The sequence below is a fragment of the Lactuca serriola genome, chromosome 1, assembly GCF_051521515.1.
Source record: "Lactuca serriola cultivar US96UC23 chromosome 1, Lser_US96UC23_V15, whole genome shotgun sequence".
Lineage (NCBI taxonomy): Eukaryota > Viridiplantae > Streptophyta > Magnoliopsida > Asterales > Asteraceae > Lactuca > Lactuca serriola.
Genome location: NC_136408.1, coordinates 87745409 through 87817497, shown reverse-complemented (window position 1 = coordinate 87817497; position 72089 = coordinate 87745409). Strand labels below are relative to the sequence as shown.

Here is a 72089-nt window from a genome sequence, read left to right as displayed (position 1 = left end):
TGCAGAGGCCGATTTCTCAATAAAACTCCCGGTTTTATTAGAAACGATCGTTTTAGGAAACAAATTACTGCCCGGTTTTCGTTAAATCAAGTGAGTGTGTAGTCACTTTCATCTTACACATAGATATGAAGTATTTTATATAAAATACGTGCTATGTGTATATATGTTGTTTGTTTATTCGAGATGGGTGTTAAATGAATGTTTTATACATGTTTAAAATGATTTAAAATGTATATATATTTTATCTTCAAATATGTTGGGTAAATAAGGGTAGATAAAGTATGAGGGATAGAAGTACAGTATAGATGTACTTTGGTAGCTATGAATTTAGTACAGTATAGATGTACGTTGGTAGCTATGAATTTAGTACAGTATAGATGTACATTGGTAGCTATGGATTTAGTATGTTGGCAACTATGGACTTAGTGCCTACTGTATAAACCTTGGCGACGATGTGACTTCGTGCCTATTTGACATAAATTGTTGAGGGAAAACAATGTTGTCATCCAGGTGTTTGTTTTGTTTGACATAAATTGCTGAGGGAAAGCAATGTTGTCACCATACTGATTGCTTTATGTCAGGTGATCTTATTTGACATATATTGCTGAAGAAAGCAATGTTGTCACCTATTTTGGTTGTTTATTTGACATAAATTGCTAAGGGAAAAGCAATGTTGCCACCCCGGTGTTTACCTTATTTGACATAAATTGCTGAAGACAGCAATGTTGTCACTTTATTGGTCGTTTTGTGTTAGGTTGTCTTAGTGTTGTCACCATATAGGTTGCCTTATTTGACATAATTGTTAAGGAACCCCCAAAGCAAAGTTGTCACCCCTAATGAAAATCCTTAGGCTAGGTCCCTTGTGATAGTTGTTTTAGGGACTTAAGGTAAGGATAACGGGTATGGGTAAATAGGGTTGTTTTAGGTGGATGAAATTAATAAATTATTTGTTGATTGATAAACTTAAAGAGTTTATTATTTATTGTGGGTTGAAAACCCTATATGCTCACCAGGCTTCCAAGCCTGACCCACTCAGCCTTTTATATTACAGGTAGTGGACTCCGAGCATAGTCGGATGATGATGATGAGTGATTTTGGATTATAGGCCGGTAGATGTAAATAACTGTGTAAGGCTTATAATGTCTTGTTTATGCTTTTGGTCTGTATCGGAACATGACATGCCGAGGTTTTGATATGAAATAAAAATATATATTTCTTAAAAAAAAGGTTTTGATAAATTTTTATCATGTTTGGTTTTGGGAACAAATTCCGCAACACTTTTAATCAAATGATTACTCTGATTTTATTTTAAAAAGCATAAACGAAATCGGTCTTTTCTGGCCGTGAAATTGGAGATGTCACACATAACCACATACTGCACATACTGGGCCTCGCCCCCTACCTCGGGCCTCGCTCGCTACAACGGTCCCGCCGCTCCAGGCCCCGCCTGGCTTCAAGCCCCGCTCGGATACAGATCTGTTTCACTTAGGCCTCGCCTGTCACAGGGCCTCGCCCGCTAACATATAATAGCACATAAACATATCACATCGCAAAAGCTAAACACATACTAACGAATCTTGTCCTAAGGCCTTGCCTGTCACTGGGCCTCGCCCTTGTCCTGCTACTGATGAGTCATGGAACCTCGTCCATACTCCTGCTAATAGTGAGGTACGGGCCAAGCCCACCCTCACTCCTTCCCTAACTTGGGCCTCACCCATGATCTGCTGCTAATGAGATGTGGAACACCATCCACACTCTGCTATTGGTGAGTTACGGGACCTCGCCCACACTCACCTCCCTACCAGGCACATACAGGTATCACACAGACAACAAGTATAAACTATCACATAAACCATTCCTTGGGCACCCGCCCACTATCATTGGACCTCGTCCTGAATATCATACTACATATTGTGCCTAGGGCTAACCCCCGGGTCTTCTACTCATAACTACATGGGCCGACATTGTGGCCGTAGACCCATTCACACAAAAGGGAAACTCACCTGCACTTGCTGAACTTGCTGAACTTGCTGATATCCCCTCTAGCTGATCCCGGCAACTTCCTGAACTCCTGCTCCACTAGCTCCCCAAGCTACCAATATCAATGCAACTCTTAGTCTAACTATCCCCCGAAAGTCAACTAAGTCAACTCTGGTCAAAGTCAAAGTCCTGGTCCAGGTCAACCTCCCAGGTCAACCCTACACGCCGAGTCAACATACTGACTCACCGAGTTCATTTGCTCATAATCCTTCCATTCGCAACTCGACTCGCCGAGTCAACCCATGACTCGCCGAGTCTACCGATTTCCGAGTCCTGACTTGTTCGACTCACCGAGTCTCCCCTCGACTCACTGATTCGAGTCTCAACTCAAAGGGTTTGGGGTTTCGCGACCTGACTCACCGAGTCCAAGAAGAGACTCGTCGAGTACAAGGCAATCTTCATCTGACTCGACGAGCTGTTCATCCCACGCGTCGAGTTCCTCCTAATCTTCATGCCACTCGTAGAGTCCACTCAAAGGACTCGCCGAGTCCGTACAGATCTTCATACATGCATAGGACTTTTGAGTCATGCATGGACTCCAAACTGTAGATCTACCCTTCCCAAGCCTATTCCTCACGTAAAGTTGCAAACTTTACGTGTAGAGAAGGAGATCTAGGCTAAACACACCATAAACTAGGGTTCAAGGCAAGGAGGCTCTACAATCAACTGAAGGACGGTTACTTTATGCTTCACAAGGACAAAATATGCTTAGATCCGAAGTAGAAACTTCAGATCTGGCTTCCAACTCAAATGGATAACTAATCATGGCTAAAAAGCCCCAAAACTCCCAACTAGAATAGATCTACATGAAGGAGGCGACTTAGTACCTTCAATAACTCAGAAAGGTTCCACAACTCTAGATCTAAGGCCAATCCTTGAAGTTTCAATGATTCCCCTCTTCCTTCTTCCTTCAAATCACCCCAAAAATGGCTTGGAAGCTTGAATAAGCAACAATGGGGCTTAGGGTTCGGTGTTCTGGGTGAAAGAGGCAGTAAAGGAACCCTAGGGGAGACAATGAGACATTTAAATAGGCTCCAAGTCCCGGATTTAGGGTTTTCCTCGTTCAGACCAGACTCGCCGAGTCTCCTTGGCCGACTCGCCGAGTCGGTCACTTACTCCTTGACCCGGATCCCGCTCGGACTCGCCGAGTTCCTCCTTGGACTCGACGAGTTGTCCCTTAAACTTAGGGTTTCCTTTCCTTTCTTGGCCTTCCTAACTATGGGTGTTACAACTCTCCCCCACTTAAACTAAACTTCGTCCTCGAAGTTTTCTATGGCCCACCGCCTGCGATCTGCTTCCAATACCCTACTAATTACCCCAACACCAGCTGCCTACCTTCGTTGGTTTTCTGCCCGGTCATTCTGACTAACATCAATCCTAGCGGATAATAGTCTCGAGTCAACCCTGACCCTGATCATTCTGGAAACACGACTTACTCAACCGACAATCCTTCTGGTACTCACCGAGTACTGCACTGAACCCATAGGGTTTCACCCCTTCTTTCCTTGTGCGGTTTCCTTGCCTTCCCCAGGCGATGCTCCATAACCAACTATTTCCTCTGTCACTATGAAGATCCTATCTTCACCAAATCCATTACTCCCGCTACTTCCAGTACAGTTCATTATCGCCAGTATCCACTGGGCATTTCTTTCTACTATAATCTGGTGTCGAGCACCCCACGATCAACTAACTGAACTCCACCATAGACTGCTTACCCGCGTTGCTACTGACTGAAAATTCTGCCATTCCTCATCTGACTTCCGGATGAACAGAGACCACCCTGGTCCCTACCAACCTATCAATATCTGGATTACCGGCTCCCCCGGTAACTAGACCCAACACAACTCCTAGTCTCTCCTAGCGACTTTCGAGGAAACTTTAACCACCTATAACTGCTCAATCTATTCTGCCATACAGGCACTACAATTCCTGGGATCCCCGATCCCCTGTGTTGACACTAAGGTCCCTACCAGGTCCCACCTGTGCTGCTAAAACTCACGGGCCTCGCCCACGAGTCTCACCCACCTCTATCCTTCTAGTCCTACTTGTCTAGCCACTCTCGCTCGAGCCTCGCCCATGGGTCTCACCCAACCATACTACTGAGCAACCCTGATCTTAGGTCTCTCCTATACTGCTATTCTCATATGGGCCTCGCCCCAACTCCGCCAACGAAGCCACTATGGAATGTTACGGCTTACCCGCAGTCTTACATCACCTTCCATCACTGACTGCTAGTGAATGCTATGGCTGCCCCATAGTCTTACAACACTTTCCATTACTGACTGCTGGTGAATGCTACGGATGCCCCGTAGTCTTACAACACTTCCACCACTGACTGCTAGTGAATGCTACGGCTTCCCCGTAGTCTTACAACACTCCCCACCACTGACTGCTAATATGAAAGCACTTCGTGCTATCAGATCTCATGATCCTCCTTCTAACTCACTCGAGTCCTACAGACGATCCTCCAACCTGAATTCCCAACCACATACTAACCATCACCAATACACGCACTGGCTAAGGGGGAGTTTCTCAAACTCCTAACCCTGAACTCCTCAATCCATCAAACGTTGTACCGCTTCTTTTCCTTCTCGAAGGCTGCGCACTCATTCTGGATCTGCGTGCTCTTACCTTTGCACGCTCTGAGGATTCTCCCCCACTTCGATCTTGCTTAACCCTTGCTGCTCAATGCTCGAAAAGAAATCCAAATCCTCGCTACCATTCCATAATCAACCTGCTGAGGAACCCCAAGCTTACCATAGCTAGGGATCTAACCAGTCCATTTCTACAACTATACGGCTCCAAACTAGCGAGACATACCAAGTCCCTCCCACACATGCTATAGTTACTGCATCCTAACAAACCTCCCCCAATAGGGCACATCCCCTAACTACCATTCAAATATCCAAGGGATGCAAATGGCATATAACTCGATCACAATCAAGCCGCACAAAAATAAAATAGTCATACCGATAATGATGCAGAACCATAGCAATATAATCATGCACAATTAAAAGAACTGAAAACGGAAATCGCATACATGCAACGTCCGATGCTGCTCGTGCCTCCAAGGTAGTCATCTGAAAAGCCCTGCCTCCTACCGCAGGCGCCTTTGCTCGACCCTGACGGGCGTTCGTGATCCTCAAAGTTGCAGGGGCAGGTGCCATCACCCGTCCTGCCGGAAGCAAACTGGGGCACTGGGCCTTCTTGTGGCCCCGCTGATTGCAGTGAAAACATATCAAGTTGGATCCCTAAGTGGTGGTAACAGTACAATCCCTGCTGAAATGACCAGTCCGACCGCACTTGAAGCAGCCAGACTCACCGCCGCTACCACCCTTGCACGCGCCCCCGTGCGCCCTGCCACACTTCCTCCATCGGCTGCGGTCCTGATAATCCCTCGATCTCGAATCCGACCCCTTGGGCCTTTTGCCCAAACTCGCGGCTACCTGAACCTCATCCGACTTCCTCTTCCGGATCTACTCCAAATCAATTTCCCTCTCTCTGGCCCGAGAAATCATATCTTCCAGCGTCTTACAGTCGGACCTGCTCACGAACTCCTTGATGTCAGCCCTTAACATCTCATGGTATCGGGCCTTCTTCATCTCCTCATCCGCAACATATTGCGGTACAAGAAGAGCCCTCTCCCTGAACTTGGCGGTGATCTCTGCCACAGTCTCAGTGGTCTACGTCAACTCCTGAAACTCCCGTGCCAACTGCTACACCTCAATAATCGGCGAAAACTCCGCCCTGAACCTGGCCGAGAAATCGCTCCAGGTCATCACGTCCAACGCGACATCATCCCCCAGAGCATGACCAATCTCCTCCCACCAATCCCTCGCTCTGTCCTTCAGAAGACAGGAAGCGACTCTGACCTTGTCCCTCTCAGGACACCTGCTCATACAGAAGGCGTTGGCAACATCAGCCAACCATCTGCTGCTAGCGAAGGGGTCCCTAGCCCCATGATAATATGGTGCCCCGCAAGCCCTGAACTCTCGAAATGTCAAGGTACGCACTCCCATCAAATCCATCATCTCCGTACGGAAGGCTCCCAGCCTCTCATCCAAAATCTCCAATATACCCTCCTTGACCGTGCCAAAGATCACAGGAGTCTGATCTAGAATACTGTGCGTAACCTCAGCTGATATCAACTCCCTCATTCGCTCTTCGAGCTGCTCGGCTCCTGAACCCGAGCATGATCCCTCTCCGATGCCTGCTCCGCTCACTGGTCTCTCTCGCAACGTCACCATGCTGAAAATATACCACAACCACTATCAGAATACTGATCACTGATGCGAGACCAAACACACCCTACCAGGTTCCCGGTCTTGTCTCGGCCTTTCCCGAATTGATTACGGATCCTCTACTTTCAGTAGTACGGGCCCATACTGATGGGTTTTGGTCATAAGACATCCTATGTGCTCATACAAACCCTAATGCTTGGATCTAGGTTTCTCTATTGTACATGCTTTGAATCCAAGACTATAAACCCTAATTCTAGCATATGGAAATCAATATTAACATATAATTAGGTTTATGACGTTACCTTGATTGTTATGTAGCAATAACAATCCCAATTCCTCCTTGAATTGACTTTGGAAGGCTTAGAGTCACAAGTGTCACTCCTCTAATGGCTTACAAACACCAAGAGCAAATGGAGAAGGTATAAAGAAAGAGGAGAGAGGTAAGAATTCGTCCTTAGGACTTCTTGGGAAGGCATAGACGAATTCATGAGCCTTAGGGGGTTTATATAGGTGTAAAGATTAGGGTTTTAGTCCTTATCCTTATCTAGTTGCTTGCCCACCAAGCAACCATAAGATAAGTCTTAGAAACCCTTATCCTAGTCGAATTCTAAGGCATTATCACCTTAAATTCGTTCACCCTATATTTAAGATAATCCTTACCTTATTTTGTAACTATCACATAATTACAATTCAGCCCCTCTAGTTTAATTAATTACACTTGATCACAAAATTAATTCTTAATTAATTATTGACCAATATTAATTAAACAAATATGATTTCTCCTTTAATATATTATTCTTATAACATATTAATAAATCATAATAACCTCTCTCTCTATTTATTTCTCCAATCAAGTTGCTTTGGTGAAGGCAACCCAAAAGGACCATGCACCATCGGGTCAAGTACATACCAAAATAGTTATGGACTTAGACACTAATCCAACACATACTACCTTCCACATCTATCCGTACTTTCCTCAGGAATTGCTTCGACTCCACCAGGTCCCTTATCCACTACTACTGCTCCCAGCCCTATCTCATCCTAGGCTCACCCTAGGGAAACCTTTGACTCAACTCAAACCAGTCCTCAGTTGTTGAAGGTCTCCTTGCGATGCCATTACCTGGATACCTTCACATGTGACGAGGCTTAGATAATCCTTCGAGTAAAAGACTCGTCCCTACAACGGTTGGACTCAAACAAGAATTGCGCAATAGGGCCAAATCCAGCACTCTGAGATTATTCAAACCTGATCACATGTGACGTGACGTATTCACCTAATGGCTAACTCCCATCACTCAGAATCCCACAATGCACAAATCAAGCAGCATTCAGACAAGGGAAAATCTAACCATAACATACTCAATCAATCATAATCTCATAGCAAGAATCTGAACAAGCATGCAACACAAACTCATAAACTCAGGCATAACCTAAACATGCTATCCTACTATTGTCTAATCAGCACTACCATGCAGTTCAAAGCACATATAACAAGCACATAACTCATCCTCCCTAGATCCTTAGTCCTAATCTAGCATGTTGTTCTACTAACTGATAATCATAACATAACTTGTATGGGTATTTTGGGGTACTTACTTGAGCTCGGCTGATTGCATGCACCACACCCTTTTTCTCCTTTCAAAATTCTTTTCTTTCTGAGTTCTTTTTGCTGTTCTAAAACTGTTTCATTCTAAAAACTTCCTTTTTACAAAACTGTCTTTTCATTTTTGAAAACTTTTTATCCGACCCCTTAGTTTGAGTTCAGGCACACCCGAGAGTATGCCCGAATCCCTCAAACCAAGGCTCTGATACCAACTTGTAACGTCCCAAAATTCAAGACTAAAAATTTCTTTTAATAAAACATTACTTTAAACAAAGTCATCAATCCAAAACATAAACAGAGTATGAATTTCCAAAACACATGTTCGTTATCAGAGTAAACATTCCCAGGCTATCTAATCTATGGTGTGTGCCATGCGATCACCCCGAGCTCTTCCCTCCGCTACCGGAAGTACCTGAAACCAAAACTGAAAGCCATAAGCACGAAGCTTAGTGAGTTCCCCACCCTACCACATACCGTTCATAACCACATACTGCACATATTGGGCCACGCCCGCTATCCTGGGCCTCGCCCCTACCTCAGGCCTCACCCGCTACCTCGGGCCTCGCCCGCTACAACGACCTCGCCGCTCCAGGCCCCACCTGGCTTCGAGCCCCGCTCGGATACAGATCTGTTTCACTTAGGCCTCGCCTGTCACAGGGCCTTGCCCGCTAACATATAATAGCACATAAACGTATCACATCGCATAAGCTAAACACATACTAACGGATCTTGTCCTAAGGCCTCGCCTGTCACTAGGCCTCGCCCTTGTCCTACTACTGATGAGTCATGGAACCCCGTCCATACTCCTGCTGATAGTGAGGTACGAGCCTAGCCCACCCTCACTCCTTCCCTAACTTGGGCCTCACCCCTGATCTGCTGCTAATGAGATGTGGAACACCATCCACACTCTATTATTAGTGAGTTACGGGACCTCGTCCACACTCACCTCCCTACCAGGCACATACAAGTATCACACAGGCAACAAGTATAAACTATCACATAAACCATTCCTTGGGCACCCGCCCACAATCATTGGACCTCGTCCTGAATATCATACTAACATACTGTGCCTAGGGCTAACCCCCGAGTCTTCTACTCATAACTACATGGGCCGGCATTGTGGCCGTAGACCCATTCACACAAAAGGGAAACTCACCTGCACTTGCTGAACTTGCTGATATCCCCTCTAGCCAATCCCGGCAACTTCCTGAACTCCTGCTCCACTAGCTCCCCAAGCTACCAATATCAATGCAACTCTTAGTCTAACTATCCCCCAGAAGTCAACTAAGTCAACTCTGGTCAAAGTCAAAGTCCTGGTCCAGGTCAACCTCCCAGGTTAACCCTACTCGCCGAGTCAACATACTGACTCATCGAGTTTATATGCTCAGAATCCTTCCATTCGCGACTCGACTCGCCGAGTCAGCCCATGACTCACCGAGTCTACCGATTGCCGAGTCCTAACCTGTCCGACTCACCGAGTCTCCCCTCGACTCACTGATTCGAGTCTCAACTCAAAGGGTTTGGGGTTTCACGACCTGACTCGGCGAGTCCAAGAACAGACTTGCCGAGTACAAGGCAATCTTCATCTGACTCGACGAGCTGTTCATCCTACGCGTCGAGTTCCTCCTAATCTTCATGCCACTCACCGAGTCCACTCAAAGGACTCGCTGAGTCCATACAGATCGTCATACATGCAGAGGACTTTTGAGTCATGCATGGACTTCAAACTGAAGATCTACCCTTCCCAAGCCTATTCCTCACGTAAAGTTGCAAACTTTACGTGTAGAGAAGGAGATCTAGGCTAAACACACCATAAACTAGGGTTTAAGGCAAGGAGGGTCTACAATCAACTCAAGGACAGTTACTTTATGCTTCACAAGGCCAAAATATGCTTAGATCCGAAGTAGCAACTTCAGATCTGGCTTCCAACTCAAATGGATAACTAATCATAGCTAAAAAGCCCCAAAACTCCCAACTATAATAGATCTACATGAAGGAGACGACTTAGTACCTTCAATAACTCAGAAAGGTTCCACAGCTCTAGATCTAAGGCCAATCCTTGAAGCTTCAATGATTCCACTCTTCCTTCTTCCTTCAAATCACCCCAAAAATGGCTTGGAAGCTTGAATGAGCAACAATGGGGCTTAGGGTTCGATGTTCTGGGTGAAAGAGGCAGTAAAGGAACCCTAGGGGAGACAATGAGACATTTAAATAGGCTCCAAATCCCGGATTTAGGGTTTTCCTCATCCAGACCAGACTCGCATAGTCTCCTTGGCCGAATCACCGAGTCGGTCACTTACTCCTTGAACCGGATCCCGCTCGGACTCGCTGAGTTCTTCCTTGGACTCGACGAGTCGTCCCTTAAAGTTAGGGTTTCCTTTCCTTTCTTGGCCTTCCAGACTTTGGGTGTTACAACTCAAGCCCCGAACTGACACTTAGCATCCTAGCCGACACATTTCTCGTCTGGTGAGTTCATACCCCTACACCTTTTTTCGTGTTTTCAATGATTTCAGGGGGGGATATACAAGCAAAAGTACAAGAATATCTTGTACTCAAACTCATTAATTCATTTGAAATGTTTCATATTTCGTATTCTTTTAACACTGGAATCCGTAATAACCAAATGTTTAACTTGCATAGTTAGTTTTCAAACTATTTGTGAAACTTGTTATAAAATGTCATATTTTATATTTCACAAATGATTTTCCATGTCATTACTGTTAAAATCATTAGCTTAGTACTTTTGATTCGTCCTCGGTAACACTCCACAGAGATACGCGAGTGGAGGACCACCCTTCTTGTAATAGGGTTTTCCACATTATTACTTGTGAATTTGTTATTCTTAAAAATTGGACACATCCTCTGAAACACTCCACAGAGATACGTGAGTGGAGGACCGCCCCTGTAACTAGAATCTCCTGGAGGGAGAACGTGACTTGAGTGTATAGATCTATACGAGGCTGACTACCCCGCACCTGACTGCTAGCTACAGTCGGACCGAAAGGTCCAAGGGTGAAAAAAGTCATAAAATGATATTGGACTTCTTATTGCCATATCTAGTCTATCGTATGGTTATGGAACTCGCAATTTAGATAACAAAGATTTATTTGTTAGTAATAATGAACCTAGTAACTAGTTTACTTCCTACTTATTAGTTTTATATACGTGTTAAAAGTAATGCACTTTACAAGGATAACCAGGCTTTCAGAATACTTCTCATAATGCTACAAGTATGGTAGATACTTGTACACTTCATTCAGGATCGACAACCAACCACCAACTTTTAGGAAAATAAGGGTTTTTCCTGGGATAACTTAATTGTTCTTAACCAAACTGCGTAACATTGGATAACTAGACTTTTCTTATAAGAAAATATGGGATTTTCTTGGATAACAACTTTTTCAGAAAACCAAAGGAAACTTGTTCATTTTCAGAAAACAAACCGCTTATGAACTCACCAGCTTTATGCTGATTTTCAAACTACTTGTATTCTCAGGTCCGTATTAGACAAGTATCTCGCGATCTTTTCGAGAAGACAGAGTGTCTAGAAGTCACTTCTTATTTTTTGTTCATTTTGGGTGTATATATAAACATGTATAACTATGTTTTCAAACAAATGTAAATACTTCTATGTAATGTAATGGTTGTGTTTACTACGCTTACTATGTACATTGGTTGTGATACTACAAGACGTCCTCCGCCTCGAAACGTTTCCGCCATCGGTTTCAGGGTGTGACAGATTGGTATCAGAGCCCTTGTTTATAGTGAACTAAGTATACCAAACCTTACATGGTATAAGACTATAAACACTAAAGGGCTGAAGTGCTCTGAACTAAAAGTATACTTTAAAATATAAGTAATTTTCAAAAGTATACAAGTATACCTAACCGTCAGAGACCGTAACCTCAAGTAGAACAAAACATAAGTAATTGGGTGTTGTATGTTGCGGTTAAACCTGGGCAGTTATGTAGTCATGTCTAGGGTCAATATAGCCTGATCAACTATATATTCATTCGAGACACGGCCAACATGTGCTTGGGAGTGACTGTGGTGTGCAACATGCCTAAAACTTACCTAATATCCAAACAACGAATCATCGCCACATCGAAACATAAAATACTATGGGAGTATTTTCTAGAGCCAACTTCGTTATAGGAATTCATTCCGAGTATTGCTACTCGTGCCTTCTTTAGCGATAGTTTATCTGCTTTGATAACTCTTTCCTGCTTATCGCTTAGTAGAACACTGTATCTGTCATAATGAGATATCTCCTGTTCCATATCTCTTGATTAAATTCAGAGGACTTATAATCCTCTCCTTCCTGACTATTTTAGATCAAGATGCCTCCAAGGAAAAGACCCAACTCAAAGAACAACAATCCTCCTCCTCCACCTCCACCTCCTCCTCAATTTGATCCCGCCATGTTCCAAGCAGTTGTTGCTACTGTTGTGGCTGTCGCTATGTCACAAATAAACCCTGGTGGTTCAGGTGGTCCAGGAGGTGGCACTCAGCCCCAAAACCAGGAAGGTAGCCAGGGACACCAGAAGGAGTGTTCTTACAAGGATTTTATGAACGCCAAACCCACATCTTTCGACGGCACTGGAGGTGTCATAAACTTAACTCGATGGTTCGAGAAAATCGAATCTATTTTCGAAATCCATGCCTGCTCTGAATCCGAAAAAGTAAAGTTTGCTGCCTGCACGTTCACCGATAAAGCCTTGACTTGGTGGAATGGCCGAGTCAAATCCCTAACCCTACCTGTAGCCAATGTTATGGGTTGGGAAGTCATGAAGGAGCTTTTACTTGTAGAGTACTGCCCTCGGGGCGAAATGCAGAAGCTAGAGCATGAACTCTGGAACCTGAAGATGAAGGGTTCCGATATCGCCGCTTATACTTCAAGATTTGATGACTTGGCGCTACTCTGTCCGGGGATGGTTACCCCGGAGAGTAAAAAGATTGAGAGGTTCATCTGGGGGTTGACCCAGCCAACCAAGGGTAACGTTTTAGCTGTGAAGCCAGATACCTACGACAGTGCCAAATGCTTAGCGCAAACTTTGATTGATCATAGTGATGACCATGAGGAAGCGGCCACCACTCCTAAACCGACAAAGAGGAGTGGTGAGAAAAGGAAATTCTGGAAGAAGAAGAAAAGTCAGCCTTCCCAGGAGTCCTCGAAGAAGCAACAAACGGTGGCAGTCCGCGTTGCTACTGCCCCTGCTGCTGTTTTTGTTGTTGGTTCTACAGCTCAAGCACCTACCAGTAGGTACGCTGGTACCCTTCCCCGATGCGATAAGTGTAACTTCCACCATAACCCCGGACCCTGTCATGATTTGTCATGCTCCAACTGTGGTAAAAAGGGGCATACGATTCGATTCTACAAAGCACCAACCCAATCAACAACTCAAACTTCTGGAGCGGGTGTTGGTCAGGCCTGCTATGGATGTGGTGAAGTCGGGCATTTTAAGAGGAACTGCCCCAAAGCGACAATAGCTGGTAACACTGGGAGAGTCCTAGCTTTGGGACGAGAGGAGGCAGTCGCCGATCCCACCGTTGTCTCGGGTATGTTCCTTCTCGACAACTCTTATGCTAGTATCCTTTTCGATTCTGGTGCTGAACGTAGTTTTGTTAGCCATTCATTCAAACGCCTTCTTAAACATAATCCCCAACCATTAACCAAAACATTTACCGTCGAGATGGCTAACGGTGAGAAAGAAAGTGCTAGCGATATATTCATAGGTTGTAACCTTACCCTGAACGATCATTCTTTTCCCATTGACCTAATGCCAGTTTCCATAAAGAGCTTTGATGTTATCATTGGCATGGATTGGTTGAGTCCCAATCATGCTGATATCCTTTGTTATTAAAAATCCGTCCGTCTCAATCTCCCCTCTGGCCAGACTCTCTTGATCTATGGCGATAACCTTAGCCCCAATCTTCACATCATTTCCTGCATCAAAGCTCAAAAGCTTCTGCGAAAGGAGTGCCATGCATTCCTAGCCCATGTAATCAACAAGAAAGAGGAAGTTAAAGACCTCAAGAGCATCCCTGAAGTATGTAACTTTCCTGATGTCTTTCCTGAAGAGCTCCCGGGAATTCCTCCTGAACGTCAAGTTGAGTTTCACATCGACTTAATTCCTGGAGCTAATCCTGTAGTCAAGTCTCTGTATCGCTTAGCTCCAGCAGAAATGCAGGAGTTATCCAGTCAGCTTAATGAGCTACTCAGCAATGGGTTCATCAGACCGAGTTCCTCACCTTGGGGAGCCCTGGTATTGTTTGTAAAGAAGAAAGATGGATCCTTCCGAATGTGCATCGACTACCGTGAGTTGAATAAGTTGACTGTCAAAAACTGGTATCCTCTTCCTCGAATAGATGACATTTTCGATCAACTTTAAGGAGCCAGTTACTTCTCGAAGGTAGACCTCAGATCAGGGTACCATCGGCTTCGAGTCCACGAGAATGATGTTTCCAAGACAGCATTCAAGACTCGGTATGGTTACTACGAGTTCGTAATGATGCCCTTCGGTCTAACCAATGCACCGGTTGTATTCATGGACCTGATGAACCGAGTGTGTCTCCCCTTCCTGGACAAGTTCGTCATTGTATTCATCGACGACATACTTGTCTATTCCCGCAGCGAAGAAGATCACAAACAACACTTGAGGTTAGTATTGGAAACACTTAGAACGGAGAAGTTGTACGCAAAATTCTCCAAGTGCGAGTTCTGGATTCGAAAGGTAGCTTTCCTTGGTCACGTGGTAAGCGATGAGGGTATACACGTGGACCCGTCCAAAATCAAGGCGATAGAGAATTGGTCAGCACCGAAGACGCCCACAGAAATTCGTCAATTCTTGGGTCTCGCTGGCTACTATCACAGGTTCATCCAGAATTTTTCCAGAATCGCCAAACCCTTAACTACTCTGAAACAGAAAGGTGTACCCTTTTGTTGGAGTGAAAAGCAAGAAACTGCATTCCAAACGTTAAAGCAAGCTTTGTGCAGCGCACCTATCCTGTCCCTGCCCGAAGGGACGGAGGACTTCGTTGTTTACTGCGATGCGTCCAATCAGGGTTTAGGCTGTGTGCTTATGCAGAGAGGAAAAGTTATCGCTTATGCCTCGAGACAGCTGAAGGCACACAAAGTTAACTACACGACTCATGACCTGGAGTTAGGAGCAGTGGTCTTCGCACTGAAGATTTGGAGACATTATCTCTACGGAACTAAGTACACAATCTTCACTGACCATAAAAGTCTACAGCACATCTTCAATCAGAAAGACTTAAACATGAGACAATGGCGATGGGTAGAGCTGCTCGGTGACTATGAGTGCGAAATCCGCTACCATCCCGGCAAGGCCAATGTGATGGCAGATGCCCTTAGCCGAAAGGAAAGTTCAAGCCGCAAGGTGAAGACACTGACAATGACTATCCATTCCCACTTATCCATAAAAATCCGAGAAGCCTAGTTAGAAGCCCGCAAACCAGAGAACATGTCGAACGAAGCCTTGAGAGGAATGGATAAAAAGCTTGAGATCAGAGGTAACAGAGTCTATTGTTTCATGAATCGGATCTAGACCCCAAAGTTCGGAGGATTCAGGGAGGTTGTCATGAACGAAGCTCACAAGACCAAATACTCTGTTCACCCGCGTTCGGACAAGATGTACTTGGACCTCAAGAAACAATATTGGTGGCCAAACATGAAAGCCAAAATCACAACCTTCATGGGCAAGTGCCTGACTTGCGCCAAGGTGAAGGTCGAGTACCAGAAACCCTCGGGTTTGCTCCATCAACCCGAGATACCTGAATGGAAGTGGGAGATGATTACCATGGATTTCATCACCAAGTTACCCAGATCTCCGAGTGTGTACGATACCATTTGGGTAATTGTCGATCGTTTGACAAAATCCGCTCACTTCATTCCGATCAAAGAATCATTCAAGATGGAAAGACTCACGCGAGTCTACATCCAAGAGATAGTCCGACTGCATGGTGTGTATGTGTCCATTATCTCTGACCGAGATAGCAGGTTTACCTCAAGGTTCTGACAGTCCCTTCAGAAAGCTTTTGGATCTAAGCTGGATATGAGTACAGCTTATCCTCTACATACAGATGGACAGAGTGAGAGAACTATTTAGACCCTGGAAGACATGCTGCGAGCATGTGTCATCGATTTCAGAAAGTCGTGGGACATCCATTTACCTTTGATCAGGTTCTCGTATAACAACAGCTACCACACCAGTATCAAGGCTGAACCGTTCAAAGCCCTCTACGGTCGTAAGTGCAGATCCCCTTTGTGCTGGGCTGAAGTAGGGGACACGCAGCTAGCCAAGAGTCGAGTCCTCAACAGTGCTCTCACTGGTCCTGAAATCATCCGCGAAACCACCGAGAAGATCATCCATATCCGAGAACGACTGAAAGCTTCACGAGATAGACAGAAGAGTTATGCCGATAAACGACGGAAACCTCTAGAATTCCATGTTGGAGATCGTGTCTTGTTAAAGGTCTCGCCCTGGAAAGGCATGATACGCTTTGGAAAGCGCAGAAAGCTTAACCCGAGGTACATAAGACCTTTCGAGATCCTCGCTAGGATCGGTCCTGTAGCTTATAAACTCCGATTACCCCTAGAGCTTAGCAACATCCATCCTGTATTACACGTCTCGAATCTTAAGAAGTGCCTATCTGATGAAACCCTAGTAATCCCTCTCGATGAGATCGAGATCAACGAGAACCTGAACTTACTAGAAGAACTCATCGACATCATGGATCGAGAGATCAAACGTACGAAGCAAAGCCGCATCCCGATAGTGAAGGTTCCCTGGAATGCCAAGCAGGGACCAGAGTTCACTTGGGAGTGCGAAGACTCAATGAAACAGAAATATCCGCATCTCTTTCCAAATCCATGATTTGTATCTTAATTTTGAATTTCGGGACGAAATTCCCTCAAACGGGGGGATAATGTGACATCCCGTAATTTATTCCGTCACTATAAACAGTTCCCGTTAATAAAACTGTTCGTATTCCAGTTTTTTCGTTAGCTTTTGGTTTAAATTAACTAAAGTGAGACTTTTATTATGACCTCATGAGTGTCCAAACCCATTGGAAACGCGTAAAAATACCCTCATTATTTATTTGGAAAAATTTTATTTACGACTAAGTCGTAATTACGACAAATTAATCGGGTAAAATTTTAAACCTCGTTTAACGTCGGTATCGGGTAGATTTCCACCGGGTCTCAAACCCAACCCCTATATAAAGGTTGAGTGGTCATCTTTGAAGACTTTTACCCACTCTCAAAACTTTCTCTCTTTACTCTCTCTCTAAAACTCGAGTTTGAGCCAAAAACACCACTTTCAAGCTTCAAATTGGTAAGTAATCTATCCTAGCATGTTTCTAAGCTTGTTTAGCATGCAAATCTATGTTTAAACTACCCAAAACCATCAAAAACTTGTGTTTACAGTTTAGGAACATCTCCCAAAACTGTAAACTCCCTTAAAGGGGTTTTGAAGCCCCAAAACCATTCCAAGTCCCTTCTAGTGCTTAGATATGGCTTAAGGACTTGTATGTACGAGATTTGAACACCAAAATCACATGATTTGGGTAGTAAACATGATTTTAAGGCCCAAGACATTCTTGGACCGTAAACACATCTTCAAAGACCATAAACACCTTTTAAGGTGTTAAATTGCCCCTTAAACACCTCCAAAAGCTTCCATGAGTGTCTAAAACCTTATATTCCTTCATGAGATGCACCAAAACATATACAAATGTGTCACACTTGATTTTACGGTTTGGGAAGGTCTCCCAAAACCGTAAACACCTTCAATGGGGTGTTTAAGTGCCCTTAACACCTTATATGACTTAGATTTGGATCTAGAACCTTGTATGCCTAACCTACAACGACCAAAGCATAAGATTCATGGACAAACATGAGTTTACTACCGTAAACTCATGTTTTTATGGTAGTAAACTCCCCAAGTGCCATTCAAGAACCGTAAACTCCTTTTCCAAGGTCAATTCAAGTCCTGATCACTTTCTAAGCCATGTAATCAACCCTAGAACCTTCCTTTGTGCATTGTAAGACCTTTAAACATCCAAAAGCACACCACCCAAGAGTTTATGGCAGTAAACTCATGGGGACATGGTATTTGGACCGTAAACACTCCTAAGGGCTTAATCTTGAATAGTAAACTCCTTATTTAGGCCACACACACCCTTAGATGCTACCCGGATCACTCCTAACACTAGAAATGAAGTGTTTTCGTGCCTCAGAGTGTATATTCTTATCTAATTAGTAGGTCAAAGTCTAATTAGATACAATTATGTGTCTCTTCATATTACATAGGAACCTTGCGTGTACTCAAGCCCCGAACTGACACTTAGCATCCTAGCCGACACATTTCTCGTCTGGTGAGTTCATACCCCTACACCTTTTTCCGTGTTTTCAATGATTTCAGGGGGGAGGAATACAAGCAAAAGTACAAGAATATCTTGTACTCAAACTCATTAATTCATTTGAAATGTTTCATATTTCGTATTCTGTTAACACTGGAATCCGTAATAACCAACTGTTTAACTTGCATAGTTAGTTTTCAAACTATTTGTGAAACTTGTTATAAAATGTCATATTTTATATTTCACAAATGATTTTCCATGTCATTACTGTTAAAATCATTAGCTTAGTACTTTTGATTCGTCCTCGGTAACACTCCACAGAGATACGCGAGTGGAGGACCACCCTTCTTGTAATAGGGTTTTCCACATTATTACTTGTGAATTTGTTATTCTTAAAAATTGGACACGTCCTCTGAAACACTCCACAGAGATACGCGAGTGGAGGACCGCCCCTGTAACCAGAATCTCCTGGAGGGAGAACGTGACTTGAGTGTATAGATCTATACGGGGCTGACTACCCCACACCTGACTGCTAGCTACAGTCGGACCGAAAGGTCCAAGGGTGACAAAAGTCATAAAATGATATTGGACTTCTTATTTCCATATCTAGTCTATCGTATGGTTATGGAACTTGCAATTTAGATAACAGAGATTTATTTGTTAGTAATAATGAACCTAGTAACTAGTTTACTTCCTACTTATTAGTTTTATATACGTGTTAAAAGTAATGCACTTTACAAGGATAACCAGGCTTTCAGAATACTTCTCATAATGCTACAAGTATGGTAGATACTTGTACACTTCATTCAGGATCGACAACCAACCACCAACTTTTAGGAAAATAAGGGTTTTTCCTGGGATAACTTAATTGTTCTTAACCAAACTGCGTAACATTGGATAACTAGACTTTTCTTATAAGAAAATATGGGATTTTCTTGGATAACAACTTTTTCAGAAAACCAAAGGAAACTTGTTCATTTTCAGAAAACAAACCGTTTATGAACTCACCAGCTTTATGTTGGTTTTCAAACTGCTTGTATTCTCAGGTCCGCATTAGACAGGTATCTCGCGATCTTTTGGAGAAGACGGAGTGTCTAGAAGTCACATCTTATCTTTTGTTCATTTTGGGTGTATATATAAACATGTATAACTATGTTTTCAAACAAATGTAAATACTTCTATGTAATGTAATGGTTGTGTTTACTACGCTTACTATGTACATTGGTTGTGATACTACGTGGCGTCCTCCGCCCCGGACCGTTTCCGCCATCGGTTTCGGGGTGTGACACCTAGGCACGTACGCTGGGCATACCAAGTGGTACGTTGCACGTACGTAGTCAAACCCTCGCATCTGGTCAATGTCCGAGTACGCCCAACGTACTAGGTAAGCTGACTTGGTTGTATTTTTTACTTTGACCAAGTTTGACCTAAGAGTATTTTGGTATTTTTGAGTAGTGTTTGAGATTGGTCATTATTTGGTGTATAGGTGACCAGTTGAGTTGACATTCAGAGCTACGCCTTGTTCAACGATCATTTCAGGCTGAGAGGTGAGATATCCTTATTATCGTTATGGGTCGAAGGCACCAATGCCGACCCATTCGTTATGTATCCTGGTATAGAGGATGTTGCTATGATGTAGTGATCTATAAGATATGTGTCCTAGTATTCGGTAGCGAATTGTGAATCCGCCTGATTGTCTGCGGATTGGTTATATGTTTGTCTGTTGATGGATGTATGTTATATGTTATGTATATGTTGACATAGTATGGTTTGGTTGAGGTAGTACTGCTTCGTGCAGTAGCCAACAAAGTCGGGAGCAAGCCAGACATAAGTTGTGGGCCTGTATGGAAAGCCATACTTATGTTGTGGGCTCAAGAGTAAGCCAAATATGAGTTATAGGCCTGAAGGACTAGCCAGACTCAGACTGTGGGCTCAGGGGTAATCTAGTTTGTTAGATGTGGACCCAGTATATGTTGTTATATGTTTGTGTGTTGGTACTTAATGGGGGAACTCACCAAGATTTGGCTTACAATTTTAGTTTATTGTTTCAGGTACTTCAGATGACCGTGCCAAGGAGAAGGCGTGATCGTGCACATCTTCCTGTTTTTATGATATTGGGTCCAGGGGAGACTCTGATTTTGAGTAATACTTTTGAAATAATAGATTTGTAAACACCTTATGGATGAAATGGGTTGTTTTTGAAAATTTAAATTTCTATGATTTTTGGGATGTTACAAGTTGGTATCAGAGCCTTGGTTTGAGAGAATTGAATGAACATTCGTGTGAATCTAGACTCAAACTAAGGAACTACAAAAGTTTTAAAATGGTTTTCAAAATTGTTTTCAAACGTAACAAAGGAAGCATGTGAGTTATACGATCAGCCGGAGCAAGAAAGTATACCGCTAGTTCTCACACCGTTATTTAATATGATATCTATGATAGAACAACATGCTAGTGATAGGCTAGATATTTTCAGGAATTGCATGATAGGATTGCCTGATGTATGATGTCTGATAGCCTAGGGTTACTTCTTGTATGGAATTGACATAATTACTGTAGTCTCTTAGTGTATACATCATAGTCGCACATAACTAAGATTTTATAGCCTAAGAATATTTGGTTTAGACTTATTTCCTGTCCTTGTCTGATGAAGGGATTAGGGTGGAATCAAGTATTCGATTGTCTATAGGATCCAGTGTTATGTATGATTAGCATACAAGAGTGTTGCAGGGTTGGTGGAAGTTTCATGGATGAGTAGGTGTATGAGCAGCCAACCAGATGAGGAGTGGTTATCTACTCTCTTGAGAGTGAGGATAGGATGTATGTATATCCTAGTTTTTGTATCTGTTTAGGGTGATTGTGACGATCCTTGAGATAAATATGGGTAGGTGTGCAAGGTATATTGGCTCGTACTACTGAAAGCACATGACCTGTGTACGTAGAAAGGAAGTCACAAACCCTAAGGATATAGTCTCGTATCGTGATTATAGTTATGCATATTGTGGAATTTCTTATATATTCTGGTTTATTTTCAGTATGGCGCTTACGAGAGATCTAGTTCCGGATCTGGAGCAGGTGGCCAGGATAGGCCAGGTTTGATTGATGATCAGATTCGAGAGATCATTGCCATTGAGGTGACTGATGTTGTTCGGAGGTCTATACCAGAGATGTTTGGGTCTATCAAAACCGCCACGATTGAGCTTTTCGACGATCATTATGCTTTACTTTAATAGGATGTTATTTTTGTAGCTACCACGGCTGTTTCTACCGTAGGGATTCATAGGGAGAGAGTTTTCTAGTACTGGGACTTTGACAATACGAAGCCCTCGATGTTCGATGGAGTTCAAGACCCGATTGTGGCAATGAGGTGGTTATCTGATTTGGAGGAATGTATCTTTACATCCTACTTCCCTGCTGACGATAAGGTCAAGTGCCCCCTAAACTTTTTTCCGGTCAGGGGCGAAGGATTGGTGATTGGCTCGTACACTCCTGAGTAGAGGGCTGCTGTGACTTGGGAACAGTTCTCTTAGATGTTTCACACGAGGTATGTTCCATTGGTAGAGAAGGAGAAGCCAACACATGAGTATTTAGATCTAAGGAAGGGGACCAAGACGGTGACTAAGATTACCAATATGTTTACTGAGAGAGCTCGTTTATGCCCTGAGCTTGTTGCTTCTGAGAAGGATCTAATGACTCAGTACTTGAGTGTGCTCAAGACGGAAATTTGGTAGTTCGTGTCTACCCAGTGTTATGGTATCTCGCCGAGCTACAGGAGGCCGTGAGGATCCAGGAGATTGAGATAGAGCTCCATTCTAGGGAGCCGAGGCATGCTTTTATTCAGTCACAGCCAGCAGCAAAACGGTTCAAGGATTGTCGTCAGTAGGCCCCAATACCAAGTGTGACATGGAGGGGAATTATGCCAAGGATTGTCATGAGCAAGCCCCAATACCAAGTACTCGGATTTGTTATCAATGTTAGCAGGTTGGCCATGTGAAGGACAACTATCCCTTGCTCCTTGCGAGATCGACGCAAGATCTAACACTTGCTACATTGAGGGTCACTGATGGACGCCAGGGTAAGGCGGATACCCCAAAGGCTCACGTTCGTGCTTTCCAGCTCACTGTCGAAGAGGCCAGGGCAGCGCCGTACGTTATTATTCTGTCAGTTATTTTATGGTATTCTTATGTTTATGATTCTGCTAGGTACCCTCTTAGTGAACTCCTTGCCTGCTCTTGCACTTTTCGACTAAGGTGCGAGTCAGTCCTTTGTATCCCAATCTTTTAGTAAATCTTGAAGATTTGGAGTGTCCATTCCAAGTTTCAATCGCCAACGAACATGGGATATATGCATCAAGCATTTACCAGGGTTATGTTATGGAGATTTTTAGGGTGTCTTATCTAATTCCTATTCCTATGTAGGATGTGTGCGTGATAGTAGGGATGGATTGGCTAAGTAGGTTGGGGCTTTGCTTGACTGCGAGGGTCAGCGGGTGGTCGTTCGAACCCTAAGTGGGGGTAGAACTGGTTATTTTTGGAGAGAGTACCAGGATTGGGTCAGCATTTTGTTTCGTTGCTAGGGCTTGGTAGTATATTCAACATGGTTGTATGGGCTATCTTGCGTATGTGGTTGATAATCGAGCTAGGAAGTGGGCTTCAGTTTTGGATGTTCTTGTCGTTAGAGAGTTTGTAGATCTGTTCCCGGAGGAATTACCCGACATGCCTCCCGAGAGGCTGGTTCAGTTCATGATCGATTTTGTTCCAGGTGCGGCCCCGATTGCCAAGGCGTTGTACCGTTTGCCACCACCTAATATGCAAGAGTTGTTCTCTCAGCTTCAGGATCTATTAGACATGTAGTTTATTAGACCAAGCAGTTCGTCAAGGGGAGCATCGAGTTTTTTCGTCAAGAAGAAGGATGGTTCACACCGGATGGCATTGATTACCAAGAGTTGAACAAGTTGACGGTGAAGAACCGTTATCCCCTTCCGCGGATTGATGACCTCTTCGATCAGTTTCATGGTGCATCTTGGTTCTCCAAGATCGATTTGAGGTCGGGGTATCATCAGACGAGGGTTAGAGAGGGGGACGTGGAGAAAATCGCGTTTCAGACTTGTTATGGTCAATACGAGTTCATGGTGATGCCATTTAGGTTCATCAATGTGCTTGCGGAATTTATGGGTTTTATGAATTTGGTATGTAGGTCGATGCTCGATCGATCGGTTATTGTATTTATAAATGATATGTTGGTATATTACAAGACGATGGAGTAGCATGAGGAGTGCCTTCGAGAGCTTTTCGGAGTTTTGAGGCTAGAATGGTTGTATGCCAAGTTCTCAAAATGTGACTTTTGGTTATGAGAAGTCCAGTTCTTGGGACATCTTGTTAACCAAAATGGGATTTTGGTCGATCTGGCCAAAAATGAGGTCGTGATGCAGTTGGAGGTTCCGAAGTCTCCCTCGGAGACCAGGAGTTTCTTGGGATTGGCAGGGTATTATCAGAGATTTATTCAAGACTTCTCCAAGATTGCGGTACCCCTCACTCATCTGATGAGGAAGTGCGTTGATTTTTGCTAGGGCCCTGAGCAGCAGGCGACATTTAAGACTTTGAGGCGGAAGTTATGTGTGTCCCCAGTGTTGACCCTCCCCGAGGGTGTTGAGGATTTTGTGGTATTTTTTGATGCATCCATCACTAGTTTGGGTGTAGTGCTTATGCAACGTAGGAGAGTTATTGCTTATGCTTCTCGACAGCTGAAGCCTCATGAGGTCCGTTATCTGACTCATGATTTGGAGATGAGGGCGGTAGTGTTTGCCCTCAAGATTTGGCGACATTATCTATATGGGGTCCGTTGTACCATCTACACGGATCACAAGAGTTTGATATATCTAGTGGATCAGCCAAATTTGAATATGAGGCGGCGCCGGTGGTTGCACATAGCTAAGGGTTATGACTACAAGATTCGGTATCACCCCGGGAATGCGAATGTGGTCGCTGATGCTTTGAGCCGCAAGATGGCTAGTTTTGCTATTGAGGGTATATGTATGAGGATATCGGTTGATTATCCGCTTCTTAATCTGATTAGGGAGGCTTTGGCCGAGTGAGTCAAGAAGGATAATTGGAAATAGGAGATACTTAAGGGTGAGATTGACAAATTTGCTACTGACAGTCATGGATTATTGACCTGGTATGGACGTGTTTGGGTGCTAGATTTTATTGGGGACAGGCTGACTGTGTTGGAGGAGACATATAAGTCCAATTTTCGATACACCCCAAAGCCACCAATATGTATCGGGATTTGAGGCTTAGTTATTGGTGGCCGTGTATGAAGAAAGAGATAGCATGGTATGTCGAGAGGTGCTTGACTAGTCGGATGGTCAAGGCTGAGCACCAGAGGCCGCATGGAAAGTTGAAGCCACTGTAGGTTCCCATGTGGAAATAGGAACATATTACTATGGACTTCATCACCAAGTTAACTCGGACATCTAAGGGATTCTACACGATATGGGATAACGTGGACCGTCTGACCAAGAGCACCCACTTTCTAGCCATTTGGGAGGTTTCTTCAGCCGATAAATTGGCCGGTTTATATATGCGTGAGATTGTTGCTCAGCATGGTATTCCAGTCTCCATTGTATCTGATCGAGATTTTCGGTTTACATCTCATTTTTGGTAGAAATTCCATGAGGAGCTGGGTACGAGGTTCCATCTTAGCACTGCTTATCATCCACAGACTGATGGTCAGAGTGAGCAGACCATTCAGACACTCGAGGATATGTTGTGAACCTATGTGATTGATTTCGGTCAGAGTTGGGACACCTACCTTCCCATAGCTAAGTTTTATTACAACAACAACTATCACTCTAGTATCGGTACACTGCCTTTCGAGCTTCTCTATAAGAGGAAGTGTCGTAGCCTAGTTTGTTGGGGAGAGGTTGGGCATAAAGTCATGGGAAGGATTGAAGTAGTCCTTTAGATGACAGAGCTTATTCAGCAAATTAGGTAGAGACTTCAGATAGCTAAGAGTCGACAGAAGATTTATGCTGACAAGCGTCGATTTGAGTTGGAGTTCCAGGTCGGGGACATGGTCTTGCTGAAGGTATCACCCTGGAAGGGTGTAATACGCTTCAGGAAGAGGGTCAAGTTGGGCCCCTGATATATTGGAACATTTCAGGTGAAAGCCATGGTTGGCAAGGTAGCGTATAGATTGGATTTTCCTGAGAATCTTAGCCAGATCCATAACTTCCATGTGTCTCAGCTTCGGAAGTGTGTGGCTGATGATTCAGCGGTTGTTCCTCTTGATGATGTTCAAGTTGATGATCGCCTGAATTACATTGAGAGGCCAGTGGCGATCTTGGATCGAAAAATAAAAGCTATGCGCAACAAGTTGGTGACCTTGGTCAAGATTCAGTGACAGCATTGGAAGGGTTCCGAACGGACGTCGGAACCCGAGGCAGAGATGCGGGAGCATTATCCTGAGTTCTTCACAACAGTGGACTTTGAGGATGGAGTCTAGTTCAAGTGGGGGAGGGGGAATTGTAACATCCTGACGATGAGGTATTTCCAATTTTAACCCTAAGCATGAAGATTATTTGCATTTTAGCCATTGTGTATGAGAAGGGTTGCAAATTGGCCCATAGTGGCATTTTTGTAATTTTTGGGTGCGGGGCAAGTACGTTGGGCATACATATCATACATTGGGCATACATGGAAGACCTTAATTTTTAGGATCTGGACCCTATGTAAACATGTTTATGTCCCAAGTCTCCATCCTTTCATTAGCATACAAACCCATTTCGACCCTCTAGAAAACCCTAATTCCTTTTGAGGCCATTTTGAGCTTGGCGAGTGTGTTTTGGTGAACTTGAGAGAGGAAGAAAGAAGAGAAGATCACCCTAGGAGTGTGGATCTCCTTGGATCCAAAATCTTATCGCCTTTGGACACTCTTTGAAGGTAAAAAGCTCTAAACTTGATGAATCTATGTTTAGATCTAGTTTAGCCATGAAGTTTATGCTCTTTTGGTCCCATTAGTTTGGTATTTTGAGTATGAGCTACTCCAATCCATTTAAGTTGTCCTTTCAGACATTTTGAAGTGTTTAGAAGTATAAAAATTTGGTCTTGGTCATTATTACCCTACCATGCATGAGTTTGGTTGTCTTAATGAGTTAAGAGGTTAGGGTTTTTGGCATTTAGCACTTAGTGGCCATGCAAGACCATAAAGTTGGAAAATTTATGGTTAAGGACACCATTTGGGGTTTGGATCTGTAATTTGGACATATGGGCTTAAGTATTAAGCACTTAATAAGTTGAGAAGGGATTCAAGCACGTACGTTGGTGTACCAAGTGGTATGAGTGTTGTAGTGGCCTCAATAGTCCCAACAACATCCACACATTTGGGTTAAGTGGTTTAGAATGATTTCATGTGGAGAATGACTTATATGAATGGAAGTATTAAGTCATGGACAAGTTACATATCAATGTGCATTGACAGATTATAGCTTATGCATAATAATTTTTAGTTTGCATAAGAAGGGAGTTTTCTTAATGGGTTAGATCATGCAATATGACTTAATAGTTATGTTTAACCGGGTGATGGATGGTAATTATCACAAATTGGTTAACAAAAGGAATTTAACCATATATTATGAGTGAAATAAAGGATCTATATATATATATATATATATATATATATATATGCATGTATGTATGTATTTAAGTGAATCAGGCAAAGGGTTTGGATTACTATCCACATAAAGCATTTCAAGGTAAATAACCACAATCCTTTTTCTATGATTGATATCTAATTAAGTGGAAAGTATTGTGTTGGTGTTATCATAATAAAATAGTGGTATATAATAATGTATGGGAGTAACCATCCTTTATTCCTTGGTAATGTGTAAGTATATCTAACATCAAAATTTAGTGATGATTATATCATGGTGGTGAAAGCTTTACGTATATGGTGATCATTGGTGAACCTTTGCGTGTTGTAAATCCATTGGTAATTATTGGTGAACGTTTACATGGTGTAAATCCATTGGTAATTATTGGTGAAACTTTGGACGGTGTAAATCCATTAGTAATTATTAGCAAAAGTTTAGACAATGTAAATCCATTAGTAATTATTGGCAAACCACTAGACGATGTAAATTAGTTGGTAGTCATTGGTGAACTGTGAATGGTGTAAATACATTGTTTGTCTTAATAGTAAATCTTATAGGAGATAATAAGGTAATAACCATTGGAATGTTGTAAGTCAATGTCTATATGGTCTGTTAAATGGTTTGATTTGTAGGGTATGGAGCTATCTAATAACACAGTGTAGCAGACAGTTATGTTTGACCGACACAAGAGTAATAGATAGTTATGTTATGATAGGCTATGGCTTAGTAGACTATAGAGACTAACAACTAGTAGTATGTGACATCCCCATTTTCACGGCTAAAAAAGAGCAATTTTGTTTATGATTTATAAAAAGCAGAGTATCTCTTTTAATAAAAATGTTGCATAATTTGTTCCCAGAAAAACATGATAAATATATTATCAAAGCATTACCGAAAAAATGTATTTTTATTCATTTTAAAACATTTGGGATGTCATCATCAATACAGAAACATAAGTATAAGCATAACTTAAATTCATTTACACTAGTGATCTACATCTCTTTTAAATCTCTCAGTGTAAAGTAGTTTCATATCGACACGTATGATACAAATAAGCTTGAGTAGGTCAGGTTGGAAAACCTGGTGAGTACATAGAGTTTTCAACCCACAATAATATAATTAAAGTAGCTTCATATTGACACATGTGATACAAATAAGATTGAGTTGGTCAGGTTGGGAAACCTGGTGAGTACATAGGGTTTTCAACCCACAATAATATAATTATTATGTTTAAACATCAAACAATCAACCCAATTATCCATCCCCATTATCTTCTTTACTCTTAAGGATCTACCCTAAGAATCAGCTATTTCTCGTTCATTTATTCCTAAAGATTATCCTAAGGAATAGGTACGAAGTCCATCGTTGTCAATGAAACAGTTGTCAAGCACAACTGCTAATATTATCATTTAGGCGCAGCTGCCAGAATTATGACATTTTCTATTTAGGCGCAGCTGCCGATATTGTCCTCTAGGCGTAGCTGCCAAGGTTTAGGTACTAACATTGTATTTTTTCCAAAAATTCGGTTTAACCACCAATTTATGGGTGTTTTTTCAGGCACAAACAAAATTTTGTGTTTTTTTTAGCAAAAATGCAAATTATAGTGCTATCGATAAAACTTTTATCCAAAAATGGATAGTTTTTTAAATTCAAATGAAATTTGGGTTGTTAAACCAGGAAAAAGAGAATATATAGAGTTATTTCGTAATTAGCCCTTTAGTTGAATATTAACCATATAATGTCCACGCTAAGGGTTAGTAATTTCAAATAATTGACACTTATTATTAAAATTCTAACAAGCCGGTAGTTATGGCTTACGAAGAAGCGAAGTGGTCCAGTTTAGCAACTTTTCTTGATTTCATGCATCAGAAGTTAGCCGAAAAGATATCGGTGTCCGTTTGTCTGAAAATTTAATCATGTATTAAATCATTTATGATTGTTGATTTCAGACTTAAGCATCCACAATGCATTAAACTTTTAAGATGTTAATGGATTGACACATCATCATTTTACTTACAATACAACTCTACATTAATTTTTATACAATGCATTGAACTTAATAAAGTTCAATGAAATATATATTTAATAGTTAAAAGATTTCGTTTTTCCATTGAAGGGTTCAATGGTGATTAAATTTCATATTCATTGAATGCCAACATGACATACCACAATGGTAGAGTTTAATCTACTAAATATTAATTAGGCATGCCACTTCATTCGACTCTCATATTTAACGATACATTGCATCTTAAAAAGTAAACAATACCATAACTAAGGAGATGTTTGGTATAGAGAAATGGAATTGCAACATAGAATGAAAATGCAGAGAAAGAGAGTTTAGCTTGAGAAAATGAATTCATTCCACCGTTCGGTACAACAGATAAGTCATCAAAGAAATGTATTTGTGAATCAATTCTCTTGTTTGGTAGCGACTACCCCTTTGTGTGAAACATATATTTTAGACAAGATGAACACGATATAATGAATTCTATTGTCTCAATATCGCATATGCCCAAGTTCATTTTCATATTGGTTAACACTTTCAATCAACTCAAACAAAATTGTTTATTATGTTATTTGTTAGCTAAGACTGTTGCAATAACCAATTGGGTTCCTTTTTAGCTTCCATCAACTCAAACAAAATGAGGTCTCTTTGGTGATTCCATATAAACCAATCTTTACATTACTCCCTGAAAATGAAACGATATAGCAATTTTGAACACAATTAACTTTAATATGCACCCAAAAGATTATAAACAAGAATATCAAGTTAAAAACGGTTTCCGTTTTGCACTTGCACAAAATATGCCAAATAGGTAGCAACTACCCCTTTGGAATTCAAACAAGCACAAGTTATCAAACACCTGACTGAATTCAAACAAGCAAGCACATCATTAGAATTCAAAGACACACAAATTATAATCTTGGAATTATTCAATTGAATTCTATTATTGACTATAAAACCAAAAATTGAGAGCAGGGTTATTGCGATAGAAGGTGTTGATAAATAAAAAAGAAAAACCATGTGTTAGGGATATATCTATCATATATGAGGAGGGAATTAGATTGCAGTGCATTGAGAAGAAGCTGCTTCCATGACACTTCTACTGGCCCATTTCTAATCAGTTTCCTCAGAGGCGTCTGATTTTACATCGGCTCTCTGAGTCTCAGTTCTTAAACGTCATCTTCTTATTCTAATAAAACAATAGTTTTATTCTCATTTTGACATGTATCACTTTATTAGGGCTCCTAATTAATGTATATTTTATTCTCATTTTGTCATGTGTCACCTTATTATGTCTCCTAATTAATGCATATCACTTGTCAATCTATTTATTATTCATTTTTCAAATTTCAAATTTTAAATTTCTTACTTTAATTACATTAAATTAATAACATTAGAATAAAAATTAAAATAAAGTTAATACAAGTTATAAAGTGATATAATTTCACATATTTATTTAAATCAATGATTATAATTTTATATAACTAAAAGATCTCTTAATTAATAATTTATTTAAAATAATTGATTAATAATTTTGAATTTTTATTATAAAAGTTTAATTAATTTTATAACTGTGGTTTCCATGGGTTATAAACTAATTTTTAAATAATTGAAGGTGCAAGAGTCGATCGGAGAAGAATGCCAAAAACTCTAGAGATGGAGTAGACATGTTAGGACTACAAAAGTGGGAGACGAGAAAGACGACCCTTTCTTTCGTCATTTCTTTGCTTTTTTCTAACTCTCAACCTCTTTTTTCATTTCTTGGTTTTGGGTATATTTTTCTTTTCTCTCCATTTCTCTATAATAGATAGAGAAAGAAAAAGGTGGAATGAGAAATCATTTATTTCTCATTTTTTAATTTCTCAGCCTTATACAAACAAGGGAAATAGAAATAATTTCATTTTCCTCCTCTCATTTCTCTTTACCGAACACCCCCTAATTATGTGAGCTAATTATTGTACCGTTATTAAAAACTAATTAGTGGGTAATCCATCATCAATCATCAATAATAATTATCTATTCGTTTGTTTTCAAGATTACTAAGGATACAAAAATTGGTTCACATAATTAATTGTTATGAGATTCTTTATTTTTGAAGTATGAAATTAACACTACAAGAAATCTTGGCATTACCGGTAACACCTTTATCTGTGACACTGGACAATAATGGCGACGTGTAATTAACGCGTTACATGTCGCCGCTATTGCCCACTGTCGCCGCTAAAGGGTCGCCGGTAATGCTCGCAAACGGCAATCCGCATCAAATTACCCCCTTCTTACTATGTCATGAAACTTTAATCTGACGATGTTTAGTTAAATAAGATTATATATTGTAAGTAATAGATATGCTTTTCTAAATTCCTTAAATATCCGAGTTATTGCATTGCGACTACCATAAGTTGGTAGGTGAAGGCACAGCCACCTTGGACTATCGTTTGAATGCTTCAAGCCACTTGCTTGCTGTTATCATGTTTGAATCGCTCCTTATATCTTATCTTAAGTTCCTTTTATTCATTTAGTTCATTCTAATTATTAAACAAAGTCAACGTAGACCAATACAAATTGTTAACAAGGACAAAGGCGACGTAGGCCCCAATTTGGCCTATATATTAATGATACAAAGCCTTGCACCTTTTGCCACAATTAGAAAATTTCTATGGTCGCATATATCTCCATCAAACACAAAAGAAAACCGTTGTTACTTTTCAAACTATCAATGGAAGGCTCTCTCATACGTATCTCTTGTTTCCTTTCTACGACCCCTACCACCACCACAACCACCGCCAAGACCACCACCACTACCCATCCAACTGCGATCCAATCTTATTTCAAAACCTCAAAAACCCGACCCCATAAATCAAACTCAAACGTAATCCTATGTTGCCAAAGTCCAAACTACATCCCTAACCATATTCAAGACCCTAACCGAGTACGCATCTTGGATACCACCCTACGTGATGGTGAACAAGCACCGGGTGCCTCTATGTCCCCTAAGCAAAAGCTTGACATAGCTCATCAACTTGCAAAACTCGGTGTTGACATCATTGAAGTAGGGTTTCCTGCTTCCAACAAAGCCGATCTAGAAACTGTTAAGTTGATTGCATGTGAGGTTGGGAATGCTGAGGTTAATCAAAATGGTCGTATACCAGTTATATGTGGTCTAGCAAGATGCAATAAGAATGATATCGATAAAGCATGGGAAGCTGTGAAATATGCCAAATTCCCAAGGATACATATTTTTATAGCAACAAGTGAGATTCATATGAAGTATAAGTTAAAGATGTCGAAAGAAGATGTGATTGAAAAAGCGAGGACCATGGTTGCATACGCTCGAAGTTTGGGCTGTAATGACGTTCAATTTAGCCCGGAAGATGCTGGAAGGTACATTATTCGATAAAATGTCATTACTTTTATAACTTACGAAATATCAATATCATACATATCTCTTTTCATATTTAACGTTCAACGATACAATTATTGTGTTTATGTTTCATACTAATTTGGTTAACCATTATAAAAATATAATAAACTTGTGATACACGACATAAAAAGTGGGATACTATACATGGCATAAAAAGAATATTAGAGAACTTATAAGTGGTCGCATCAATATTCCAATGCTATTGTTTTAAACTTTTGATTCCATAGTCTTTTTATATTATAAAAAAACGAACCGCTCCACACGATATTCAATTTAAATAAGAAAACCAGAAATTTAAATTTTAATAATTTTCCCTATGTTCCGATCTCTATGTTTTGTTCAGTTATAAGATTGTCTCGTCCTTGAGTTTTGTTTTTCCTTGAACCTGCAGTAAGTTTTATACTAGACGTTCCATCTTTGTGAGACATAAAATAATTATATTGTTTTTGATAAATATCATTTTGTACTTTTTTTAGTTTTTTATTTGTTTATATCTTTTACTGTTTATTTATTTTGTTGGTACCAACCAATCATACCCCACCTTCACCCATCCTTGTTGAGAGATCCAGCAACTACAATGGTCAAACCATCTATATATACCCTGTTCACCTTTGACAAATACAACTGGCGCTCCATTTCACCTCCGACAACCACCACCCTTCACCACCCCCTTTCACCTCGGATCCCCTTCCATCCCGAGAATCACCAACCGTCACCGCAAACATCGTCAACCCTTTTCTAATGGTCCATCAGTATCATTATGATGGAGATGGCGGTCTAAGGATGTGATGAGTGACCTTTAGCTGATTCGGGTGGACCCATTTTGCATAAACCAATCTACATTTCCATATCAGTAACAGGAAGTTGTTTGACGAAGAAGGTGGTGGTTAGAGGTGGTCAGGGATGTAAACGAGCCGAGTCAAACTCAAGCCTAGGTAGTCTCGGGCTCAACTCGTTTAAAATTCATGTGGCTCGAGCGTGAGCTCGGTTCGATTCGAGTTTTAGTTTCAAAGTTTGAGCTCGATTCGTGGATGATTTAAAAGGCTTGTGCTTGGCTCGTGCTCAACTCGTTTGTCAGACATGCTTAAACGAGCCAATGTTCGGCTCGAACTCGGCTTAGTTAATAGTCAAATATCAAGCTCATTTGTATTTTTAAGCTTGGTAAAAAGCTTGTTTTTCATTAATTATTAGATTTTCAATAATTATTTATTTATTTATAATTTAATATTCAAAAATAAAAGTAAAAATTATATTATATTATTATGCATAGGCTCATTTAGGCTTGTGAGTCTAATAAGTCTTGGCAAATGAAGCTCGGGCTTGTGCTCGTTTAATAAATGAGCTTGAAACTAAGCTCGAGCTCGACTCGGACTCGTTTAACTCGAGTTCGAGTCGAGTTTTTAACGAGTCGATCACGAGTAAGTCGACTTGTTTACACCCGTAGAGGTGGTCTACGACGGACCAAAAACTTCTAGAGGCGTAGTCCATTAGTTTAGGTCTTCAAGAGAGCTTAAGAACACAGAGATATATATGTATCAGGCTAGGGTTTTAAGTGGGTGAGGTGGAGGTAGGGTTATTTTATTATTAAAAGCTAAAAATTATAAATATATAATAAGTAAATAAAAAATTAGTACGATTCTGGGTATGGCATGTACCAAAATCGTGATAAAAAATAGTAGAGGATGGTTGAATGACAAAAAAAAGGGGACCAAACACAGATGTTGGACCAAACCATAAGGACCATTAGTGTAATTTACTAGTCCGACCATAAACCTAAGACTATACCGCCATGCACCTCCACCATTCTGGTCCGCACTCAGTTCGACGAGGAGTCACCAAGGAAAACTCCACATCCCCCGTCAACTTACCGAGTTAGGTAGATCGTTATATACGACTCATGGTTGTATGCTTGTATAATTTGAAGAACAAGCATGTTGATATTGCTCAAAATGAAGGTGAGTTGACCATGAATCCATGATGTAGCTAGCCGAATTTCTTTTTTGTGTTTTGTTCCACTTCCTTTCTGAATTGTGCAATTTGTTAGGATTAGGGGTTGTTATTGTTCATCATTGTAATCTGCGTTATGTTTGTTAACAGATCTGATAGAGAATTTTTATATGAGGTCCTAGGTGAGGCTGTCAAAGCGGGTGCAACTACTCTTTGCATTCCTGATACAGTTGGCTATAATTGGCCTCGTGAATTTGGGCAGCTTATTGCTGACATAAAAGCCAACACCCCTGGAATTCAGAATGTCATCATTTCTACCCACTGCCATAATGACCTTGGACTTGCTACTGCCAATACTTTAGAGGTACATATGCTTATATATTAATCATTATGTTTTTATATTAAAGTTTGATTCATAACTTCATATGCTTACCTATTAGAATTCCAGGGAGCTTATTCGGGTGCAAGACAATTAGAAGTAACAATAAATGGAATCGGAGAGAGAGCTGGAAATGCTTCTTTTGAAGAGGTGAGTGTAATTTACAAAATTTCGATAATCAAGTGTTCTTCCATTGTTAACTTGCTTGTTGTTAATAATGTATTATTTGTAATTATGATAGGTGGTAATGACTATAAAAAGCAAAGGTGAATTATTGGGTGGTCTTTACACTGACATCAAAACAGAACATATTGTCATGGCTAGCAAGATGGTATATGTCAAAACTTAATTAACATCTAATAATATTTTTAAACACTAGTTCTTGCTTCACTTTGAACATGTGTTGTTATATTTATAGGTGGAAGAATACAGTGGACTAATGGTGCAACCACATAAGGCTATTGTTGGTGCTAATGCATTTACTCATGAAAGTGGAATCCATCAGGTTGGTTATATATTATATAATTAACATGTTATATAATATATGTCATGTACTCATGTGGCTTGATTTAATATATAGTTTTTATTTAAATTACTAGACACATGACCTTGCTTTCTATTTTGTAGGATGGGGTCTTAAAGAACAAAAGCACTTATGAAATCATGTCTCCTGAAGATATAGGACTTCACCGATCTAATGAGTCTGGACTTACACTTGGAAAACTTAGGTATACTGAATTAGAGTTGGTTCATATAATTATATGCTCCATGATTATTATTAGCATATGACTCTTTAATATGATCACTTCCATTGATTCATTAATGATTTGCAAATATTGTTATGCAGTGGTCGCCATGCTCTAAAAGCTAAACTTTTTGAGGTAAAGTGCAATGTTGATATTGTGATCTTTTGATAAAAAAAATGAGCAACTATTTTAGTTATGTATTAAACATATTTTATTTTCTCTCCAGCTTGGTTATAACTTTGAGGGAAATGAACTTAATGATCTTTTTTGGCGCTTTAAATCCGTAGCTGAAATGAAAAAGGTAGTGAAAACTCTTTCTTTTGATGATATCTATATCAAATGTTTATTAACCAAGGAAATCATTTTTTTTAACTATGCTTGAATGTGAGTTTATAATTAACCCTACTATTTGCCTTCTTTATCTCTCAGGTTATCACTGATGACGACCTAATAACATTGGTATCAAAATGAGGCATTGGTATTTACACATAGACACATAGTTATTCTTTAGGTAATGCACCATTTTAATCTTATGCATAGTCTTATTATTTTAGATTACTTAAAATGTGTAATTTGTATTGATCTTTCAACATATCTTCTTGTAGGCCCTATTCTATGACCTTATCACCGGACTCTTACACATTTATGTCTTGGTTTTGTTGATGATCAGTGCATTGAAAACAAGGTTAGAGATTATTTTGTGCCATAATTAAACATGAAGAGATTATTTTGTGCCATAATTAAACATGAAGAAACAATATGATATAAGTCAGAATTTACTGGTATGCCATTAACTTTTAAAGGATGTAATTAAGGATTGGGCTTAAATTTGTTACTTAATAGCTATAAAATTTCGAAATTGTATATTTATGTAACATCTTGATGTCATTGGGTTCGTTTAAACTCGGGAAAATGCTTAAAAAGCTATTAAGTTTATTCTTTTTTTATTGCAATCAGGTCATAGTAACTTCTGTTGTAAAAGTTGTACCATGTATTGGGTTTTAAACATCTTGATGTCATTAGGGATTGGTTATGTCCGAGGCAGTGATTGTTGTAACTAAATTTCATGTAAATAAATTTCCTTATTACTTAAAAAAACGCAAAATAAGTTTGATAAAGAGCAGATTGGTCGGAAAGTTAAATTGATATGAGTTCTTATCATCTTTCTAATTTAGGGTCTTGATTTGTTTTTGTTTAGAAAAAGATTTTATTTGGGTGTTTTTTAACTTTTTATTTGTTTGGCGTTTCCCTGGGATGAGTCATATTAATACATTTTTGGGCTCTTGTTTTTGGTCATTTATTGAGAGACATCGATTATGTTGATTACTATTTAGTTTCTATAAGACTATAACTTTGTATGAAGGACACGATGGTAAATTTGACAATATTGTTTTCTCATAATCATAGCCTTGCCAAATCCTACCATGTGGTATTTTGATTAGAAGAAGTCGAGTGATTGGCTGTTTTGAAAACATATTAAACATAAACTAATATAATAGTTACATAATAAGAGAGATAATAAATCATAACCATATACATACCTAGAATATAAAGTCCATCATGCTTTGATACCACTTGTTGGGTCCCAAACATATATAAAATTAATAAAACGGTAAACCCTAATCAAAGGAAATATAGCAAATAAAAATTATGTCGATTCAAAATATGAAATAAAATCGTACTAATGGTTTGGTAACTGTGGAAATATGTCTTCGAAATTGACAAGTACTGCTTAGTTCAAGGGCTATATTGTCTTTTCAGCAATTCAGATCTAATTTGGTTGTTTTATGTCTAAAATGGTTGTTTCATGTCTAAAAAGGGCACCAAGTTTAAAATAAATGTCTTCGGGTGTAAAAAATGAGTAGTTCCTGAAATGCAGATACTCCATTCTTAAAGGACCAAATTAGCCAAATTGATCAAAACTCTTTGCCTTTTAATCTCATTGAACGTATGATTTTTTTATGAAGAGAGAGTTTTGAAGACTTCTTCTTCTTCTTCTTTTCTTGAACGACATTTTCTAGTGTTTTCCCCTTTATCACCAAATCATTATAACTCATTGTAATCATTTTGATCAAGGTTGGTAAACACTAGAATATTTTAGTGGATTGGTTCTTGGCTTCCTCCGCCCGTGGTTTTTCCTTATTTGTGTTTTCCACATAAATCTCTGTGTCTCTTTTGATTTACTTTTTTTTTGTATTTTTCGTTGCATGTGATTGATTTTGGTTTGATATCTTAGTCATATTCCACATGAACTAATATTGTTCTTGTGAATCGGATTTCTGGTTCGTTTATTGCATTAGGGCTTTTTCGTTTTAGTGCATCTTACCCTCTTTGTTTACAACAATTGGTATAAAAGCTTCTGGGTTTTAATATTAGTTTATTGGGATTATTTTATCAAGTGATTAATCATGTCTTCGATGAAGTACGTATTAGAGTTAACACGTATGAATCAAGATCAGTTAACATAAGTTTGATAAGAAATCAGTGGTACTTACTTGGATGCATTAGCTTTGAGGAAGATGATGCCATGTTCCTGATTCCTTTTCTTTCCGTAATGGTGCCTTGCTAATTTTCCGATGGAGAGATCGAATGCCCTAACATACACGGTCTTGGTGTTTGTAAGGAGTTAGTGATGGGTTTTGAGAATTATAACACTCCTATGGTGTGCATGCAACCCTATTAACCTTGGATTTATGTTTTCTCTATTATACATGTGAATATTCAATATTCCAAGGTTTCGTCCTAACTAGCATAATGTGAAGTATGTACAATACAAAAATCTAGTAGAATGACATACCTTTTACTTGTGGTTGATTCCTTGGAGCTTCAAGAGCCTAGCACCAATAATGTGGATGCCTCAAGTGGAATCACAAATCACCAAAAACACCTTGGAAAGCTTGAGAGAATAGTAACCACATTAGAAATCGTCCCGCTCTTGTATCCTCACACACTAGTGTCATTTCATGTGCCAAAGACCTCTTTATATAGTATGGAGGATTAGGGTTACATTCATGTAAACCCTAATACCCATGACTTTTCATTTCCATAGGATCCATGGGTTAAAAACTTCATGGACTATCCATGAAAGCTTAGCCCAACCTAAATGAACTTGGCCCATGCTATATATATATATATATATATATATATATATATATATATATAAGAGTCCATATTTAATTAGTTTCTTTTTTATCACTAAATTAATTCTTGATCAATACTAATTAAATAATATGATTCCATATTAATATATTAGAACTTATAATATATTAATATAAATCATAAACATATTATTTACAAAAGACTATCCATATAAATTGTTCCGGTGAAGTGCAACCCAAATGGACAATGCTACTATCGAGTCGAATACATACCAATAATAGTTATGGGCTTAGAAATCTAATCTAACATTCTCCTACTTGGATAAGTCTAAAACTATTATTGCATATGACTTCAAGATCCCGACTAGCAATCGTAGCTCTTAAATCCGCTGTCAAACTCTGACCTAGTCAACTGACTTGTCCATTAGATAAAGGATCATATATGCCTCCATTCTAGATATCATACGGACTGGGACATGAAATATAATCATTCTCTCTGTCCATTTGTTGTTTCCCAGTTTTCGATTTATGACGACTGACTAATTGAACAAATCAAATAAGTCCAGGCTTGGCCAAACACTTAGGGGTGTCATCACTAAATCACCGAAGGGCCCACAAATATCGCTTTTATCCCTCCAAGGGTAAAAGGAATGGATAAACTTCAACTCATATGCTTGTACTAACCACTTGTTGAATCATACAAAAAGGCACATTTTATAACATCAGGTTACTAATGCGTTTTCGTGCAATCAATGTATGACCAACTCATAGTCAACAAGTCATATCTCTAGGTTTGAAGAATATAAGATATTATCGTCTCATGATCACTCGCGATAAAATCCATGAAGTGATTCAAATTAGTGTGGGTTTAATCCAATACTCGAGTCTCATTCCAAGAGCACTCATGAATGTTGTAGCAACTCTTGCTATGTCCAACACCTTAGACATCTACAAGCCAACTTCATGACAGTCTTGATTCATATCTACTTCCAACATATGACTAACTGTGGAGAATTTGAATAACTTAGTTATTCGGGAAGTCAAAACATGCAAAGTGAAATACAAGAATAATATGGCCCCAAGCACCTTTGAGAGTAAATAAAACACCTTTTATTTAAACACCATATTGATTACTCATTATTCATTGTATAATGTTTCGAATAATAAACTTTATACTTGAATCTAAAACAATAGTCATTTTATGCTCCAAACATGCAGACTATGTTTGTCCAAACAATAGTTACACCATAACCCAAGTATGCGCACTATGTTTTTCTATGATCCTTAATTTGTGGAATAGATCAATTGAACATAATTCCAATGATTCTCATTTCACAGTCCCAAATCCTTATCGTAAATGTAAGAAATCCAAATTTCTGCCATTTACCGACATCTGTTAAATTCTTAACTTATATGCATTGATCCTCTTGTAATGACTATGCACAAAGTCACAAAGACTTGTCACCGGACATTGCAAAGTACTCCAATGGAGATTAATTCCATGGAAACGAAGTCTCAAATTCAAATTACATTCCTTTGAACATCCTTCTTGCATTAAGTTTTTTTTCCTAATCTTACACAGATTTAAAGAATAACTTCCACCTATGGAAACATTTCCATATTCCCATTTTGACTATCACTTCTGAACAACAGCTACCTCTTTTCAGAATATGTCAATATGGTCCTTTCCTAAAATTTACACCATACTTCCAACTGTCCCTGAGCAGCCAATCTTTGGTAAAACCTCATATTGACCTCAACAATTGCTTAATTATTTTAGTCATATCCAATTCTAGACCTTTTCCCTCTTAATGCCCTAGGCATTTGAAAATTTTAGAAAGGATAAATATTATAGCACATATAATCGATCTTATATTTGAAGCATATGGGAAACGATTCATAATGTCTCACATAAAGACATGATCCCAGACCAGTCTTTTGCTACTATATTTTTAATTTGCCATGTTTTCATAATTCGACTATGAAGAGAGATGCCGTAATCATAATCGAATTTTGAGAATGCAATATATACATATATATATATATATATATATATATATATAGAATTTCCTTAAGTTGAACCATTCCAACATAAAATTCATATATATATATATATATATATATATATATATATATATACATATATATATCCTTGACTAAAGATGATTAAAATATCAATCTAAGCTTTTAGAATTGAAATGAAGTATAATTTCATGTCCCTTAATTATATCAAAACAACTTTTCCCAATTGAAACTTTTGTTTTCCTATACTTAACATTGCTAACTTTGAAACGACCCAAAAATTTCATTTTTCAATATAACCAAAACCATAATCTGAGTGTCATATCATAAAACCATACGTAATGTATCCCAAACATAATAAAAAAGAACACTGTGCGGAAAACTTTATCATATCTATGTCATATCAAAATCAAAACTGAATCAACTCCCAGGATAAAAGCTGAAGTTGTGGTGTGTGCGATGCCATCATCCCGAGCTCTTCCCTCTGCTTGCGGAAGTACCTGAAACCAAAACTGAAACTGTAAGCACAAAGCTTAGTGAGCTCCCCCAAACTACCGCATACCATATAAGAACATATAAAGCACATACTGGGGCCTTGCCCCCTCCATCGGACCGAAGTCCGAAGCTGACTGACTGGGACCTTGTCCCCTCCATCGGACCGAAGTCCGAAGCTGACTGACTGGGACCTTGTCCCCTCTATCGGACCGAAGTCTGAAGCTGACTGACCGGGACCTTGTCCCCTCCATCGGACCGAAGTCCGAAGCTAACTGACTGGGACCTTGTCCCCTCCATCGGACCGAAGTCCGAAGCTAACTGACTGGGACCTTGTCCCCTCCATCGGACCGAAGTCCGAAGCTAACTGACTGCACATCGCATAAACACATACATCCTGTCTGAGCCATGGAGGCATCAAACATACTAGCTACTGCATTGGACCGGGTCTTGAAACTACTACTAACTGAATGGGCCGGCATTGCGGCCTTAGACCCTGATCCTACTGGAAGGAAACTCACCTCGCGAACTGGATGCTGTGTGTATGGCTCTGGAAGCTAACTGTTGTTGCTCCGGTATCTCCCCGGCTACAAGTCCATAAACACACTCAATCAAATACTAAACACTGCACTAGGTAAAATGACCCTTTTACCCTTGGTTAAAGTCAACTCTCGGTCAAAGTCAACTCACGGTTGATCTGACTCGCCAAGTTGGGCCGCCAACTCGCCGAGTCCCTATTCTTACTCCTCGACCCTACTCGCTGCTACTCGTCGAGTATGGCATCAACTCGACAAGTTCTCTTTTGAATCAAAAACTTAGGCAATCTGCATCCGACTCGCCGAGTCATATGAACAACTCGACGAGTTGTTCTTCGAGCTAAGAAGATTGCCTTGGACTCGCCGAGTTGTACGAACAACTCGCCGAGTCCCTCCATTACTGAGTCTACCCTCAAACTCGCTGAGTCCACTCCACTATTCACTGGTCCCACTCGACATCGCTCAAAAGGAAGAAATCGGGGACTCGCGACTCGACTCGCCGAGTCACAACCATGCAACTATTCTACACTCGATTCTGCTTGAATCCGTTACATACAAATGATAGATCTGGGTCCAATAAGCTGATTTACCACGTGAAGTTTCCAACTTTACGTGTACAAACACATGAAAAAGGGGATAAAGGCTAAAAAGGCACTTAAAAGGGTAGATCTAGGGTTATGATGCAAAATAGCTCCATAAAGGTAATAGATCTGGGCTCTACAACTCCTAAATGGACAGATCTAAGGATATCTCGACATAAAAGGGCTTCCATAACAACATAAGGCTTGAGAATAGCATCAACTAGATCTAGAGGGGTTTTTAAAGCATAAAAGGGAAAGAAATCCGAAGAATACCTCAAAGAACTCTGGTTTTCCCCTGAATCTTTGCTCTACAACTCTTCTCCTTGCTCCTTTCTTCTTCTCCTTCTTCAAGCCTTCACAAATGCACACAAGATCACATAAATTACTCAAGAACGAATTAGGGTTCTCTCACAACTCTTTGAGGGTGAAGGAGGCGAGATTGGGGGCTATAAGGTGGCTTAAATAGTGGGCAACCCAGGGATTTAGGGTTTCTCACAGACAGACAGACTCGTCGAGTCCAGAATATGGACTCGCCGAGTCGCCAGCTAACACGTGCTCGAAATCCCGTCCCTACTCGGCGAGTCAGGCTATGAACTCGCTGAGTCCCTCTTGCAAACTACAAAATAAATACCATGGAATCATCATACCGGAGACGGGTCGTTACAATTCTCCCCCACTTATCTCAGACTTCGTCCTCGAAGTCTGCTACGGCTGAATCTGCAAATATCTCTAGGTAGTGCTCTCTCATCTCCTCCTCAGCCTCCCACGTCCACTCAGACCCCTTCCGGTGCTGCCACTGCACCTTCACTAACTGAATTTCCTTGTTCCTCAAGGTCTTGGTCTTCCGGTCCAGAATCGCGACCGGCCTCTCAATATAATTCAGGCTGCTATCAACCTGAATATCCTCTAGGGGAACGACTGCTGACTCATCCACCAAACACTTCCTCAACTGAGACACATGGAAAGTGTTGTGGATCTGACTAAGCTCCTCAGGAAGATCTAACCGATAAGCAACCCGACCCACCCGGGCCAAAACCCTGAAAGGACCAATAAATATGGGGCCCAACTTGCCCCTCTTCCGGAATCTGATGACACCCTTCCAAGGTGAGACCTTCAGAAGGACCATATCTCCCACCTGGAACTCCAAGTCCGAACACCTCCTGTCGGCGTAGCTCTTCTGCCGACTCTGCGCAGTCTGCAGTCTACTACGGACCTGCTGGATCAACTCGGTCGTCTTGAGCACCACTTCTGTGCTCCCGATGACTCGCTGACCGACCTCGCCCCAACAAATCGGGGTCCTACACTTCCTCCCATAAAGCATCTCAAAGGGAGGTCGATCAATGCTCGCATGATAACTGTTGTTATACGAAAATTCCGCTAACAGAAGGTACGTATCCCAACTGCCACCAAAGTCTAGAACACATGCCCTGAGCATGTCCTCAAGAGTCTGAATCGTCCTCTCACTCTGCCCGTCCGTCTGAGGGTGGAAAGCGGTGCTGAAATGAAGACGAGTACCCATCTTGTCGTGAAACCGCTTCCAGAATCTGGATGTAAAATGAACATCTCGGTCTGACACCACCGATACCGGCACTCCATGACGTGCCACAATCTCCCGCACATAGATATCGGCTAACTTCTCTGCCGATATACTCTCCTGGATCGGGATAAAATGGGCACTTTTCGTCAACCGATCCACTACTACCCATATCGAATCCACTCCTCGTGCGGTCCTGGGAAGCTTGGTGACAAAATCCATGGTGATGTCCTCCCATTTCCACACGGGAATGTCTAACGGCTGCATCTTGCCGTGAGGTCTCTGGTGCTCCGCCTTGACCTTCCGGCAGGTCAGGCATCTCTCAACATACCAGGCGACGTCCCGCTTCATGCAGGGCCACCAATAATCAGGTCGAAGATCTCGATACATCTTTGTCGCCCCTAGGTGGATAGAAAACCGAGACTTATGAGCCTCATCCATCAACACTTGCCGTACTCCACCCCAGTACGGTACCCACACCCTCCCGTGAAGCGTCAGCAATCCCCGACTGTCATAATCAAACGAGGCTACTCGGCCCACTATCCTCTCACACTTCTGCCTCTCCTCCTTGAGGCCCTCCACCTGAGCCTCCTTGATCCGCTCCAACAATGGAGTAATCACTGACATCCTCAAACACAGATCCCTGATAGGGGCTGCCGACACTTTGCGGCTTAGGGCGTCGGCCACCACGTTGGCCTTCCCTGGGTGGTAAAGGATCTCACAATCATAATCCTTTAGCACATCCAACCACCTCCTCTGCCTCATGTTCAGACTCGGCTGATCCATAAGGTACCTCAAACTCTTGTGATCTGTGTAAATAGTACAACGGACCCCATAAAGGTAGTGCCTCCAAATCTTGAGGGCAAACACAACCGCCCCCAGCTCTAAATCATGGGTAGGATAATTAGCCTCGTGAGGCTTCAACTGTCTCGAGGCATAAGCTATCACATGGCCTCGTTGCATCAATACTGCTCCCATACCTGTGATCGAGGCATCACAGTAGACTACGAAGTCCTCTACTCCCTCTGGCAAGGTAAGGATCGGAGCCTCGCACAATCTCTGTCTGAGGGTCTCGAATGCTGCCTGCTGCTCAGGCCCCCAACAAAATACCACCGACTTCTTGGTTAGTCGGGTGAGCGGCACTGCTATCTTGGAGAAATCCTAAATAAATCTCCGATAATACCCTGCCAACCCTAGGAAGCTCCGAATCTCAGATGGAGATTTCGGGACCTCCCACTGCATCACGGCCTCTATCTTAGCCGGATCTACCAAGATACCCTTCTGGTTGACGAGGTGACCAAGGAACTGCACCTCGCGCAACCAGAACTCACATTTGGAGAACTTTGCGAAAAGTCTCTCCCTCCTCAAAGCCTCCAGCACCTCCCGCAGGTGCTCCTCATGCTGCTCCTGCGTCTTGGAATATACCAAGATATCATCTATGAATACTATCACTGACCGATCCAGCATCGGCCTGCACACGCGATTCATGAGATCCATGAACGCGGCTGGAGCATTGGTGAGCCCAAATGGCATCACCACAAACTCATAATGACCATACCTGGTCCTGAAAGCAGTCTTCTGTACATCCTCATCTCTAACCCGCATCTGATGATAACCGGAGCGTAGATCGATCTTGGAGAACCAAGACGCTCCCTGAAGCTGATCAAACAAATCATCTATCCTCGGAAGTGGGTAACGGTTCTTCACCGTTACCTTATTCAACTCCCGATAATCTATACACATACGATGCGACCCATCCTTCTTCCTCACAAACAGGATCGGCGCTCCCCAAGGCGAACTGCTCGGCCGAATGAAACCCTTGTCTAACAGCTCCTGCAGCTGTGTAGACAACTCCTGCATCTCAGGGGGAGCTAGTCGATACGGTGCCTTGGCTATCGGAGCCGCACCAGGAATTAGGTCGATCCTGAACTCAACCTGCCTCTCAGGAGGTATCCCCGAAAAATCCTCGGGAAACACATCCGGGTAGTCTCGCACTATAGGAACATCATCAACTGTCGTCTTGCCCTTCTCCCGGGCATCCAAGACGTAAGCTACAAAACCGGTGCAACCCTGCTGAACATAGCGCCTCGCCCTTGCGGCGGAACAAAAGGTCGGTCCACGTTGTGGCCTCTCGCCCTGAATCACTAACTCTCCCCCACTGGGAGTGCGAACCCTCACCAGCTGAAGCTCACAATCAATCACCACCCCATTGGGGCTTAGCCAATCCATGCCCACAATAACCTTATTCCCACACAGGGGAATAGGAACCAGGTCCACTGAAAACTGCTCATCAAATAACTGAAGAGAACACCCTCTATGCACTCTGTCAACCCTCACGGTCCTATCATCTGCTATCTCAACCTCTAATGGACAATCCAGCTCCCCCGGAGCTCTACTAAATCTCTTGCTAAGTGCAAGCGATACAAATGATCGGGTAGCCCCCGAATCGAATAGCACCATAGCAGAAATGTCGTTCACAGAGAACGACCCTAAATAAAACATACAATCATAAGCAATAATCAATCAATAATAATAATAAAGAGATGAAGGGAAGATACATACCCGTCACCACATCAGGAGTCGCTCGCGCCTCCTCTGCTGTCATCTGAAACGCCCTGCTCTTCGCCACTGGCGTCTCGGCTCGGCCCTGCCGGCCATCTGTAATCCTCAAGGTAGCAGGGGCAGGTGCAGCCACCTTCCCTGCTGCAACTAAACTCGGACACTGGGACTTTTTATGTCCCCTCTGATTGCACTGAAAGCAAATCAAATCTGATGCTGCAACGGCAGTAGCAGGGGCCGTACAATCCTTACTCAAATGCCCAATCCGACCGCACTTGTAGCAGCCGGAACTCCCTGCCTTGCACACCCCATCATGCATCTTCCCACACCTACCACATCGACCATGGCTCGGCTGTCCCCTGGACCTGTGATCTGAAACCCTGGGCTTTTTGCCCGAACCGCCTGAACCCGAAACCGCCTCCGGTTTCCTCTTCTTCTCCATCTCGAGATCAATCTCCCTCTCCCGAGCCCTAGCAATCATGTCATCCAGCGTTTTACAGCTGGACAGGCTCACAAACTGGCGGATATCGCTCCGCAACATCTCATGATAACGGGCCTTCTTCATCTCCTCATCGGCTACGTACTGAGGAACGAGAAGAGCCCTCTCCCTGAACTTGGCGGTGATCTCCGCCACTGTCTCTGTAGTCTGGGTGAGGTCCTGTAACTCCCTAGCTAACTGCTGCACCTCAATAACCGGTGCGAACTCCGCCCTGAACCTGGTAGAGAAATCAGCCTAGGTCATGGCGTCCAATGCTGCGTCATCTCCAATGGAATGTCCGACCTCCTCCCACCAATCCCGTGCCCTGTCCTTCAGAAGACAGGATGCCAATCTGACCTTGTCCCCCTCGGGACACCTGCTAGTGCGGAAAGCGTTGGCCACATCCGCCAACCATCTAGTACTCGCTATGGGGTCCCGCGCCCCATGATAGTCCGGAGCTCCACATGCCCTGAACTCCCTGAATGTAAGGGTGCGCGACCCCATCATGGCCGCCACCTCGGCACGGAAGGTGCCCAATCTCTCATCCATCAGCTCTAGAATTCCCTCCTTGATAGAACCGAAGATCACAGGAGTCTGCTCTATAATGATGCGCGTAATCTTCGAAGAAAGAAACTCTCGGGTCTGCTCATCCATGCGCTCATCCCCCGAGCCTGAACCTGATCCCTCCCCGGCACCTCCACTGCCGGCTGCTGGTCTCGAACGCAAAACCACCATTCTGAAACACATCACAACTACATCAGAAAACTGAAATATCTCAAGGGATCATTGGTACTACAACTAGCTTCCTGGTCTTGTCTCAGCCTTTCTTGATTCGAGTACGGATCCTCTGCTTTCAGTAGCACGGGCCCATACTACCTTCCACATCTATCCGTACTTTCTTCAAGAACTGCCTTGACTCCACTAAGTCACTTCTACTACTACTGATCTCTGCTACTCTCATCCTAGGCTTGCCCTAGGGAAACCTCAGACTCAACACAACTAATCCTCAGCTGCTGAAGGCCTCCTTATAATGCTAATTAGCCACCACCTGAACACCATCACATGTGACGTGGCTCAGATAATCCTTCAAGTAAAAGACTCGTCCCTATAACGGTTGGACTCAAACAAGAGCTGCGCCATAGGGCCAATTCCAGCACTCTGGGATTATTCAACCCTGATCACATGTGGTGTGACGTGTTCACCTAATGGCTAACTCCCATCACTCAGAACCCCACAAAGCATGAAGCAAGCAGCATTCGGATAAAGGAAACATTCTCAGGCAAAACTATTCTCATAACGAGAAATTGTACTAGCATACAATGCTAAGCTCCTACTATCAGGCATAACCTAAACAGGCTATCCTACTGCTGTCTACTCAATACTAGCATGCAATACTCATGAAGCTGTAACACATAAAGCAGGCACATAAGGCATCCTCCTAAATCCTTAGTCTTATACTAGCATGCTGTTCTACTGAAACTGAAACTGAACATATAACTTGTATGGGTAATTTGGGAGTACTTACTTGAGCTCGGCTGATCGCATGCACCACACCTTTATCTCGTTTAAAAATTTCTTTCTTTCTAAGTGCTTTCAAAACTCTTTAGAAAACATTTTCCTTTTTTTAAAAAAAATCTTTCTATCTTCCCCTTAGTTTGAGTTCAGATACACCCAGAAGTGTATCCGAATCCCTCAAACCAAGGCTCTGATACCAACTTGAAACGACCCAAAAATACGACCCAAAAATTTCATTTTTCAATATAACCAAAACCATAATCTGAGTGTCATATCATAAAACCATACGTAATGTATCCCAAACATAATAAAAAAGAACACTGTGCGGAAAACTGTATCATATCTATGTCATATCAAAATCAAAACTGAATCAACTCCCAGGATAAAAGCTGAAGCTGTGGTGTGTGCGATGCCATCATCCCGAGCTCTTCCCTCTGCTTGCGGAAGTACCTGAAACCAAAACTGAAACTGTAAGCACGAAGCTTAGTGAGCTCCCCCAAACTACCACATACCATATAAGAACATATAAAGCACATACTGGGGCCTTGCCCCCTCCATCGGACCGAAGTCCGAAGCTGACTGACTGGGACCTTGTCCCCTCCATCGGACCGAAGTCCGAAGCTGACTGACTGGGACCTTGTCCCCTCCATCGGACCGAAGTCCGAAGCTGACTGACCGGGACCTTGTCCCCTCCATCGGACCGAAGTCCGAAGCTAACTGACTGGGACCTTGTCCCCTCCATCGGACCGAAGTCCGAAGCTAACTGACTGGGACCTTGTCCCCTCCATTGGACCGAAGTCCGAAGCTAACTGACTGAACATCGCATAAACACATACATCCTGTCTGAGCCACGGAGGCGTCAAACATACTAGCTACTGCATTGGACCGGGTCCTGAAACTACTACTAACTGAACGGGCCGGCATTGCGGCCTTAGACCCTGATCCTACTGGAAGGAAACTCACCTCGCGAACTGGCTGCTGTGTGTATGGCTCTGGAAGCTAACTGTTGCTGCTCCGGTATCTCCCCGGCTACAAGTCCATAAACACACTCAATCAAATACTAAACATTGCACTGGGTAAAATGACCCTTTTACCCTTGGTCAAAGTCAACTCTCGGTCAAAGTCAACTCACGGTTGATCTGACTCGCCGAGTTGGGCCGCCAACTCGCCGAGTCCCTATTCTTACTCCTCGACCCTACTCGCTGCTACTCGTCGAGTATGGCATCAACTCGACGAGTTCTCTTTTGAATCAAAAACTTAGGCAATCTGCATCCGACTCGCCGAGTCATATGAACAACTCGACGAGTTGTTCTTCGAGCTAAGAAGATTGCCTTGGACTCGCCGAGTTGTATGAACAACTCGCCGAGTCCCTCCATTACTGAGTCTACCGTCAAACTCGCTGAGTCCACTCCACTACTCACTGGTCCCACTCGACACCGCTCAAAAGGAAGAAATCGGGGACTCGCGACTCGACTCGCCGAGTCACAACCATGCAACTATTCTACACTCGATTCTGCTTGAATCCGTTACATACAAATGATAGATCTGAGTCCAATAAGCTGATTTACCACGTAAAGTTTCCAACTTTACGTGTACAAACACATGAAAAAGGGGATAAAGGCTAAAAAGGCACTTAAAAGGGTAGATCTAGGGTTATGATGAAAAATAGCTCCATAAAGGTAATAGATCTGGGCTCTACAACTCCTAAATGGACAGATCTAAGGATATCTCGACATAAAAGGGCTTCCATAACAACATAAGGCTTGAGAATAGCATCAACTAGATCTAGAGGGGTTTTTAAAGCATAAAAGGGAAAGAAATCCGAAGAATACCTCAAAGAACTCTGGTTTTCCCCTGAATCTTTGCTCTACAACTCTTCTCCTTGCTCCTTTCTTCTTCTCCTTCTTCAAGCCTTCACAAATGCACACAAGATCACATAAATTACTCAAGAACGAATTAGGGTTCTCTCACAGCTCTCTGAGGGTGAAGGAGGCGAGATTGGGTGCTATAAGGTGGCTTAAATAGCGGGCAAACCGGGGATTTAGGGTTTCTCACAGACAGACAGACTCGCCGAGTCCAGAATATGGACTCGCCGAGTCGCCAGCTAACACGTGCTCGAAATCCCGTCCCTACTCGGCGAGTCAGGCTATGAACTCGCCGAGTCCCTCTTGCAAACTACAAAATAAATACCATGGAATCATCATACCGGAGACGGGTCGTTACAAACTTGAAACACTTATCATAATTATCATGCTCCCACTAACATGATAATTGTTAGCATAACACTTATGCTCCCACTATCTTTGACATATATCCATAAATCAGCTGGACTTATAAAATCAATACTTTATTGACTTTCTTACCAAAGTTCAAATTTCTGATACGAGATGCTTTGATAGAACTTTATCAAAATCATACACATTTCCTTCGATAGCTCACATGTGTGTCTAAACAATCTAAGAACTATGAAAAGGGATGTCGTAATCATAGTCTCAATTGTTTAGATCTTTGTCATTTCTCACAAGTCCATGTTAGTGTGTCGGCTAACCACACACACTCCACTAACGACTTTGAGAATGCAAATATCACAATTGCTATCTACTTAAAACCTACTTAGTGAAAGCATTTCCTCACCATGTGAATTTGTCAAAACCATAATCACAAGACAAGGTTAGTGACAAATCCAAACTCATATGGACTGAACTTGTGTAATCTTAAAATCTTGCCACCTGGCAGCATAAGGGCCTACCATTGCTTCCAAGTTGTTATGAAAATAGTTGAGAACTTGTAGAATTCAGATGCATAGTCAACTTTAACTAGAATAGGCACAAAATTAGGAATATGTCAACACAATAGGTTACAAACCTCAAGCGTGTGCTAGTGATAAACTACAGGTTTTATTTTTGATTAGTTCTTGAAACTCTTTCAGGATCTTTAAGACTCCCACTGTCCTCTTGACATATAAGACTCTCTTGTCAAGAACCATTCCTTGACATACAAATATTCAAGATATAGTACGGATTCTTTATCAAGACAAACACTTCACACAATTGGCCTTAGTCGGTCTTTGTTTTATCCAAAACATCACAACTTACCAATTTCAAATTTACAAGAGTAGAAAGCATTTTACTCTTACATTTTCCAAGTGTTATAAACCTTCTTTAAGATGTGTCACTCAAGTTACAATCTTGGAGTATGACTCATCTTCTTGATTTAACCATTTCAACAATTCATGACTCCTCTTCTTAGCCATAAGAATGCACTAAGATGTCCTTAGAGGATGAATTGTGATATGGTTTCATAATCATTAAGATGATCATAAACATGATACTCAAGTACTCACCCATCATTTCAGATTCGAGTAACTTTTATCTTTCTGCCTAATTTGATTCTTCTCATTCGTTCTGCTATACATTGAAACTTTTCCAATGTTTCAGAATTATACTTAAACTTGTAAGTATAACCATACTTACTAAACTTTAGTAAATCATGAGGAATAGCCTTATCGATCTTTGTAGTGGACCTGACCAGCGCAGACCCTAGTGTACTCGTCCCTTTGTCCTTCACTTGACTCACATATACACGTGAACAAGGAATTAGTCTTAATTTTCATTCATCATACAATACAACTTGCATGATTCCAAGTTTCGGTCTAATTGAAACCTGGGTGATGAGAATCTTTCCTTATTTGGTAAATTTGGACACTACCACAAATGAAAGAATCAAATTCATATATCCATTATTTCTAGAAACATACAAACATCAATTTTTCATAAATGCCATTGCAAGGAGATATAAAATAAAATAAAACAAAATTTTATTTATTTATAAAATGTGGAAAAACCCTTTTCCTTACAATGCAACTTTAAATGAAAACTATGCTATTACATATTTCCTAGCAATCTATCATAACCCCTAAGTAGTAACTCAAGAATCCGATCTTCAAACCATGTGATTGAAATCCATCTTCACGATCAGATTCATCATACTCTTCTTTTAAGCTTCCTTCCTTTTGCTTGATCCTGCAAAACATCAAAATGCAACCTAGTCACATCATGTAATAAGAATCAACAATTAGAAACTTAACAGAGTTAGATAGTGTACTTACCTGAAGCAGAGTCAAACTTTTTGATTCTTCCTTCTCTCAGATCTTTCAGGTAGTCAGGGCATCTTCACAACCAATGCCCCTTCTTTTGGCAATAGAAACGTATGGACTCATTGGGAATGGTACACGGGACTATCTCAGACTTAGCTATTTTGTCAACCGAGTTGACTATGGTTGATCCCTTTCCATTGGGAAGAGAAACCTTTTCTGGATTTCCAATGTTACCATTGTCAATGTCCATGGAAGTTTGGGAAGTCGATCTTCCAATCAAATTTGCTTTACCAGTGCTCCAAATCATTGCTGATTCAGCAGCATCAAGCAAATAGGTAAGATCATTAAGGGTCATGTCATGGTATGTCATATAGTAGTCCTAAAGGAACTCACCATGTGACTTAGAAAGTGATTGAAGAACCTAGTCAACAACCAACTTCCTCAAGACTTTGACAACCAACTCTTTCGGCTTGTCAATATGTGACTTCATCTCCAAGATGTGAGCACACATAGACTTTGCTTGCCAATGTGACTTGAGTAACCTTGAACTATTCAAGAACTTGTGAGATAGGGAGAATAATTGGAGGAGGTGGAGGAATTGAAATATGATTTCCATGATCCAACCACGGGACATCATATTCATTAGGAAAGCATGTTTCAAGAGATTTGGGAAGGTTATGGTTGTCTGAACCAAATATCTACAATGGGAGAAATTCAAGTTAGTTGATTTAAAGTCCTTAATATAACACCCAATATAAAATATTAAGGCTAGGACCCAACACAATATTTTATAACTTGGAAGAGGGATGTCGTAATCCAAGCTACAAAATATTTGAAGGTATACGAATGACGATTCACCAATTTCCACCATGAAAAACGAAACAGATATTAGGTTTTAATTGGTTTGAAACTCCTAGATCTTTTGAGATTCATTGAACGTTTCAATGGCATGTTTAAATCTCGATTGTGCCCTCTCAAGTTTGTGACGGGGATGCCGAGGATCACAAACAAGGTGTGAATAACCATGCAAATATATTTGGTACTCTTAATTTTTATCACTTAATCGATGTGTCGGTTAACCACATGCACTCCACCGATCTATGATAAACCTTAAGCTACCCTTTGCCAACCTTGTTAAATCCAAGTTAGTGTGCCGGTTAACCACACACGCTCCACGAACGACTTAAGCAAGGTGCAAAGTGTGATTTCATGGGTTAGCACCAAATTCACATTTTCCTAAAGTAACTAAGATTGAGAATTTATAAAAGGTTTAGTTAGTTTATTTTTTATCATTATACTTATAACGAGAATTATAGTCTTTGTCCTACCTGTTCGGCTAACGACCCTCCACCAGTCAAGGAAGCGGTGGGTAAGAGTGGACAACCATTAAGCTGCCATTTTATAGGCAACAACCTTATACCCCCCCCCCCTTATAGACCGGCTTCGTGAATGAGGCCTACTAACGGTAAGAATGACTTTGTTCTTATACATATATATATATATATATATATATATATATATATATATATATATAACTATTAACTATTAATATTATAATAGTGTAAGGGTTGAATTTTTAACTTTAAAAATTCTAAGGGTTTAACTTGGAATTAAAGTATTCATGAGGGGAAACTTTACAAATTCCAAAACTTGAGGGCAAGTTTATAACAATTCAAAAAACTTTTCAATTCCATAACTTATGATTTTAAAGTAGTTTTTAATGAAAAACTCTTCAAGTTTCGTAACTTGAGGACAAGTTATGGAAGACTTTAAAGCATTAAAAAATGAGACGCTTCATTTTTTATAACTTATGGAAATCTTATGATCTTTAAAAATCATAAATGAGACTTTTCATATAACTTGAGGACAAGTTACAAAAACACATATTATGAACAACATCTAGATCAATTTGGATCGAAAACAGATTATCACATAATTTTTCTATTAATCTAAACTAACTCATAAGAACAAGATAATTCAAATCAAACAATTTTCATGAAATTAGCCTAACAATTAAACTAATACAAAACATGAATCTATTGACAATTATCTTTTGAATTGGATTAGAATGATCATTATCACATCAAAAACAGGTTTATAGGTTCAAAAAACAGCTTAGGGTAATAATTCTAGTCCAATTTCAGCCTTAAAAGTCGAAAATATGTTGTCAGAGGCTCCTACTCGTCGAGTGTATAAACCTACTCGACGAGTAGGAAAAATTTCTTCATGGACTCGGCGAGTCCACAGCCCAGACAGCCAGAAAATCGATTTTTTCAGCTTTTTTTTTTCAGCAATTTTCATCAAGTATAATTGAAAACAAGCCTAGTCTTTAATACCACTGATGGGTTTTGAGCATTCTAACACTCCTATGGTGTGCATGCAACCCTATTAACCTTGGATCTATGCTTTCTCTATTATACATGTGAATATTCAATATTCCAAGGTTTCGTCCTAACTAGCATAATATGAAGTATGTACAATACAAGAATCTAGTAGAATGGCATACCTTTTATGCGTGCTTGATTCCTTAGAGCTTTAAGATCCTAGCACCAATAATGTGGATGCCTCAAGTGGAATCACAAATCATCAAAAACACCTTGAAAAGCTTGAGAGAATAGTAACCACACTAGAAATCGACCCACTCTTGTATCCTCACACACTAGTTCCATTTTATGTGCCAAAGACCTCTTTATATAGTATGGAGGATTAGGGTTACATTCATGTAAACCCTAATACTCATGACCTTTCATTTCCATAGGATCCATGGGTTAAAAACTCCATGGACTATCCTTGAAAGCTTAGCCCAACCTAAATGAACTTGGCCCATGCTATATATATAAGATTCCATATTTAATTAGTTCCCTTATTATCACTAAATTAATTCTTAATCAATACTAATTAAATTATATAATTCCATATTAATATATTAGAACTTATAATATATTAATATAAATCATAAACATACTATTCTCAAAAGACTATCTATATAAATTGTTCCGGTGAAGTGCAACTTAAATGACCATGCTAGTCTCAGGTCGAATACAAACCAATAATTGTTATGGGCTTAGACATCTAATCCAACAGTTAGATCATAGTTGGAGATCTCTTCAAATTCCTCCAGATCGTCTATATACTTAGGCATTAAATTCATTAGTTGCACCTTATGGAAAAGAGGTTGGAACCACACAAATTTGGTCCCTCAAGTTATAGACAATTGTCATATCCATCATACTACAAATATTAAAGTCTAGGGACCTGATATGTCATTATGGAAAACATTATGGTACACAATATAAATGTACCTTACATGTAATGAACATTACCACATAGTCCTAAGGCCACATCAATATGTTATTTTCCAACATTCTCCCACTTGGCCGAGTAACTATTTATATACATGTTTCATTATTTGGCCAAGATAAGTTCATCATGTTTCATATTAATACCAAAAGCAGAAAAGTACAGTCTGAAGCAGCATTTTCGATATGGGACCCCCACCAATCATACTATGGTACTTCATATGAAACTTAAGATTAAGTTAAGCCATATGACTATAGATCTAAGTGGTCATGCATTATATTTGTCTATATAAAAAGTAATTGTGCACAAGTTATGAATATAGACAAATTGCATTTTATTGAGGAATAATAATCATGTACTTGAATAAATTAAATTAAAATTAAAAGTTCCATTAAAGCACTATGCTAGAATTACATAATAATAGTTGTACCCTTAAACCCATATTGATGACATGTTCAAATAATTTGGTGGTAAACCTTTCGTATCGGATCCGCTAGCATATTATAAGTGTTATTGTGTTCGATACAAATATTATTTTCCCCACTTGCTCTTAAACGAACAAGTATTTTGTATCAATGTAAAGCCTCATTCCACTATAATTACTGCTAATGGAAAACTTATAGAGGCAACATTATACCAATAAGTTTTATTCTAATGGCCTGGAAATGGAGTTTATGATCATGAGTCATGTGATTTATTTCTCAACAAAATTCAATGGAAAGTTTCATTATCTATGAAAATAAATTCACCATCATAGTTGATATTATTGTCAACATTTATTTATGACTCCCCCATGATATTGACCAATTGGCTTCCATGAATTCAAACAAGCAAGCACATGATTAGAATTCAAAGACACACAAATTATAAACTGTGAATTATTCCATTGAATCCTATCGTTGCCTATAAAACCAGAAATTGAGAGCAAGGTTATTGCGATATAAGGTGTTTGGATAAAGAAAAAAGAAAAACGATGTGTTAGGGATATATCTATCATATATGAGTAGGGAATTAAACTGCAGTGCGTTGAGAAGAAGCTGCTTCCATGGCACTTCTATTGTACCCATTTCTAATCAGTTTCCTTAGAGGCATCTGATTTTACATCGGCTCTCTGAGTCTCAGTTCCTAATCGTCATCTTCCTATTCTAATAAAAGAATAGTTTTATTCTCCTTTTGACATGTATCATCTTATTAGGGCTCCTAATTAATGCATATTTTATTCTCATTTTGTCATGTGTCACCTTATTATATCTCCTAATTAATGCATACCACTTGTCAATCTATTGATTATTCATTTTAAATTTCAAATTTTAAATTTCTCACTTTAATTACATTAAATTAATAACGTTAGAATAAAAATTAAAATAAAATTAATACAAGTTATAAACTGATATAATTTCACATATTTATTTAAATCAATCATTATAATTTTATATAACTAAAAGATCTCTTAATTAATAATTTATTTAAAATAATTGATTAATAATTTTGAGTTTTTACTATAAATGTTTAATTAATTTTGTAACTGTGGTTCCCATGGGTTATAAACTAAGAGTCGATCGGAGAAGGATGCCAAAAACACCAGAGATGGAGTCTACCTGTTAGGACTACAAAAGTGGGAAACGAGAAAGACGACCCTTTCTTTCGTCATCTCTCCGCTTCTTTTCCAACTCTCTGCCTCTTTTTTCATTTCTTGGTTTTGGATATATTTTTCCTTTCTCTCCATTTCTCTATAATAGATAGAGAAAGAAAAAGGTGGAATGTTATTTCTCATTTTTTTTAATTTCTCAGCCTTAAACAAATAAGGGAAATATAAATAATTCCATTTTCCTCCTCTCATTTCTCTGTACCGAACACTCCCTACAGGGCTAGTCCATTGATTTTTCATACCTGGGGCGAGATAAAGAAATGATGCCCATATATTTGTATGGAACGATGCACCAAACGTTTATATAACAAAAATTTGTTAATCATAAGCACAATGAATTTTTTTAATTAATTATATTTCATATTAATACAACATTATATTTATACCCTTCAAAAGTAAATACAATACCAATACATTATACATTTCTACAGATTGAAAATCTACCTCACACTATCTACAATAACAATGCCTCAAGCCTTTCTAACTAACAAATAAAACAAAATATTAATAATTGATTAAATTCACAATATCTACAATAACAAAACCTCAAGTCTTTCTAATTGAAAATTAAAACAAGATGTTAATAATTGATTAAATAGATAGGAATAATCAAATTTAAACTTTGAAGGACTATATATAGCCCGTAATATTTATATGTTAATCAAGTTCATTTAGCAATATATTAGAGAAAGATGGTAGATATACTATTTTAGTTATGTCTACAATCATGAAACTAAAATAACCAAAAAAGATGAATGGTTTATAGAGTTATATAAGTAGTTTTGAACTCCAAATATTCAAATCGTCAAGTACTCAAGGTGACAGTAGGTTTCAAAATCACAACATATTCAAACATATTACTTTAACTATTTTTGACATCGAGAATCTTCAAAACAAAAATACAAAACTTAGCATTTACAACATCAAATAAAATTCAAACTGAAAGAGAAAAGTAAACATGAATGAAAAGACAAATATGAAGTTAAAGACATGAATAGATGAACTCCAGAACTTTATAAATCAGAAATCAAAACACATAAAATAACCTCCAGCTTTCAAATAAATTTCAAACTTTAGAGTTTAGATTAAAGATAACTCAGATTAATTAGAAAGAAGATCAGAAAGATAAAATACATATTTAATAGATACCGAGAAATAAGAATTAATAATAATCAAATAGAAAAAAATACTTGTAGTAGCCTGAAGCAAACTTTAAATTCCAATTCTGAAGTCTCTAACTCTTGTCTTCACTCTTCACTCTTCAAACTAAAAAGTCAATAGTAGCATTGTAGCAAAACTTAAAAACTAAGATTTATTCGCATATTAAATCCAAAAATCGATTAAATGAGAGAACATATCAACTATTAAGGAATTGAATGGGTAACAAAACAGATTAAATGGGGGAGGGCATCAACTATCATCCATGGATGGTATACAGATGGGATATAGAAATCGCCAAATCAAGACCAAAATTCTGAATTAAAGAGAGATATCGTCTTTTACTTTTAGAAATTGAACGCTTAGTCTGCTGAAATACCAAATGCAATTGGAATGTGGGAGACTGAGGTGTATAGCCGTATTGAAGAATCAAGAGGTTAGGGATAGATACCGATAGGAAACTCATCGTCTTCTACACTGTGATTATTGCATCTTCGTTTTCCAATGCATCAAATTGGTAATTTTAGTTTTCGCGCCCTTGCTTTCCTACCTCGATTGAAGAATCGTCGATGGGAACATTCCAACACCAGTTCAAGAGCCGAGTTTACCTATAAGAGATTGGGCTAAAATTATGCCCCTTTTTCCTTGCTGCCCTGGAGATTTGCCCAAGCCGCCCATGTATTGGGCCGGGCACTGACTCGCTAATTATGTGAGCTAACTATTGCACCATTATTAAAAACTAACGACCGGGTAATCCATCATCAATCATCAATAATAATTATCTATTCGTTTGTTTTCAAGATTATTAAGGATACAAAATTGGTTCACATAATTAATTATTATCAGATTCTTTATTTTTGAAGTCTGAAATTAACACCCCTTCATTTTATATATCGTCAACTACATCATGAAACCCCCTTCTTACTACATCATGAAACTTTAACCTGACGATGTTTAATTAAATAAGATTATACATCGGAAGTAATTATTCATATGTTTTTCTAAATTCCTTGTAAATATCCGAGTTATTGCATTGCGACTACCATAAGTTGGTAGGTGAAGGCAGAGCCACCTTGGACTATCGTTTGAATGCTTCAAGCCATTTGCTTGCTGTTATCATATTTGAATCGCTCCTTATATCTTATCTTAAGTTCCTTTAATTTATTTAGTTCATTCTAATAATTAAACAAAGTCAAGGTAGACCAATACAAATTGTTAGCTAGGGGAAAGCCGACGTAGGCCCAATTTGGCCTATATATTAATGATACAAAGCCTTGCACCTTTTGCAAACAAGTAGACAATTTCTAAGGTCGCATATATCTCCATCAAACACAAAAGAAAACCGTTGTTACTTTTCAAACTATCAATGGAAGCCTCTCTCATATATATCTCCAGTTTCTTTTCTTCGACCACCACCACCAAAACAACCACCACTACCTGTCCGACTGTGATCCACTCTTATTTGAAAACCACAAAAACCCGACCCCATAAATCAAACTCAAATGTAATCCTATGTTGCCAAAGTCCAAACTACATCCCTAACCATATTCAAGACCCTAACCGAGTACGCATCTTCGATACCACTTTACGTGATGGTGAACAAGCACCGGGTGCCTCTATGTCCCCTAAGCAAAAGCTTGACATAGCTCATCAACTTGCAAAACTCGGTGTTGACATCATTGAAGTAGGGTTTCCTGCTTCCAACAAAGCCGATCTAGAAACTGTTAAGTTGATTGCATGTGAGGTTGGAAATGCAGAGGTTAATCAAAATGGTCGTATACCAGTTATTTGTGGTCTAGCAAGATGCAATAAGAATGATATCGATAAAGCATGGGAAGCTGTGAAATATGCCAAATTCCCAAGGATACATATTTTTATAGCAACAAGTGAGATTCATATGAAGTATAAGTTAAAGATGTCGAAAGAAGAAGTGATTGAAAAAGCGAGGACCATGGTTGCATACGCTCGAAGTTTGGGCTGTAATGACGTTCAATTTAGCCCGGAAGATGCCGGAAGGTACATTTTTCTATTAAGTGTATTACTTATATAAACTTACGAAATATCAATTGTATCATATCTCTTTTCATAGTTAACTTTCAACGATACAATTATTGTGTTTATGTTTCATATTAATTTGGTTAACCATTATAAAAATATAATAAACGTGTGATACACGGCATAAAAAGTGGGATACTATACATGGCATAAAAAGAGTTAGAGAACTTATGAGTGGTCGCATCCATATTCCAATGCTACTATTTTAAACTTTGATTCCATAAAGTCTTTTTATATTATTAAAAAAAAAAAAAAAAAAAAAAAAAACCGAACCGCTCCACACGATATTTAATTTAAATAAGAAAACCAGAAATTTAAATTTTAAGAATTGTCCCTATGTTCCGATCTCTATGTTTTGTTCAATTATAAGATTGTCTCGTCCTTGAGTTTTGTTTTTCCTTGACCGGTCCAATGAGTTTTATACTGCACAAAGACATAAAATAATTATATTGTTTTTGATAAATATTATTTTGTATTTTTCTAGTTTTTTTATTTGTTTATATCTTTTATTGTTTATTTATTTTGTTGGTACCAACCAATGGTACCCCACCTTCACCCATCCTTGTTTAGAGATCCAGCAACCACCTACGATTACCATCTATACCCCGTTCACCTTCGACAAATACAACTGACAACCCTTATCACCTCGAACAACCACCACCCGTCACCACCCCCTTTCACCTTGGATCCCCTTCCATCCCGAGAATCACTACCTGTCACCCCTTTTCTAATGGTTCATCGGTATCATTAGTGATGGAGATGGCGGTCTAGAGATGTGATGAATGGCCTTTAGCAGATTCGGTGAGGGTGGACCCATTTTGCAGAAATCAATCTATATTTCCATATCGGCAACATGAAGTTGTTTGACAATAAGGTGGTGGTTAGAGTTGGTCAGGAATGTAAACGAGCCAAGCCGAACTCGAGCTTGGGTAAGCTCGGGCTCGACTCGTTTGAAATTCATGGGGCTCGAGCTCGAGCTCGGCTCGATCTGAGTTTTAGTTTCAAAGTTCGAGCTCGGTTCGTGGATGATTTAAATTCGTGGATGATTTAAAAGGCTCGTGCTTGGCTCGGGCTCAACTCGTTTGCCATGCATGCTTAAACGAGCTAATGATCGGCTCAAACTCGGCTCGGTTGATAGTCGAATATCAAGCTCATTTGTATTTTTAAGCTCGGTAAAAAGCTTGTTTATCATTAATTATTAGATATTCAACAATATAATTAATTATTTAATTATAATTTAATATCCAAAATTAGAATTAAAAATTATATTATATTATTATGTATAGGCTCGTGAGTCTAATCGATCTAGGCAGATGAAGCTCGGGCTTGAGCTCGTTTCGACAAATACAACTGGCACCCCCTTTTACCTCGGACAACCACTACTCGTCACCACCCCCTTTCACCTCGGATCCCCTTCCATCCCGAGAATCACCACCCGTCACCACCAACATCGTCACCCCTTTTCTAATGGTCCATCGGTATCGTTAGTGATGGAGACGGCAGTCTAAGGATGTGATGAGTGACCTCTAGCGGATTCGGTGAGGGTGGACCCATTTTACATAAATCAATCTACATTTCCATATTGGCAATAGAAAGTTTTTTGACGAAGAAAGTGGTGGTTAGACGTGGTCAGGGATGTAAACGAGCTGAACCGAACTCGAGCTCGGGTAGGCTCGGGCTAGACTCGTTTAAAATTAATGGGGATCGAGCTCGAGCTCGGCTCGATTTGAGTTTTAATTTCAAAGTTCGAGCTCAGTTCGTGGATGATTTAAAAGGCTCGGGCTCAACTCGTTTGACAGACATGCTTAAACGAGTCAATGCTCGGCTCAAACTCGGCTCGGTTAATAGTCAAATATCAAGCTCATTTGTATTTTTAAGCTCGGTAAAAAGCTCATTTATCATTAATTATTAGATGTTTAATAATTATTTATTTAATTATAATTTAATATCCAAACTTAAAACTAAAAATTATATTATATTATTATGCATAGGCTCGTTTAGGCTTGCGAGTCTTTTCGATCTTGGCACATGAAGCTCGGGTTTGAGCTCGTTTAATAAATGAGCTTGAAACTAAACTCGAACTCGGCTCGGACAAGTTTAACTCGAGTTTAAGTTGAATTTTTTAACGAGTCGATCCCGAATAGCTCACAAGTAGCTCGACTCGTTTACACCCGTAGAGGTGGCGTACAACGGACCAAAAACTTCTAGCGGCGTAGTGGGTGAGGTGGGGGTAGGGTCTATTTTAGTATTAAAAGCTAAAAATTATAAATATATAATTAGTAAATAAAAAAAATCAGATGTTGGACCAAACCATAAAGACCATTAGTGTAATTTACTAGTCCGACCATAAACCCAAGACTATACCGCCATGCACCTCCACCATTCTGATCCGCACTCTGTTCGACGAGGAGCCACCCAGGCCACCAAGGAAAACTCCAAATCCCCCGTCAACTTACCGAGTTTGCGAGAAGGTAGATCGTTATATACGACTCATGTGGTTGTATGCTTCTATAATTTGAAGGACACACACGTTGATTATGCTCAAAACGAAGGTGAATTGACCATAAATCCATGATGTAGCCCAATTTCTTTTTTGTGTTTTGTTCCACTTCCTTTCTGATTTGTGCAATTTGTTAGGATTAGGGGTTGTTATTGTTCATCACTGTAATCTGTGTTATGTTTGTTAACAGATCTGATAGAGAATTTTTATATGAGGTTCTGGGTGAGGCTGTTAAATCGGGTGCAACTACTATTTGCATTCCTGATACTGTTGGCTATAACTGGCCTCGAGAATTTGGGCAGCTTATTGCTGACATAAAAGTCAACACCCCTGGAATTCAGAATGTCATCATTTCTACTCATTGCCATAATGATCTAGGACTTGTTACTGCCAATACTTTAGAGGTATATATATATATATATATATATATATATATATATATATATATATATATATATATATATATATATATGCTTAAGTATATCTTAATCATTATGTTTTTATATTAAAGTTTGATTCATAACTTCATATGCTTACCTATTCGAATTCCAAGGAGCTTATTCGGGTGCAAGACAATTAGAAGTAGCAATAAATGGAATCGGAGAGAGAGCTGGAAATGCTTCTTTTGAAGAGGTGAGTGTAATTTACAATGAAGTGTTCTTCCATTGTTGCTTGTTTTTGATAATGTAATATTTGTTTATGATAGGTGGTGATGACTATAAAAAGCAAAGGAGAATTATTGGGTGGTCTTTACACTGACATCAAAACAGAACACATTGTTATGGCTAGCAAGATGGTATATGTCAAAACTTAATTAACATCTAATAATATTTTTAAACACTAGTTCTTGCTTCACTTTGAACATGCGTTGTTATATTTATAGGTGGAAAAGTACAGTGGACTAATGGTGCAACCACATAAAGCTATTGTTGGTACTAATGCATTTGCTCATGAAAGTGGAATCCATCAGGTCGGTTATATATATATACAATTATTAACATGTTATATAATATATGTCATGTACTCATGTGGCTTGATTTAATAGTTTTTACTTAAATTACTAGACACATGACCTTGCTTTCTATTTTGTAGGATGGGGTTTTAAAGAACAAAAGCACTTATGAAATCATGTCTCCTGAAGATATAGGACTTCACCGATCTAATGAGTCTGGACTTACACTTGGAAAACTTAGGTATACTGAATTACAGTTGGTTCATATAATTATATGCTCCATGATTATTATTAGCATATGATTATTTAATATGATCACTTCCCATTGATTTATTAATGATTTGCAAATATTGTTATGCAGTGGTCGCCATGCTCTAAAAGCTAAACTTTTTGAGGTAAAGTGCAATGTTGATATTGTGATCTTTTGAAAAAAAAAACGAGCAACTTTTTTAGTTATGTATTAAACATATGTTATTTTCTCTCTAGCTTGGTTATAACTTTGAGGGAAATGAACTTAATGATCTTTTTTGGCGCTTTAAATCCGTAGCTGAAATGAAAAAGGTAGTGAAAACTCTTTCTTTTGATGGTATCTATATCAAATGTTTATTAACCAAGGAAATCATTTTTTTAACTATGCTTGAATGTGAGTTATATAATTAACCCTACTATTTGCCTTCTTTATCTCCCAGGTTATCACTGACGACGACCTAATAACATTGGTATCAAAATGAGGCATTGGTATTTACACATAGACACATAACTTTCTTTAGGTAATGCACCATTTTAATCTTATGCATAGTCTTATTATTTTAGATTACTTAAAATGTGTAATTTGTATTGATCTTTCAACATATCTTCTTGTAGGCCCTATTCTATGACCTTATCACCGGACTCTTACACATTTATGTCTTGGTTTTGTTGATGATCAGTGCATTGAAAACAAGGTTAGAGATTATTTTGTGCCATAATTAAACATGAAGAAACAATAAGATATAAGTCAGAATTTACTTTATAAATTGGTATGCTATTAACTTTTAAAGGATGTAATTAAGGATTGGGCTTAGATTTGTTACTTAATAGCTATAAAATTTCGAAATTGTATATTTATGTAACATCTTGATGTCATTGGGTTCGTTTAAACTTGGGAAAATGCTTAAAAAGCTATTAAGTTTATTCTTTTTTATTGCAATCAGGTCATAGTAACTTCTGTTGTAAAAGTTGTACCATATATTGGGTTTTTAACATCTTGATGTCATTAGGGATTGGTTATGTCCGAGGCAGTGATTGTTTGTTGTAACTAAATTTCATATAAATAAATTTCCTTATTATTTAAAAAAAAACGCAAAATAAGTTTGATAAAGAGCAGATTGGTTGGAAAGTTAAATTGATATGAGTTCTTATCATCTTTCTAATTTAGGGTCTTGATTTGTTTTTGTTTAGAAAAAGTTTTATTTGGATGTTTTTTAACTTTAACTTTGTTTGGCGTTTCCCTGGTAATTGGATGAGTCGTATTAATACATTTTAGGGTTCTTGTTCTTGGTCATTTATTGAGAGACATCGATTATGTTGATTACTATTTAGTTTCTATAAGACTATAACTTTGTATAAAGGACAAGATAGTAAATTTGAAAATACTGTTTTCTCATGATCATAGCCTTGCCAAACGCTACCATGTGGTATTTTGACTAGAAGAAGTCGAGTGATTGGCTGTTTTGAAAACATATTAAACACAAACTAATATAATGGTTACATAATAAGAAAGATAATAAATCATAACCATATACATACCTAGAATATAAAGTCCATCATGCTTTGATACCACTTGTTGGGTCCCACACATATATAAAATTAATAAAACGGTAAACCCTAATCAAAGGAAATATAGCAAATAAAAATTACGTCGTCGATTCAAAATATGAAATAAAATTGTACTAATGGTTTGGTAACCGTGGAAATATGTCTTCCAAATTGACAAGTTCTGCTTTGCTTAGTTCAAGGACTATATTTTCTTTTCAGCAATCCAGATCTAATGTTGTTTTAGGTCTAAAATGGTTGTTTCATGTCTAAAAAGGGAACCAAGTTTAAAACAGATGTCTTCAGGTCTAAAAAATGAGTTGTTCCTGAAATGCAGATACTCCATTCTTAAAGGACCAAATTAGCCAAATTGATCAAAACTCTTTGCCTTTTAACCTCATTGAACGTAGGATATTTTTATGAAGAGAGAGTTTTGAAGACTTCTTCTTCTTCTTCTTTTCTTGAACGACATTTTCTAGTGTTTTCCCATTTATCACCAAATCATTATAACTCATTGTAATCTCTTTGATCAAGGTCCGTAAGCACTAGAATATTTTAGTGGATTGGTTCTTGGCTTCCTCCGCCCGTGGTTTTCCCTGATTTGTGTTTTCCACATAAATCTTTGTGTCTCTTTTGATTTACTTTTCTTTGTATTTTTCGTTGCATGTGATTGATTGTGGTTTGATATCTTAGTCATATTCCACTTGAACTAATATTGTTCTTGTGATTCAGATTTCTGGTTTGTTTATTGCATTAGGGATTTTTCGTTTTAGTGCATCTTACCCTCTTTGTTTACAACAATTGGTATCAAAGCTTCCGTGTTTTAATATTAGTTTATTGGGATCATTTTATCAATTGATTGATCATGTGTTCGATAAAGTACGTATTAGAGTTAACAGGTATGAATCAAGATCAATTAACATAAGCTTCATAAGAAATCAGTGGTACTTACTTGGATGCATTAGCTTTGAGGAAGATGATGTCGTGTTCTTGATTCATTTTCTTCCCGTAATGGTGCCTTGCTAATTTTTGCTAATTTTCTGATGGAGAGATCAAATGCCCTAACATACACGGTCATGGTGTTTATAAGGAGTTAGATCATAGTTGGAGATCTCTTCAAATTCCTCCTCGTCTATATACTTAGGCATTAAATTCATTAGTCACACCTTATGGAAAAGAGGTTGGAACCACACAAATTTGGTCCCTCAAGTTATAGACAATTGTCATATCCATCATACTACAAATATTAAAGTCTACGAACCTGATATGTCATTATGGCAAACATTATGGTACACAATATAAATGTACCTTACATGTAATGAGCATTACCAAATAGTCCTAAGGCCACATTAATATGTTATTTTCCAACATTCTCCCACTTGGTCGAGTGACTATTTGTATACATGTTTCATTATTTGGCAAAGATAAGTTCATCATGTTTCGTATTAATACCAAAAGCAGAAAAGTACTGAAGCAGCATTTTCGATACGGGACCCCCACCGGTCATACTATGGTACTTCATATGAAACTTACGATTAATTTAAGCCATATGACTATAGATTTAAGTGGTCATGCACTATATTTGTCTATATAAAAAGTAATTGCGCACAAGTTATGAATATAGACAAATTGCATTTTATGGAGGAATAATAATCAAGTACTTGAATAAATTAAAATAAAATTAAAAGTTCTATTAAAGCACTATGCTAGAATTACATAATAATAGTTGTTCCCTTAAACTCATATTGATGACATGTTCAAATAATTGGGTGGTAAATCTTTCTTTTCGGATCCGCTAGCATATTATAAATGTTATTGTGTTCGATACAAATATTATTTCCCCCACTTGCTCTTAAACGAACAAGTATTTTGTATCAAGGTAAAGCCTCATTTCACTATAATTATTGCTAATGGAAAACTTATAGAGGCAACATTATAGCAATAAGTTTTATTCTAATGGCCTGGAAATGGAGTTCATGATCATGAGTCATGTGATTTATTTCTCAACAACATTTAATGGAAAGTTTCATTATCTATGAAAACAAATTCGCCATCATAGTTGATATTGTTGTCAACATTTATTTATGACTCCCCCATGATATTGACCAATTGACAGCATAAAGATGTATCCTAACATTTTGCAAAGACATAGTAAAAAAACAACTTATCATGATCACTTATATGTTATTTCTTATTTCACTAAAAAGTTTGCTATTATTAGTCCCATGAAAATATCAGAAAATTTTATTGGCAGCTCCCAAGTGATCAAGACCGTGTTTTAATTGATAACTACTAAGCATGCCACCGAAAACACATACCTTAACTACGGAAGGAACTGAATGGAAGTATTGTTTCAATTTTATATCGACTTACTACACACTCAATATATGTCTTTCGGGATAAGACTAAAACCTTTTTGGATTTCTCGATGTATTTAATTGCCTATTGCATATTAGGCTTCACCAAGATCCTTCATGTTGAGGTGATATGAAGATAAGTGTTTCGATTTGTGCAACATATCAATGGTATTACTCACTAAGAGAATGTCATCTCCATATAGTACGAGTATGATAAAGTTCCTCCCACTGATGTTGAGGTATATACACTGATCATTTTGGTTCTTAATGAAGTCATAATTGTTCATCACTTTGTCGAACATTAGATACCATTGACATGAAGCTTGATTCAACATGGATATTGATTCCTTAAGTTTACACATCAGATGTTGTTAACCCATATAGATACAAATTTTTGCATGGGTTATGTAAACATCATTGTGTAACTCTTAGTTAAGAAAATTGTTTGAAATTTATTGGATGTAGCCCTAAATCCAAATGAAATACTATGGCCATTGTGATCCTGAGGAAATCAATTCGAGAAACATGTGAGAGTGTTTCTTGGTAATAAACACCATATTTTTGTGAATACCTTTTAGCAACCAATCGAACTTTATGACATTCGATGTTATTCATTGGGGTCCAATTTGGTCTTAAAGGCATACTTGCATCTTATGGGTTTGAAAACCCTTTGCTAACTTGGAATGTTCCTAAACATCATTCTTTTACATCAAAATAGATTCATTACACTTAGTTGATTTCAAGTTATGACATCACTATCTGTGACAAGGTTATGTTTGTAACGCCCGCAGATCTGGGCTACTCAATTTAGAGGCAATAAGTGTCGAAAACAACTTTTCGGCAAAAGATTATTTATAATAAATAGTCTTAACCAAGTTGTAGAATATGTCTCAAGGTTTCCGTACATATAAAGAACGCCGAAATCCGAGTTATAACGAAGAAGTTATGGCCCGCCGAAGTTTTACAGCAAAACCGACACGGCACCGGGAAGCGTAAAAAGTGAATTTATGATAGAAGACTTTTTAACCTTAGTAGTATAAACTAAAGTCATAGATTTTGTTAAAACGAGAAAATCCATAAAAAGAACGCCCAAATCTGACTTCGTATGAGGAAGTTATGATTTTTCAAAGTTTCGGCTTAACAGTGTACAACCCGAAACTTGAATTTTAGTTCGAGCGGTTTTTGGCTTATGCAACCTTAATGAGATTTGAAGATCTCATTAATAGGAACTCAACGGTAAAAAGATAGACGAAAACGGAGTCTGTATGAAGGAGTTACGAATTCTTCGCGGTCATTTAGCAGTCTAATCTCCTCCTACTGTTAAATTTAAGATCGGTTGAGAATTAGCTGACGGAGTCTAAATGAAAGTTGTAGATCTTGTTTTTACCTACGCAAGGATATAAAGAACGTCAAAAACGGAGCTTGTATGAGAAAGTTATGAATTTTTGAAAATCGGCTTATTTCCACCCTCTATGCGATGCCACGTGTCAGCACCAGGCGGCGCCTGACTGTAGCCAGCCTGGCTCACGAAGTGAGCACCTTAAAACTCATGATGTGAGTGACCCTCCAGCCTCCTATAAATAAGAGGTGAAGCCCTCTTCATTCCTCACACCTCCCCTCACTCCCCTCTCTCTCTCTAGAACTTCTCTCTAGCCCTGAAACCCCTTGAAAAGCCTAGGGAACCTCCCTAGCATGAGGCGCAAGCCCCGGAGTGCCCAACGGCTTCGAGAAGAAGAGACTTTCGGCTTGGGAACGCTACTCCAGCGGTGCCCGGTTTTGAGAAAAACCCGCTGTTTTATCGAAGGAAAATTGTTTTGAGAGTATCGAAGCGTTGTCCGAGTGCTGAGTCACCACCTGTCAAGTGAGTGCATAGTCCATTTCATGAACATGATTTTAATACAAGTATCGATTGAAATATTAAATATATGTTTATGTGCAAATTATTTGATGTTGCCTGAGATACTTGTTAAAGAACATACCTGATTATATATGCTGATTTAGGATAAAGAGTAAACCTAAACTAATTATGAGTAATATTGGGTAGTGTTTTCTTACGAGTACGAGTGAATTATACTCAGAGAATAAAACCTTAGTATATGTCATTGATCCGGGATCATGGATTAGACATAGTCATTCGCCCCTAGTCCGAGAGTATGGATTAGGCATAATCATTCGTCATTAATCCGAGAGTATGGATTAGTCATTCGTCCCTAGTCCGAGAGTATGGATTAGGCATAACCATTCGTCATTAATCTGAGAGTATGGATTAGGTAAAGACGTTCATTTCTGATCCGGGAGTATGGATTAGGTAAAATGGTTAATCTTAGGTCTGAGAGTATGGATAGTCTCATTGTGAGGATCGACGGGGTGGGATAAGAGTTGCTTATACATATATGGTGAAATTGTATATTTTGTGAGTTCTAAATTATATATATGATATAACATTGTGGGATTGAAATCCCTATGTACTCATCAAGTTTCCCAACCTGACCCACTCAGTTTATTTATATAATTATATCACAGGTGTTGATATGAAGTCACATTACATTGAGAGATTAAGGAGATATAAATCACTAGTGATAATGAATGTAAGTTCTGTTTATGCTTATGTTTCTGTATTGACGATGACATCCCAAATGTTTTAAAATGAATAAAAATATTTTTATTCGGAAATGCTTTGATAACGTATTTATCATGTTTTACTGGGAAAATATTCCGCAAACATTTTTATTACAAGAGGTACTCTGATTTTTATAAAGCATAAACAAAATCGGTCTTTTTTGGCCGAGAAAATGGGGATGTCACAATATCCTTCCCTTTGTCGTAGTCGTCAAACTTTATGGGCCGCTTACATCCTAAAAAAATCTTATATGCTATTTCATGTGTTTTAATGCCAACAACTTGAGTGGGATCTTTTATGGTGTTTCATTTACCCCTGCATTTGAAAAGTCTTTACATAAGGCAAAACTTGAATATCCTAATGAAGTGCTAATAGTAATGGGCACTTGAATTATAATTGAAGATTCTTGAAGGCCAAAATCTCCTAATGAAGTGTTAATTTTAATGGGCACTTGAATTATAATTGAAGATTCTTGAAGGTCAAAATCCCTTAATAAACCACTCCCACTTATTTTGGCATTCTCAAGAAATTTGGCATGCTTCATATCTAGAATTCAGGTACTATGTGATGAAACAAAAAATCGGTAACATTTAACACTTTTTAGGATAATTGATAGAGAAACAACTTACAATTTTTATGTTGAGATTATGTGATTCAGGATTGTACAGTTTCGCTTCAGCCATACATCCCCACAACCATAAATACATAAAGCTTGGTATTCTTCATGTCCAAATCTCAAAAGGAATTTTATGAACGACTTTGAATGAAATTTGTGTAAGATGTGGACTATTGTTTTTAATGCCCCAACCTAAAAAAAAATGAGGCAACTTGGCTTTTGCGAGCATACTTTGCACCATGTCCATTAGGGTTCTAATCCTCTTCTCGGCAACATTCTTTAATGAGGAGTACCCGACATGGCATATTGGTTACTTATCCCATGATCTTTACAAAATTCAAAGAAAGATCGTGGTCCATATGATTACCATAATATTCAACACATATATCAAATCTCAATACTTATATATTCTAGACAAGTTGATTTTCAACTTCGACCCTAAAGGCTTCAAACATTTCAAGAGATTTAGAAATTACATTCATCAAGTATGGATACATGCATCAAGAATAATAATAAATAAAAGTTATATAAGATTTATGACTAGGTATGTTTATTGGAAAAAAAGAATCTATATATGTCAGTGATGATAAGCTTTTGTAATGTTGTACATCTTATAAATCCTTATTTATTCCTTTTGATGCATGTAATGAATTTATTGAATCTTGAGAAGTCAAGTTACAATATGATTTCATATTTGAGAAGATGTATCAATCTATATTGGGATATATGGCTCAAGCCTTAATGCCACAATGTGGAT

General features: G+C 39.3%; 2 protein-coding genes across 4 annotated transcripts; both read left to right on the top strand.

The window, feature by feature from the left end:
- The first annotated feature begins 31580 nt into the window (after positions 1 to 31580).
- Positions 31581 to 36539, top strand: LOC145094532 (2-isopropylmalate synthase A-like). 3 transcript variants are annotated; one of them, XR_013703408.1, is made up of 11 exons: positions 31581 to 32309; positions 34447 to 34660; positions 34745 to 34825; positions 34917 to 35006; positions 35094 to 35180; positions 35303 to 35403; positions 35523 to 35556; positions 35648 to 35722; positions 35851 to 35932; positions 36027 to 36106; positions 36379 to 36539. XR_013703408.1 is itself a non-coding variant. In XM_079032699.1 (10 exons), the coding sequence occupies exons 1-9, from the start codon at positions 31585 to 31587 to the stop codon at positions 35890 to 35892; spliced, it is 1449 nt and encodes a 482-aa protein (XP_078888825.1). In that variant the 5' UTR covers positions 31581 to 31584; the 3' UTR covers positions 35893 to 35932; positions 36092 to 36539. The 3 variants fall into 3 exon arrangements, 2 of the variants coding, with proteins under 2 accessions (XP_078888825.1, XP_078888819.1); XM_079032699.1 differs by having other exon boundaries at positions 36092 to 36539; XM_079032693.1 differs by having other exon boundaries at positions 36027 to 36539.
- Positions 36540 to 59740: 23201 nt separating this feature from the next.
- On the top strand, positions 59741 to 65279 carry LOC145094520 (2-isopropylmalate synthase A-like). Its single transcript, XM_079032685.1, has 10 exons — positions 59741 to 60454; positions 63184 to 63395; positions 63544 to 63626; positions 63700 to 63789; positions 63877 to 63963; positions 64086 to 64186; positions 64307 to 64340; positions 64432 to 64506; positions 64635 to 64715; positions 64810 to 65279. Exons 1-9 carry the CDS (start codon positions 59805 to 59807, stop codon positions 64674 to 64676), a joined length of 1374 nt encoding a protein of 457 aa, XP_078888811.1. The 5' UTR covers positions 59741 to 59804; the 3' UTR covers positions 64677 to 64715; positions 64810 to 65279.
- The last annotated feature ends 6810 nt before the right edge of the window (positions 65280 to 72089 follow it).

What these genes read in the sequence shown, in the direction of transcription:
- LOC145094532 (XM_079032699.1), top strand. Translation starts at nt 31,585, where the DNA reads ATGGTCGCATATATCTCCATCAAACACAAAAGAAAACCGTTGTTACTT. An exon ending in GAAATGCTTCTTTTGAAGAG is followed by an intron (nt 34,826 to 34,916) that starts GTGAGTGTAATT and finishes TAATTATGATAG; the next exon opens with GTGGTAATGACTATAAAAAG. An exon ending in ATGAAAGTGGAATCCATCAG is followed by an intron (nt 35,181 to 35,302) that starts GTTGGTTATATA and finishes TCTATTTTGTAG; the next exon opens with GATGGGGTCTTAAAGAACAA.
- LOC145094520 (XM_079032685.1), top strand. Translation starts at nt 59,805, where the DNA reads ATGGAAGCCTCTCTCATATATATCTCCAGTTTCTTTTCTTCGACCACC. An exon ending in TGTTACTGCCAATACTTTAG is followed by an intron (nt 63,396 to 63,543) that starts AGGTATATATAT and finishes TATTCGAATTCC; the next exon opens with AAGGAGCTTATTCGGGTGCA. An exon ending in CCGTAGCTGAAATGAAAAAG is followed by an intron (nt 64,507 to 64,634) that starts GTAGTGAAAACT and finishes TTTATCTCCCAG; the next exon opens with GTTATCACTGACGACGACCT.